The following is a 72,089-nucleotide window of genomic DNA, read 5'->3' as shown; positions in this document are numbered from 1 at the left end:
ATTACAGGCTCCTGACTTGGGACAAGCACATACATACATACAGAATGTGGCGGGGTTAAACATGTTAGCGGGATCCCAATTCTCCCCCTAATCTGGGACAGCGGTGTAACAGTACAACAACATGTTTGTGAGCAACCCATCCCAAAGCTGGGACAGTGGTGCAACAGTACAATAAAATAACAACCTGCACAAATCAGCAAATTAACTCAAAAGATCGGTACGAGACACACAAAAAAAACTAACACTAAGACAATAGACACAAAGCACCGACATAAGAGTATTTGCAATTACTGGAAGTTTGCTCAAACCTAATTACAACTGGTACTGAAATAAATCTTGTTCTCCCAGACTGAGTTATCAATCAGTACACAACGCGCAGCAAAGGATTTATTAAAAAAAGAAAACAGTCTGAGAAACGTCTGGTTTACGTTGTATATAGATATAAAAAGATGTGGTAGGAGTGCCGATGAGACAACTCTCCTTCCAAGTCATAATTTGTAAATGTAAACCATTAAAGGTCAACGTACGGTCTTCAACACGGAGTCTTGGCTCAAACCGAACAGCAAGCTATAAAGGGCCCCCAAAAAATTAGTAGTGTAAAACCATTCAAACGGGAAAACCAACGGTGTCTTATCTATTTGAAAAAAAACGATATACTTGCATATAAATCCATATACAATGAAACGGTTTTTGAAAAGTGGACCGAACGTTTTGACCATCGAAATTTTGCAATAGAAATACTAGTTATGACCACAAGATTTTAACAGCCAGTGCAGGACTCGCACGAACGTTAGATTTAGTTAGAGGGGCGATATTCTGACGCGTTTTTTAATTCTTGGTCACCCATGTTTAGAAAGAAAGGGGAGAAATCCAAACAATTTCCGACCAATCACAAACGTTGTTGCAAATTTAACCTTATGACGTCAATGAATTTCCCATAATGCAATTATTGCATACAATTAAAAAACTACTATACCAATTGAATAAAAAATGTTGCATTCAAATGACATTTTATACCAATTGAATAAAAAATATTGCATTTGAATGAAAATTATACCATTTGAATGAAAAATTATACCATTTGAATGAAAAATTATACCATTAGAATAAAAAATATTGCATTTAAATGAAAAAATATACCATTCAAATAAAAAAAATATTGCATTTAAATGAAGAAATATACCAATTAAATAAGAAATATTGCATTTAAATGAAAAATATCAAATTTTTGCAACCAATACCATGCCATAATTTGCATTACTTATTTTTATGGGATTTTTTATTTTGTAAAGATATGTATATATATATAGATACAGATGAATATATTTTTTATTTTTAAACAAATTTCGTAAAAAATTCAAGTTCTACTAAAAATTTTAATTTAGATTTTAAAGTTTCAAAAGTCACAAAGTATATTTATCATAAAAGAGCAATGATAGTACATTTGTACTTAGCTTTTAAATTTACAGATTTGTCTCTTGGCAAGTCAAAATTGGACTGAAATTCTTTTTACTGCTATATTTCAAGTTTTGTATAAAGTGTTTTATTAGAATAGTATCCATCTGAACAAACTTTCAACATATAAATATGATGATTTAAAACAAAAATTGCTTCTGGCATTTTAATTATGGGGCATTTTGGTACTTCAAAATTAATCGGCGGAGGACATTTTAGCGCATTGCTAGGACATTTTAGCGTAAAAAATCGGACGTTTTAGCGCCAAAGTATAACCCATTTTAGCGCAATATTTTTAACCCATTGTAGCGAAAATTAAAATTATCAATGCCCATTTTTGCGCAATATTTTTAACCCATTTTATAATAAATAATAAATAATAAATGAATAATTTTAATAGAATCAAGCTTAAGACAGCACAATATAAAAAATGTCATGTCCATTAAAATACAGCACTAAAAGTCTAAAAGGTTAAATCAAATGTTAAAAGTCCGTTCTAGCCTGGAATTTATATCCCAGAGAACGTACTAATGGGCTCTGGATATACCCCATGTACAATACTATTCACAGAATTGCAGCAGGAACACTTCTTTCTCTTTATCTAGTCTAGATTGTGGTGCACATTCGTCTATACTTCGTATTTTTATATATGTTGTTTGCAATTTGATGATAGTATCAAGAAAAACGTAAACAGCTGGGTGACATCTAAAAAAGTCTTTCATAACTTTCATCACTTTTGCCTCAAAATCCACATGTGCTGTTTTCGGTTGGAACCTGTAGCCTCTGTCAGAGCACAATATAATAACAGCCGATATGCAGCCAATATACACCTCCTATGATTTTAAGCTAGAAATTAAAATTATCAATGCCCATTTTAGCGCAATATTTTTAACCCATTTTATAATAAATGATAAATAATATTCTGTCTATCCGATATCGGTATCCATCACATATTACACTTTTCTTTCCTCTGTTCGTTTCATCAATATTTATTTCTATGATGAACCAAACTAAATATATAAACAACTTAAACATTAAGCCAGCATAAATTTCTGTCCATGGTTTTAGTAAGATGAGTATTATTCAACCAGGTAAGTTTTCGCTAAAATGGATCATCGAAAATACATGTGAACGGAATAATCCTGCGCTAAAATGGGCTTTAATGTCTGCGCTAAAATTTCCCCTAGTAGTGGAAAATGTTTCGCTAAAATGTCCTGCGCCCAAATTAATTAAGTGAAAGGAAGTATCCTGAGGCTAAGATAATTGTTAATTGTTAGAACAACACATTTATAAATTATTTCAATGGTGTCTTCCTCCTATTCCCACTTTTTAAAAGTAACTATTCCTTCTATGCTGTCATCCTAGTTTGCCCACTTTTAATCACTTGCATATATAAACATAGGGGAATTGTTGTTTTAACAGTTAAAGTCTGTTTCTTTTAATTAAGGCATATTATTTACCTGTAATTCACCTGTAAAATCTTATAAAGAATACATATTTTTGATTGAAAATTGATTCAATAGTGAGATTTAAAAAGGGAAAATATTAAAACAAAAACTATGAATATAATTAGAAAAGAGATAAATTTTATAAGATTATTAATATTGAGATTTAAAAAGGACAAAATATTATAATAAAAACTATAAGTATATTAAAAAAGAGATACATGTCATACCAATTTTAAATGAGATTATAAAATAAAATAAAAAAAAACAAATATTTATAAACTAATAAAGGAAAATAATTGTGTTCAGATTTCTATCTATTCATTTTTATCTTAATTTATGAAAACAATTTTTTTTAGGTTAGAGTGAAATAAATATTTAAAATTTGAGAAAAAGGATATCTATAACTTTTTGATGCTAAATAAAATAAATGGGGAATGTGTTCATGAGACACAGATGATGCCTTTTTCTCAAGCTACAGGTTGTGACAAAATGACACATTGTGTATGGATTATACAGGAAAAAGCATCATTATGTGAGTAGAAGATAAACTAAATGATAGAATTGTAAAATAAAATACGAGAAGATAGCTTTTAGAAAATGCTTTCAGAATATCAAAAGAAAAGATAGTGTCACCATTCGTTTGTTCTTGCTTAAACATAAAATAGCAAAATTTCATGTAGATTCTTTTAGAAAATGTACTATTTCCAGAGTTACCACCCTTAATATGCCAATTTAAAAACTTTGAAAATCAAGCAAAAATAATCTACGTTTGTAAAAATATTAGTATTTACACAATGTATAAGTTAAAATCTTATAAATTTGTTCATTAAAATGAAAAATCGCATTAGTTAATTGCATCCCTGCATTACATTTTGCTGACTTGATTAAAACTATGGACCTATCATGATGCCTATTGTGCTCTGCTATTTTACTATCCAAGATGGCGATAGAATCCATACTACCTTAAATGCATTATGAATGATAAATTTCAGTGCTAATGATATTTATGTAATATTGCCAATGTTAATTGTTTCAGTGCTATTAAAAAAAAATATTAAAATCAATTTATTATTTATTTTCATCAGTTATCTCCTTCAAAGAATCAATTCAATGAAAATTTCACAACCAAATATAGGAAGAAAAAAATACACATATTAATATGCATCAATTGCAAACGAACTTATCCAATAGATTTTTACAGAGATATATGTATCTATATTCTTATATCTATATATTAAATAGCAACACAACTTGAACAGACTATACAATTTTCCAATCAATAAACCTTTTGTCTTTTTTGTTTATATAACCATTTGATAATTGGGGTAATCAAAAGTGGGCAAACCAGGATGTAACCCCTTCTTTTCCCACATGCAAATAACAATAGATGTTTTGATAAATAATTTGTTTTTATAACAATCAAGGTTAATTAAAAATTCACCTAAGATTTACTTGTATATTTCTTACACTGTTTAAGTATATTATTTAAAAAAAAATAAAAATTGATACACTGTTTATTTGTAAAATGTTTTTTTCTTCTTCAAAGAATTACCTTAAAATAAAGAATAAGTCAGATAAACAGAAGTAATATAAGTCAGATTAAAAAAATCATTGAATTTGTAAACCTAAATAGTTGTCATCCGAACCAGTTTTACCAAAAAAACGTTGATAAAAAATCATCATACAGGGTATTTGGGCACGTACTACCAAAGGTGACCAATTCTTGCTAACACTAAACAGACGACAACACAGTTGCAATTGGGTGTGTATTAAATCTTCAGAACTCGAAGGAATCTAACACATTAGCAGCAGCAGATATAATATACTATTATGGTAAAAGTACATTTTACTCCTGTCCAAGCCTATTTTTCAAACTTTACACATTTCACGCAATGGTTGACGGCGCAATGTATCCACTGGTACACAGTTTACTTCCAGCCAAGAGCGAACTAGCATACACAAGGTTCCCGACTTTACTCAAAGATGTATGTCACCAACACTAACTACAACTTCAGCCTACCATTATCTTCCTGGACTATGATTCATGAAGTCGTCATCCAAAATGCAGCATATTATGTATTTTCTTACATCAACGCAAACCACTGTTTTTTTCCACTACACACAATGCATCTGGAGAAAAGCACAAGGAACAGGGATTCAGGTTCCATACAAGAAAGACAACAACATTCATCAACTAGTACGCCGTGCCGCTATCCTTCCACATGTACTTACTGCTGAGGTTGAAGATGTGTGGTTTAATGCCCTAGTCGACATAGATCAGATTGATTATAACATCAACTACACGCCCTTTACAGACTATGTAACAAAACACTGATTGGAAAATTACACAACACAGGGACTGCGGACTACATATCATCTAAAGGGATGGCAAAGCAAGCGGAAGAAACATTCCAGAACCCACATCCAAACGTCTTTAAAGTCATAAAACTACTGAAACATGAGGAAGCTACGCCCTGACCATGATCCAGTATGCAGCCGGTAGGAAGAGAGTGGCCCAAAAACGAAAGTATGTCAAAATCAACAACAGATTAGAAGAGCTTATGGATAGATACCTCAACCAGGAAGTCACAACATTACAGTTTGGTGATACAGCCTCCCACCTTATTCACGTTGAATAGTTAAATAAACTTTGACAGACTAATATACAGTGAATTTCTAATGTGTGTGCTACAATGTATGATTTGTTTTAGTGCTTTTAACTTGTATTGTTTGTTTCATATTATAATGCTTGATTGACTCTACTGCAGAATTTGTGTTATAAAAGAAATAGAATAATTTACTACATTTGTTTCCATTTCTTTCATATTTATTTAAATTAAAAACACAGAATTCATACACATACAAAAATAACCTATTACCTATCAAAAAAAAAACGCTGGTTAATTAAAAGTTGATTACACAATGTTTATACAGTATAATCCTTTGTTTGCACAAGTTTTCCTCCTATTCCCACATGAAATTTTAACTTTTCTTACCAGATTTTAAAAAAGTGGGAATAGGAGGAATGAACAATTTCAATCATAAATTGGTATTGTTATTTAATTTTAAGATTTTTTTTATGAATTTCTGCTAAAAAAATTATTAACGAATTATATACAAATAACGATATTATAATATGCTATAATGATTAATGAAGTATTTAGGAATGTTATATATTTTTTTCAATATAAAAAATGTTTATAAAGTATTAAAAAAAATCAAAGTACAATGTGCTTACTAAATGTAGGAAAATTAGATTTACAGGTGCATGATGTTTATTTCATCAGAAAAGCCAAAAATGTTTAATATTTCCTAGCAATTATTCAAATGTAATTGGAAGTAATTGAAAAGTAATTCATAATTACATGACAAAAAGCAATGTAATTAATTACTTTCATTACATGTAATTGAAAATGTGTTCAATTACACATTACATTGCATTACTTTCAAGTTTGTAATTAATTACAGCTAATTACAATTACATTTTAATTACCCCAGATCTGACTAGTGGTATACCTCAAGGATCAGTATTGGGTCCAGTATTGTTCGTAATTTTTATAAACGATTTACCTGAATGGGTTCTATTAGAAGTATTTTTATTTGCCGATGATACATTACTATTTAGAGAAATAAAAGATGAGAATGATATACTAACCATACAACCAGATTTAAATGAACTATTTAAGAGGAGAGATACTTGGCTTTTAATGTTTCCCACGGAAAAAAGTATTAAAGTATTTCTCATTATGAACAAACACAAATCATAATCAGAGAACGCGTAAACAATGAGAAAATATGAAGGGGGAATAACTGTATTGGAAAATATGGATTGTGAAAAAGACATTGGAGTGACAATCGACATAATTTATCTTTCGAAAAACATATTCAGACACACGTAAACAAAGCAAACCAGATTGTTAGCAAATTCTTCAATCTAATTAAATATAGTTCTCTGATTTCGTTCTACTCATAAGAGCTTATATGTACGAGCACGAGAGCTAATATAGGTCTGAATTTTAATCAGACTGGGAAAATGACAGAAACGATAAAAGTTGAAAACATAGATAGAAGTTTTGGAATGAAAGAATTTGAGTCATAGTTCTGTGTTTAGCAAGTTTTATTTATGAAACTACAAAATCTACAAATATAACAATCAAATATAAGTTAGGCTTAAAGATTGAACTATTCTGTTACATCAACACAAAGGAAGCAGTCCAATTATTTCCCCTGGTAGTACCTTCCTCGTAATCCGTTTCCACCTCCTCCTCTACTTCTGCCATATTGGTATCGTCCCATTCCTGCAAAAAAATCGTTGCCGAGTGTTTATTTATTTATTTAAGCTAAATGTGTCGATACAACACGAATTCACCCGTCTGAACTCTAATTGTTAACTGCCATTTCTCGGAATCTAATGAAGCCGAGGTGTATCAGGGACATACACTGAAAAGATTTAGTGTTGCTTATATGGCGATTTTATTATGTAATTTTTTAATAGGAAGCTGGTCAACCAGAACTGCAAAAATATTGATAATCGGATATAAAATAATGAACATGAATTCCTGAATAAGTGAGAAAAGAAAAAAAGGAAAAGGAAAAGAAACAGCAACTAGACCTGTAAGTCATAGTATAAACTAATATACATAAATACGCTCCAGATATGCAATTATAGTATATAAACTCGATCTGTAGGTCATCATTGTACATCAATATCTACAAGTATTATAATATAGTGTCAGGGCAAGTAAAACTTTCAGGATTATTTTACGTTTTAAGGTGGTAAATAACACTACAGGGAGATGACTCTGTAAAAATCACCTGAACGTTTTGATCACATTCTATTGTTAAGGAAATATTAAGCTTCTCAATGATCAAAATTAGTGTTTGTCAAACTGCTATATATCCAATGAAAATTTTTCTGATAAAGTGTGAGATTCAAGTTTTTTGAAATTTTCATATTTTTGTCAAAGGGTCAAAGTAAATATTTTGTCAAAATTTTATGAAAATTAAACGAGCCAAATTAATTTTAGTCAAGGTGTTTGGTACCACCTTAAGGCTCGTTATACAGCCTAACAATGTTTAAACTGCATTTTTGCACTAATACATCTATATTTATTACTTCAACGGAATCGGAATTAAAAGTGTGAGACATTACAAACCAATAGTAATGTGCCCATTGCCTTGGACCACTCGTACACATATGCCATTCAAAAATATATTGAAACAAGGGTTTGTTTATTGTCACGTGACCATGTTCAGTGAACCTTGAAGTAAGAGTCGAAGTATAATTTTCACATAAAAGTTAAATATTCACTTCATAATGAACATGTGTATTAAATAAGTTCAAGTTTCTGTGACCCCAGCGACCTAAGCCAATAACCAGATAATGTTATTTCCCACAATTACATTTTGATGTTCAATAAACCATGAAATCGAGATCAGAAACGTTATTTGGTATATAATTTAAAAAGCTTACATAATAATATACATGTTTACTAAGTTTCAAAACTTCATAAACTTCCTTAAACAAAAACTTTAATCTGATTTTGAACGTAATAACGGACGGACAGAAAGACACACATAATGCTCCATACTACCAAGATGACACTTAAAAAGATAATCATACCTTGACCGGAATAATACTGGGCTACAGCAGCTGTTAAAGCCAGAAACAATAGGTGTACAACAATTAGTATCTTCATTGCCTGAAATAGAATTGCCTTAAGTTTAAAATATATTTTCTTTTATGTCAAGAAAAAAATTACTATGTAAAGAGTGCATTTCAAATATAGAGAGAGATTTCTCATTTCCGAAAAGGTTTGTCCGATTCTGAGATGGTCATCATCGAATGTTTTGGAGATCATCCTAGTCTCATTATTTTGAAAAAAAAAACTCTTTTCTCACATCTGTTCAGCTTTTTCAACTGAACTCAACAACTGCCAATACAAAAAAAAAAGACACCAACTCAGAATAAAACACGTATACTTTTCATGACGTTGGGTATGAAAGCTACACCGAAGTACAAACGCTGATATTATAACATGCACCGACATGATTCCATAAAAGCAGGTATTTTTTTTCAATACAATATTTGTTTTATTATTGTTATTGTTGTCCTAGTACTATTGTTTTTGATATGGTTTACAACGGTATTATGAAGTTGAGTGCTCTTTTTATACTGATACCTTTTATGTATCTTTTGTTCCTAATAATACACTGATAAAGAATTAAAGGTGTATGTTTGAGATATCAAAAACCAATTTGAAGATATTTTCAACAAAATTTTGACTATTTATACCTTCTAGATATTCGAAGTCTACGTAAAATAGTATCGGAATTCACATATCTCAACATATTATCAAAACAAATATCACCAGTAATCGTTTGTTTCTTTCTGATTATGAATCTTGATATTGAATTTATTGCAATAAATCATAATTTTATAACTAATGGAATGTTTTTTTTCTCTTTCCTTATAGTAATTTTTCCTTGCCTTAATTAAAGAAAGAACGTATATAGCCCTTTAAAACTGTTTTTATTTACGACCATTTAACTACCGGTAAACGCACATTGGAACATTTATTCTTACCTTGTTAAGTGTCGCTCCAGAAACGAAAAGAAATGGATATTGATTGATTTTTTTTCTGTTTATATATCGTAAATATCTTACATAAGACGATAGTTTAAACTTTGAACTTCCCCCAAAAGACAAAAATGTACACGGTATTTGTAAACATCTTTAATTGATGTTTAATCACTTGTTTATTCATATTTTTGATAGTAGAATTGATCAGTATGTGGCTTTCATGGTTAAGGTACATTTTGTAATTCATTTTAACACATTATGATAAACAATGATAATGTCAGGCAATTCGGGTTAAAAGTTGGTTTAGGTGCATATTTTGAAAAATATATACACCTCAAACTGTTTTATATAACTTCTCTCGAATTTAATATGAAAAGTATATACAAGTTACGACAAACATGGTTACACCGCGAATTCGTAAATTAATGCATTATCCCGTTTTAGAATCCCACAAATACTTGTTCATATATTTGTTTTGTTACCGTATACGTGTTTTATGAGCACTTTTGTGTTGACATAATATGTTCATTTTCTGTAAATTTGCTGTTTATAAAATGTTGAAATATTCGAAACACTTTAAGGTTGGTCTACCTTGCGACAGAGTTTTCTCTATCTGTATTTGGTACACTTTTCCCGTGTGTAATGCTCTTCAACTTTGTATTGATTTGGCATTCCAAATGTTTTGATTCGAGCGCCACTGGTTAGGCTTGTGAAGACGAAATCGGATCTAGCGTACACAATTATAATTTTGTGATGCGGGTATCTTTATGTACCTTTTTTTATTTTGGTGATCAAGATAAAAATAAACGGGGAGGATTCAATAATAAGAAAATAACACTACTTGAATCTCGGATTAGTAGCAACAGGTTATCAAATCTCATAAATCAAACAAGAAGATCAAAATCAAGGTTAAAAACAAAGACTGAGGGATTCCCTGAACTTCGAAAAGAGAGAATACCGGGTGCGTCGACAGGATAATGGGCCCTTTCCAAGCCAGATTTTGTATTTTCGTTGTATGAAAAATGGTTTGAATATCAAAATATGGTGTCACACTGAATAATGATAAATGATTTTTTGAAAAGGAGCAGATCGTGGATAATATATATCAAACTCGAACTTGGGACTCTTGGAAATATAGTGTATACATATTTGTGGAAAGAAGTTAAATTTGAGGCAACAGTAGATTACCGATGTTCAAATCTAACTTATTAAGAAAATTCAAATCAATGTGGCAAACAAAAACTGAGGGAATCGCTCGAACTCCAAAAGGAGCGAGACCGTGTGCGTCGACAAACCGAGTATTTCTTGTTATACTTGCATTATCGTCATGCTCATACACAATCATTCAGAATGGCACAATCTGAACATAATCAGAAAATTACTGATCAGACGACTTTTCGGGTATCTAAGACAACCAAAATATGTCGCTAGTGAATTGAGACATAGACACATCGTATCGGTCAACCGACTTTTGATGGGGCCCGTAGAAATGCATTAACAAAAATACTTAACTCCACGGTTAATTCAAAATTGGGAAGCCCATAAAAAATGTCATTTCAAAATGCTCGACTATATCAACCAACGGGAAGACTGGAAAACAACTGTCATATTCCTGACTTGGTACAGACAGTTTCCCGTAGAAAATGGTGGGGTTAATATGGTTATATAGCTACCCAAACCTTTCACTTGTATGAAAGTTGTTTAAAGTTACGTTATAATGACAAAATGGTGTGAGCAACCTTATCAGACATAATTGGTTAACGTAACAATAATTGGGATGTAGCAGTCAAAATTTGTGTAAACATACATAAACAAAATATTCAAGTGAAAACATACATTATAAATATACAACACAAATGTTTTAATGTAGTGTCGATTTCACTCGTCTTCTTACTGTGTTGTATGAAGCAAAATACTGTTGATAAAGTCTATATATTGTGAACATGCACGAGCTTAACGTATTATTTGAGATATGACAACGCCATAAGATTGGGCAAAGGGTATGTTACTGCTGAGAAATGTGAAGTTCACAATTGGAAAGTAGAAATCAACACGTTTTACATAGGTTCTAGTTTAAAGTCATGCATCTCTGATAATATTCAAGGAAAGATCAAGATATGAAGAAAACTTTCTAGATGTGGTAGTATCCTGAATCTAAATTAAACTAGGATATATGAGATGCAAGCACTCACTGAAATGTGGTTATTGAGTGACAGCTAATCATCTATTTATCTGAAAGTCAAATTACAGAACTTGGCAAAATGCTCTTTTCCTTTTGTCTGTGAGAAGGTTTGAGTTTGGTGAATATGTATGTTTTATTCACACAAAGTAAGGACCACATTTTTAAAATCAATGCCAACTGTAATTGACCAAATTCGTTGATAGTTTACGATAACATTTGCTCTTGCTTTCATTTTAAGTGTTGTTCTCTGTGCTTTATAATTTTTCAATGTTTGTGTTGTTTATACAAGTTACAGTATTGTCAATGTTGTTATGTTCTTTGTTATGAAAACGGTTTCTATTTCAAAATTTTTACAGTCGGTCAAGTTCCAGGATTAGAACATTTACTTTGCTGATGGTTTATTAATTTTTGTAATGCCCTAATCAATTGATTTAACTTATAAATGTATTTTATAGGAGTAACACGACGGGTGTCACATGTGGAACAGGATCTGCTTACCCTTCCGGAGTACGCGAGATCACCCCCGGCTATTGGTGAGGTTCATGTTGCTCAATCTTTAGGTTTCTACGTTGTGTTTGTATACTGTTATATGTCTTTCGGTCGTTTTCTTTTGTTACTTACCATGGCACTGTCAGTTTGTTTTAACTTGTGAGTTTGAATATCCCTTTGTTATAATCTTTCACCTCTCTTTTGCATTTGCATGCAGATTTATGTTCAGAATGAGAGAATTTAACAGATAACAGCTTTTCAATTTATTTCGTTCTTCTTTTTTTTTCGTCTTTTGTAATTTTCGTGTCCTTTACTTTAGGGTAACATAATTGCTAGATCTGACACAAAATTGAAAACAAAACCAAATAATACTAATACCTCACCCAGCAGATTTACTGTTTTGAAATAAAATTACCGTGTCCTCTCAGCGTCCGCTACTTTCGAACTTGCTTATGTCAACTATCGATTAATTCGTTTCGGAACATTATCTAATAACCTGACCATACCCGCCATTACAAATATGAATGGTAGCTTTGATCGTAAAAAGGTATTCATTTTTTTTATTGTCTAAGACATTTCCCTAGATATAGGTTTTTAAACATTGAATCATTTTGGAATCCTTTAACCCACATCAGCACGGCAGTTGTTTTTTTTTAATGTAAATTCAATACATTTTCAGATTTGGCGCAAATTATTATCTATATTGTTTTTGTTTGTTGTCTTGATTTGTTACTTCTTGGTAGAATTATAAGATTTCAAGAACAACGGTTAACTACTGTCGCCTTAGTCTATTTAAAAAAAAAAGTAAAATAAAAAAAAATGTTGTTGCTTTTGAAATTATCACTGACTAAAGAACTGTTTATGCACGTTCAAAATAAGTGATTGAAGTATGCAAATCTCTTGATGGCAATGTTCACTTAATAATTGTACGAAAAGTTAGTAAAGATTGAGTTGGACAAATGTTGCTTTTCTCTTATTATTCTTTTTGGTCTTTATGGTTTTGAAAAAGAACAGAAAATGCCAAGGGCAATCAAAACTACAAGTGAAAAAACATATAATACTATTCCCCCCCCCCCCCCCAAAAAAAAAGGCAAACAGTCCATAAAACAATACTAAAGAATGTGCGACACAAACAAAAACTGGTTGTGAATTCCGGAGAAGAATAATAAGCAGTTCTTATTCCTCTTATTACGTCCGTCGCGTTGTCAATAAGAAAAACTGATAAGTGATAGCGGTATTTATGGCTCACACAACAGCGGAATAATTTCTGAATTTTGTCCTACCCTCAGATATTATCAAAATTTATTAATTAATAAGTTTCGGTACATGCAAAAATGAAAATATGAAAGACTGGAACAAAAATTTGAATAAAAAAAGACAAATCATTAACAGATGCATCAACACAGACAATGAAAAATAAAATATCACAAAATACAACATAGCAACTTAAACAAACCCGACACAAATCCCAATACAACAGAACTTAGATGGTCCAGTAGGATACAAAAATTCCCTGCTCTTATACTGGCATCTGACATATTTACTATGACTAGTTGAATCCACCGAATATTACGCTACAGTAGTTTACCGAGGTTCAAATCTGGTAAATCGATTGATAATGAAGAGACAAAGCAAGGCAACACACAGAAAGTAAGGGAATCGTATGAACCTCAAAGGGAGCGAGACCAGGTGCGCCGACAGGGTAAGCGTCTCCTGCTATGCTTTCACCGCCCACTTTGGTAAGAGAATTTTAACATTATTTAGCTCCGTATACTCCGTTTAGATTTGAGGTTATCTGTTAAATGATTTGCAGGAAATGCGTGTCTTGCGAACAGAAATATACTTTTGCTACAAACTACCGATTCAACACTATGCTTTAACAACTTTAAATGACCTATGCTGTTTTCCTAAAAAGAAAAGATAGAGATGTTTGTTTTAAACATTTATAAATCAAAACCCTATTTTAATGAATTATAATTACTCAAAGACGATAAATAAAGTGCTATTTTAGCATTCAGTCAAAGTGTAATATTGTATGTTTGTGGTAATATATACATTGTATCCATAATTATTGTTAATTTTTCTTAAGTATGAACCAGTTAAGTGTTTCGTCATAGAATATGTAAATATTTCCACAACAAGGTCATATAACACTTTCATTATATCGATATGTGACCATGAATATTATGGTCGTTTTATTGTCAACCACCTTATAATAAACTTATTATAAAAGGTAACTAATTCAACACTGTAATTAGATCTTTGAGTATCGTTTATTTGGTATAAATATTAATTTCGTTATCAGTAAATTAAAACCATACTTAATATTATTGTTATACACATATGGCTTTGAACTAGCTGCCAGTAACTGCGAGTACTCTCAGATCTGTACTAACAATTTGTTGTTAGGATGTACAAATACCTTGCCACGTCCGATCTGTGTTTTTATTATACGTTTTTCTGTTTTGTGTCGATCTGATGAGTTAAGCCCTTTCAACTGATTTTGATAGTTTGTTCTTTTGTTGTGCTGTAACACCATTGACCCAGGTTAGGGGGAAGGTTTTGGCGCCCACAAACATGTTTAACCCCTACCACATTCTTTATGTGCCTGTCCCAAGTCAGGAGCCTGTGGTTGAGTGATTGTCGTTGGTTCATTTGTTTTGTTATAAATTAGACAGTTAGTTTTCTCAATCGAATTGTTTCATATTTTTCATGTCGGGGCCTTTTCTCATTGTTGAAGGGCGTATGGTTGCCTATGATAGCTTATATCCACTTCATTTGAACTTGGATTGATAGTTGTCTCATTTGCAATCATACCACATCTCCTTATTAATTCTTAAAAATGAATGCATGAGTCTTCCTTAAACGACTTAAATTAAATAAGGTTGACAGGGAAAATGGCTGAAATGATTCCTATACATGTTATACGGACATTACTGTAAACCAACTAATTTTCGCTAGCAGTTTATTTTCGCGACTTTCGCGAGTAGTAAAATAATGCGAATATAAATCGTCGCGAATATGTAAAACTTGGAAGTTTCCTTATTTAACTGCATCATTCAAATTTGAAAATCGCGAAATTAAATCACCGCGAAATGGGCTAATATGGGCTAAACGCGAAATAAAGTATCCGCGAAAATAAGTTGGTTTACAGTATATAAAAAACACACATCTGATAGGTGATTGAGCAGATTGTTACTCCTCGGAATACATTGTGTATGTGGGTTTTTTTAAATCTATTTTTAAACTACATGTTCTGCTATATTGTCTTTTAAATTATAAATTGAAAGTTATAAGCTATGACGTCATATTCGTAACAACAATCCGTATTTAATAAAAAGAGTAAATGATCAAGTGTCTTCGTTAAGGGTAATAGAATATAAGCTATGTGATAAATTAGAATGTCTCTCTATTATTATTAACCAATTAGAATATGGCATTTTAACAGAGGCAGCAACCCATGTTGTGATCAATCAGTTCATAATAATATGAATTGATTGGTTGTTACATTAAAACTTTACTTCCCTTGATACAAGTATTCTTCATTCCAAACTAAAAGACACATTGGAAGAATTAGCCTTGTTTTGTTTTATAAAAAGAATGGCCAACGTATATACAAGTACCTTGTCCTACAAAGGGATTAATCAAACTGTAAATAAAATTCTCTGAAACTGACATTATGAAGATACTTGATTTCTTTATTGACAACATATTTGTTACGCCTGGAGGACATATTTTCCAACAAACAAACGGCATTCCAATGGGAGCTAAGTGTGCTCCTTTTCTTCCCGACATGTTCTTTTATTCATATGAGGCAGGCTTCTTCTTATGAAGAATGGAAAGAAGCTATCATTATTCTTTAACTGTACGTATAGCCCTCTCACTAAATCATTCAAAGTTTGGTGACTATATGTATATGTTTCATACATCGATCCCTTCGATCTTGAAAGAACAGATACAAGAAAAACTGTGCAGTCATATCTTGACTCATATCTAGAAATTGACAATGAGGTTGAGAACAAAACAGTTGATAGGATATTTAAGAACTTACATTTCTTATCACGATTTCCTTGATATTAGTTGCTGCTTACAAAGAAACTATTAAATAAGAGTTCCAAGTGGTAATGTTAAATTTATCACTACATCACTTAGTAATTGTTATCGGTTTGTCGGGTTTTTTTTTTTGTCATATTTGTTCTTTGTGTATAGTTTTATAATAGATCATGCCGTATGTAGGAGTATTTTAAAGCTGCATATAGAGTATGGGTTTTGCTCCTTGTTGAAAACCGTATAGTTAAACCCACGTCAGTTGTAACCTTGTTGATAGTTGTCTAATCGGCAATCATACCACTTCTCCCCATTTTTATATACATTTATTAATCATGTATTCAGAGAAACTTTAAGGTCCCATATCGATTTATATCAATGCAAATCATTTAGACATTTAAACAACAACAAAAATCCTCAATAGGATATTTTTGTTTATAATCACCACTAAGGGACTTTTTTAATTGATGTTCAAAATTTACATTCCGGACAATCGCTTAGAACGTAAAGCATGTTTGTTTTCGATATATTTTTAGTCTAATGAAATGAAAATTTTGAAAAAGGAGACTGCAGAATATATTACGTCTGAATGTTTCACATGTATAAATATCCTATATTTCTTGTCATATATAAATTAGTAATAAACGTATGATATTTATACATTTTGTCATATTTCTATAGGTTTGTTAGTAATTAAACATTTGTCAAGACACATTACAAGGAAGTCTATAGTTATTTGTTTGGATTTTTTCAATAGAGAAATAATTATGATAATAACAACATTTACAATCGTAACAAGAAGGTATACAACCCTGTGATTTCCGTATCTGAAGATATCAGACCACGAAAACATATATTCGTGAGTTGAACACACAGAAACATCCTATCGTACAATCGATACGTATTGGTGACTGTAAAAGTTAGTGTTGAATCAGAAAGATCACCACGGATATGTTCCAACTGTGTTGTCGCAATACCACAGTCTTTTCTTTTATGACAGTTGTTTTCCATTCGTTAGATATGCTAGAGCTTTTGATTTTGCCAATTGTTAAGGGACTTTCCGATTTTAATTTTCCTCGGAGTTCGATATTTTTGTTGTTTTACTTTTTCCTCGATTCTTACATCACCGAACGAGACTTATCACCGAACGAGACTTATCACCAAACGAGACTTATCACCGAACGAGACTTATCACCGAACTTGTACTTGCCATGAGCAACATGTCGGATATGCTACAAGTCGAACAGGTTTTGCTCACCCGTGCGAACCAACTGAGACCCCCTCTAGTTTATGGTGGGGTTTATGTTGCTCAGTATTTCGTTTTCTATGCAGTGTTTTGTAGACTTTTGTTTGTTTTTTTGTTTGTTTTTCAGGTTTTTAATGGTATTAGTTGTCGGGTATTTTTCGACTCATGATTGTTTATTGTTCATTTTGAGTCTTCGAGATGTTGCTTACACATTGTCACATTCATTTGTATGTTTTAAAATAATAAACGCTTTGAAGTAGATTTCTGCTTAAATGTGGGAAAATCATATATTTTACTGGAAGGACAGTTATTTTGGGTATAAACCACCATAAAAAAGTTACTTTGATTGTGTTTGTTGGAACTACTTTAGCAAAATTAAAAATTTGTTACACCCTACGATTTAAGCCGATTTTATCTTATGTCATTTATTTATATCAATTCTGTATATAACGTGCCACATCACGTTTTTGCACAATTTTAAATAAATATCTCAATATAACATAATCATTCACAAACTTTAATTTTATATAGAAACAAGGTAAACTAATCAAGCATGAACTTTTTTTAACAGTACTTCTTTATTCAGTAGAGGTATTCGTGTTTCATGTTAACCTATTTACCTACAAATTCCAACATTTTTTTGGTTTGTTTGACATTTTATTCGAAAATTGATCGTTTTTTAACGCCCCATCATGCAGTGAACGGATGATGACTAAAGAAACCCTTTCATATTTTGGAATGTATGAACATGAATTCTTGACCGATATAAATTGTTTTTCTTTTCTTACAAATTTTCGAAATATTAACAAAGCATTGCCCCTTTTATCTTAATCCAAATCAAATAAAACTTTCACGGGACAGATTCTTTAATGATACAGTTTGACCTATAAGAATTAAACTATAGGGTAAATATAAAAGGGATATAAAAGCAAACTTATTGATATTAAATCCTTGAATGTCGCGCATTTTATCAGAACAGGAGCAATACAATGATTTAATTTTAATTAAATTGATAAATTTATGATTATTGGTCATCGATAATCTTTCTATGTTGAAACTTGCTATATTTAAATACATTAACAAATAGATCTCTTTAACCATACCATATTTAAAATTGACGGAGGGACGCTGAAATAGTACCACGAAACTTGAAAAGTTTTGACCGCTGTACCTAAACTGTCGTTCACCCTGAGATTAATTAGCCTGGTAACCTGATCAACCACTCCCCACCCAACCCCCTTTTGCGTCAGTATGTCTACTGGTGAGCAGTGAGGCAGAATCCCAGGCTACTGATAAATCATGTTCACAACTAGAAATCTAAAAAATATGAACTTTTTAATGTCACCAGGTTTACCAAAAAAAGTCAATTCATTACTGCTCAGACAGTTCGCTTGCAGTCAATTCAGTACGGTTTAAACAGATCGCTTGTAGTTAATTCAGTACTGTTTAGACAGATCGCTTGTAGTCAATTCAGTTCTGTTTAGACACATCGCTTGTAGTAAATTCAGTACTGTTTAGACAGATCGCTTGTAGTCAATTCAGTACTGTTTAGACAAATTGCTTGTAGTCAATTCAGTACTGTTCAGACAGTTCGCTTGCAGTCAATTTAGTACTGTTTAGACAGTTCGCTTGCAGTCAACTCAGTACTGTTCAGACAGTTCGCTTGTAGTCAATTCATTTTTGTTCACTAGCATTTCAGACAGAATCCCAGGCTACTGATAAATCAGGTTCACAACTAGAAATCTAAAAAATATGAACTTTTTAATGTCCCCAGGTTTACCAAAAAAGTCTAATTAGATCTGAAGTAACAAGTAAGTTGTGTCCAAGTTCCGTTTAACTTGCAATTAACCAACCCATGACCTCTTCATCATTATGTAACAGGATGACGTAAAAAAATCGTGTGTGGCATCCATCATAAGTTTTATTGATAAAATTCCTTTCATTTTGGTTTTTGTTTTTCTTCATTTTTTCCCGTTTTTTTTTTTTGCGAACTTTAAATGTAGTGCAATGAACGCCATATGAATTTACTAGAATGAATATAAATGAAACCAGGATTATAATTTTTACGTATCATAATTTATGCAAAAATAATCAAGGTTATGTAATTCACCTATTTTTAGTATTTATGTGTATGACCAAATTAGCAGTAAACAACTCCATAAAAATGTTTATATTAGCATAACCTTTAACATTCGTAACATAAAAACGGAAAATTGATCATCAAAATAACTATTATTAAACATTATCATGTTGACATAATTACAGAATGATATACAATTCAAATAAATTTAAACATTTAACATCAAGGTCTAGAAGCTTAATTTATCTGATTTCAGATACCTTGTGGTAAGTGTTTGCATATTTAATATGTTTGTGATTAAAGAGATATATAACGATTGGTTTTAAATATTTCTAATAATTTTCAGCTTAACAGTAAGATTAAGAATGTTAATTTTCAATTAATGTTTGTTAATACCAGTAATGAAAAATCTCGTTCATTATAATCTACGTTTTGTGCAGAATGCATTTTTAAATTTTCTTTCATTTCGTGCATTAAGGAAAAAGTCAAAAGACTCATCAGAATTAATTCTCAATAGGTTTTTTGAATTAAAGCAACAATATCAAATAAGATTCAAAATGTGGGGAAAATTTGTATGATAGGTGAAACTGTTAGTCAACAATAAGAAAACCCAAAAAAACTGAAATTTTGATTGATTTTGGAATGACGGAAAAATCAAAAAATTGTCTTGCATGTTGTTTAGTCATTTATATTTGGCCGTATAATGGATAAAACAAACAAAAAAAATAATTTAAGAAATGTATTAAGGTTTAGCACCAAAAAAATCATTTTTATCAATGCACCATTAACAAATGAATTTTAGTAGGAAATGGTCATTTTGATTTTATCAAGATCTGAAAAGTCTGAACAATTAATTCTTCTGCCATGTTCAGATTTTCAATCAATTTTCATACTGTCAACTGTGGAAAATGCAGTACTGTTTAGACAGATCACTTGTAGTCAATTCAGTACTGTTCAGACAATTCGCTTGCAGTCAATTCATTACTGTTCAGACAGTTCGCTTGCAGTCAATTCAGTACGGTTTAGACAGATCGCTTGTAGTTAATTCAGTACTGTTTAGACAGATCGCTTGTAGTTAATTCAGTACTGTTTAGACACATCGCTTGTAGTCAATTCAGTACTGTTTAGACAGATCGCTTGTAGTCAATTCAGTACTGTTTAGACAGATCGCTTGTAGTCAATTCAGTACTGTTCAGACAGTTCGCTTGCAGTCAATTGAGTACTGTTTAGACAGTTCGCTTGCAGTCAACTCAGTATTATTCAGACAGTTCGCTTGTAGTCAATTCATTATTGTTCACTAGCATTTCAGACAATTTAGTATAAAATGGATTTGTACAGGTAAATAGCAGATAATAAACAGATATAAAAATAGACCGAGCATATCTTAATGGGCTGCAAGCGAAATGTCTTAACAGTACTGAATTTACTACAATGGGTTAGTCTGAAAATTGATTGAAAAACTGAAAATGATGTATAATTTATTGTTCATATAAAAATAAGAAGATGTGGTATAATTGCCCATGAGACGACTCTCCACCAGAGACCAAATGACATAGAAGTTTGGTCTTTAAAGAGTTGTTCCGATCAAAATGACCGTTTTAGATCAAAATCAGTTTACTTGTGCACGCGATTGATGCCTCCCTTGAATTTGAAAACAAAGTTATGAAGTGATCAAGGACATCATGAACAAACAAAAACATATATAACTAAAACAAAATCTAAATGTCTTTTTCAGAAATCTAGTTCCATTTCAAAGTTTAACTATTTTATGCGTTTAGGGGACCACAAAAAGCCTTATGTGAGCTAAAATTTATTATTTAAAAAGCAATATTCCATGAATATAAATTACAACTCTCTGTATCATTTAAATAAAAAAAAACATCACTATATAGATTTCAAGCATCCGAAGCGCTTTTCTGGTTTAACCTTCGTCAGGAATGCAAAAAGCCGAATACCTGGAAGCCGAGAATGTATAAGAACCGAAATAGCTGAAAATCAATATGACCACAGGACGTGCAAATAATAGCCAAATCCATCTAAGGTCAACTTTGCCTGAGAAAGTACGGTACAAATTTCACTGTAACAATGCATATTTTAGAGCAGCTAGAGGCTAAAGTAAAACAATTTGTTTACTATACTACTTTAATATCTTCAATTCTTTTAAAATACATTTTTTTTTAAATGAAATCATTTCCCATATCAAGCAATGAATATCTTTTTTTTCAAAAAATCTAATTTTGTTTGTTCGATGTTATAATAACATGATAGACATTCTAACTATGAGCTACGAGTTCTTTCACTATATGTTCATGATTATAATTAGATATATACATTTGTAGTAATATTGTGGTCCCTTTGGTTGGTTGTCTCTCTTTTTTCTTTTGGATGATGTTGTTTTTATTCTTCACATAGTATTACATGTTCCTTTCAACTATTCACTCCATCTTTACGTTCTCGTAACCTTAACATTATATTGACTAGACATTTCTTCAAGTGTTTCCATTCTTTGTTTATTTTATCCAAGTTTCTTACGAGTTATGTCCTTTCAATATGTCTTAATTTGATAATTTATATATTAGGGAATTTATAAGAAGTAGTGAGTTCGTAAACGATAATCAATGAGCAACGTTATTTTAACCCATTTCTAGTAAAACGACTGTTTTTTTTTTTTAAATTTGACAATAAATCAACGGAAATTTCATAAAGATAATTTCATATTTTGTCTTTTTTATTCTATAATAGTTGGAAATGATTATATCACATAGTTCACATCTATATTTAGACATTCGACAAATTAACATTAGTTAAATATAACTTAAATGGGGTGTTAGCTCCCATTTTTGTATCTACAAATTTCATATTGGTTAATGAATATTTCATTTAATGTTTAATAATTATTAATTATTTGAATTGAATAAATTTTGTTATTTACTTTTTTTTTATAAAGACATATATTAATATACAATATTTATGTTGTTTTGAAAAGTTTAAAATTCTAATGGCCAAAATTTAGATCCTTTGAAATTTATATATATAGTATTAAGTTGTCTTGGAATCGACCGTGCAAGACCCTCAAGTCAGGGCAGTCAAGGTCGTTAAAAAAACCTTCGTCGAGGGCTGGCTACCAATTCTCTTGAAAAATAGCCGTGCTAATCTCAATCTATAAGGTTAGCGGAATTACAACAAATCTACCGTTTCATTTTATATTGCTTTTCGATATAAATGGAAATTATGTGCTAAAGGTTGTATTTGAAAAATAGAATATAGATTTTGTTTAAACTGTTTCATATCCTAGTAATGTTGTTTTTCTATTATAATTATATTTAATTATACTTTAAAACTACTTCATTGTTGTTTTGTAGTAAGCCATGAAGATCCTGGTAGTTATAGCATTGCTCATTGTGATATTTCAAAGTTGTGTCAAGTGTTTCCAAAGTGCTAATTACTTTTACCGCCAAAGTAAGTCAGTTTTCAGTTACATTGAAATATTGGAATGTGGATTGTGTTAATGTTTTCATGTCGTGTCATTTATTATTCCCTAGTAATTTTGAAATACTCATTAATGCGTGTTGAAAATGGCTCTAATGTATTTCGGTTATATAAATAAATTACAAGAAAATATATCGAACTCCAAGGTAAATTCAAAAAGGTGGAAGGTCATAAAACCTGAAAAAATCAAACGCTCGACTATATCAGCCAACGGAATGATTGGAAAACAACTGTCATATTCCTGACTTTATGTAGGCATGTTCCATGTATATACATCCTATCATTTCAATTGTCTCGACTTCATTCTACTTTTTATGATGATTACAAAATCCGTTTTGAAGAGACTGAAATAGAAATGACGGTTGACGAATTTGTAAAAACTAATCAAAGATACCAGGCTAATAGATTGGTACACCAGACGTATATTTCGTTTAGATAAGACTCATCAGTGACGCTCGAATCGAAGCAGTTAAAAAGCAAAATCAATTAAGAAATTTGGAAATCATTGAAAGCCGAACATAATTTTGCCAAATAGGAATAAGGCAATATAGTTATAACTTAAGTTACATTTGTATCGCTGGTTAAATAGAAATGAAGACATCGTTTTTTTTTTCTTGTTTCAGGAAATATGATAGGCGGATTGTCAAACTTTGGCTTTGGAAGTCGGGGTGGAGGACAAAACAGCATGATGAGGCATTATTACCGGGGATGATAACTAAGCAGCAAAAAACATTTACTTCGTTTATCGGGAATAAAAGTGAAAATGTTCGTCCTATGATTGTTTTTTTTTTATTTACCTAAGCATAACTTGTATGAAGTACCATTTAATCATGCATTGTTATAAACAGGAAGAGTCTGAAAAGGATATTTCCGAAAAGCACCTTATTTTCTAGAAAAATATTAAGTATATTAAAAGATTTTTTGTGCAATGAGTCCCATATCTTATTCCAGCAATTTTTAGTTCCCTAGAGTAACTACTATCCATTACCCCGGTATATGCCTGATTTAAACGATACCTTCTGTCTGAATATTTCTAATTTCATAACTTGGGTATTCGCACATAATTAAGGTGGAAAAAATTGGCATTAAACGATCTTTTTAGGCATATTTGTATTTATGCTTTTAAACGTCTTCATTTTTTTCTATTTTCATTCGTTTGGTCTTGTGGATGTTTGTTTCAAGTCTTTATGCAATTGTAGCAGTCAGGAATTTCGTCAGTGTCATTATTCTACGATAAAGATCGTATATTGACATTAAGATTTCATTTCTACTCTTTTCTGTCTTTTATTAGGGGGAATGGTGTTCGTATTGATTGCTGTATCATTGAATAGTATCAACACATCTGATTATTCATGTAGAAAAAGCATCGTAATTATGTTCATGTGAAAAAATCATCGTCCAAAATTTAAAGCTTTGGAGAACAAATTCCAGAAAATGACTACTACGTAGTGTATTAATTTCGTACAAAGTAAAATAACAAAAATACAGAACTCCAAAGTTTTTTTTAACAATTCTTTATGATATCGTTATGAAACATCACTACAGAATATGCGCTTATCAATTCGATTAGGAAATTTGCATTTCATAGGGATTACTCTTGTACCTCGTCAAAATAATTCCACAAATAAATGTATAGAATAAGTTTGTCCGAAAGGTGATGACATATAGGGCGACCTTCTTTATGAGAATTTGATGTATTTGTTGACAAAACGTAATACTAGCATTAATTACTTCTCATTCGTCATCGTGTTATTGATGATATGAAAACTTAACAAATAAGAGGTAAGATCATTATTTTACCTTATAGTACAACTCTACTTTTAAGGTGTCACAATTAAAGAATTAGTGATGCAATTTCTTTAAATATTTTTTTTACATTATTATTTATATTGCAGTATTAATTCCGTTCTAGTTCGAAACATTTCTGCATAGTATTATATCTTTTTCCTGTCAAAAATGAACCTTTGTATAAAGTAGTATATCATATTAATTGTTTTAACAAAAAAGTAAAACAGAAAGATTAACAGAAGACAGAGGGAAGTAAATAAATTTTAATTGTTTCTTTCGTATCAATTCAAACTCTAAAAACTGTAATTTAGTTTTAAAAAAGAGGCATGGGATATCAAATTAACTCACAAATCGAAGAAAATCCGACAACCCAATGGCAATACATAAAAAACGACGAAAACACATGTCACATAATACTATATTTATAAAACTAAACCCAGGAGGATGTATAGAAAAAAATCCTCGGCCAACAACAGAGCAAATTGAAACCCACCAAAAACCATGGGTGGTGTCAGGTACTCAGGTAAGCAGGTCCTGCTCTACATGTGACATACGTAAGGGTGTCATGCCAATACAATTTGGTGATAAATCTCATTTAGTTATGTCACAATCAAAGAAAAGAGGCAACGACAATTGGAACATATTCGTGGTCATCTGTGATATTCCATAACGATCAACCAAATCCTGATGGCTTATAAATGACTGGCTATTCTGTTTATGTCCTTTCTGGTTATAAAGTTTCTTTTTTTAACATGATTGGCTTTAACATATTTTTGGTTTGAGCGTTCCTGATGAAGGTAAACCAAGAAAAGCGCATCGGACACACGAAATTTACAAAGTGTTATTTTCATTGACAGTAAATGCAATTATTGTATGTCTAGACTTAAAACAATTCAGTGCTATACATATTTGTGTACAAATATTACTCACTTAACCACGGGTTAATGTATCAATGACGTATGTCAAACATTTTTTTTTATTTAAACGCGCTAACAAATCTGCTTTAAGTTGGAATTATTTGAAAATTGACCTTGTTTTGGAGTTTTAAATTTCAAAAGTCAAAAATATTTTAAAATCGACGAAAGGTTGTTAAACCTAACTTGATGCTGGTTCGTATATGTGAAAAAAGGGACAAACGGATTAAACAAAAATAATTAACATTGTAAAAACTGGAAAGAAACGACTATTCTTGGTATAAATTTCTTTTTTTCAAATTAAGAATGACAGTAATATAGGGTTTTTTCATTATTATTGGTGAATATTGTCCAAAGTAGATTTTTATTTAGTACATATTTGCGAGTGCAGTGAAGTATTTATTCTACGAGAGATAATATTCACCAGTATTAATGAAATAACCCTTTTATTGCATATCAATGATTGAATTACTTTCTTGGCGCATATCTGTCTGTCTGGTTGGTTTTTTTTTTTTATCATTATTTATAAACAAAGTCCATGTAATGACTTTTTAATCTTTATAGGACTATGAAAGTTATTTTGGTAATAACTTTATTACTTTTATGTGCTGTTTTCGTGGAAATGTACTCATTTGACCCGACTTACTATTTTAATGGTCAAATTAAGTATATTTGGTTAAGTATATTTCATGTATTAAATATATAAAACCCTTTTTTATCATTGTAATCTATATGCATAAAAGTGAAGATTAAAAAGCAACAAAAATGAATCAAATGTGAAAACTAAAGTAAACAAAAAGATGTTTCTAAAACATATGTTAAAATTATTCATGGAGTTATTGCTAATTATGAAATAATTTTTCCTTATATAATGAGGAAAATGGTTAAGAAATTAAAATGTATTCTTTTTTTTTAGGGAACTTGCATTTCAGAAACCAGCCTCATTACCAAACAGTACATTCACCTGTTGGTGTAGGCACAATGACAGGAAAGTCTATGATGAAAAAATATTATCAAGGATAATCGGCATCATATTGTTTACATTCAACATTTTCTTTTTTCGAAAATTGATTTTATTGTCAAATAATTTATATTTTGTCAGCTGATTTATGTCTTCCTCTGTTTGAAGATAATGAAAGACGTATAATACCATGAAGATGTTTTTTTCTGTTTTTGTTGTTATGTTGCTGGCTCATTGATTTAGCAAACAAGTAATTTAACACCTATATATATGTAGGACTCGGGGTGCGATGGGGACGCTGAAGTGCAATGGTCACGCTGAAGTGCGATGGACTGCGCTGAAGTGCGATGGTTCGTTCGCTGATGTGTGATGGTTTATATTACACTCAATGTCCAAACTGAGAATTTCAAATTACTATGATGTAACACATCAAAGCATGTTGATTTAAAGCTATGGATAAGAAATGTTAATTGAAACCAAAATATAAAATAATTAATTGAACACAATGAATTTAAGTCTAAAATGTCAGAATTGTAAATTCTAAGTAAAAGTCCAAAAAGATATGAGAATCGACTTTTAGCTTGGTCACACATATATGAAAATTCTGAGAACTGTCGCGGTTTCAGTTCCTTTGCGAGAAAGAATGATAATAATAATCATCCTAAAAATGGAGCAAAAACGACAAGTTTCAAACTTTCTTTAATAACAATAGAGGCCAACACAATACGTCTACGACGTGTGGTTTAGATTAACCTATTAAAGACAAATTTTATTATAACATTACAGAAATTTTGCGCCGTAGAAACTCATGTTGAACTATTTTGTCAAATTGCAATAACTCTCAATATTGAGAGATACTAACAATTTGGGATCCAACAGTATTCATATTTGACTTTTGGATCCGTTGTGAAACACCATGGTACACTGTAACCATCCCCGGGATTGCGACAGTAATTACTAGTCTGGTCCTTTGGGTCATCCAGTACAGTTGTATGTACATGAGGTGTTTGACTGTCCCAGTTCTGACATGTCCTCCCTGTTACAGTGCATGTCATTTTCCCTCTGTAAGCAAAACCTGGATCGTAACAATCAGCATCTGAAAGATATTTAAATTACCATGACTTAACTAAATATTTCTTTTGTTTTATAACATGTTTGGGGTTTTTTTTTCAAATAAAGCAAATAAATCTCTTTGTTCTGAATATTATATCACCAATACATCGCTAATTAACTTATATACCGTATGGCTCATATTTGCATAAGTCATTTGAAAATGAAATACAAATTTTATCAAAGCAATTATTCAACAATGTTATATTTAAAAAATATGACATTCCATGTTTACATAACTATATAAGTTTCCTATGTCAGGTGATATCAGAAATTATTAAGGATGCTTTAAAGCTGTTGCGTCGCTTTTAAGAAATTTCAAGCAAAAACAAACAGTGTTCTTATAATTAATTTTTCAAATATGATTTTTCAGTTACATTTTTCCTTGCAGAGGAATTAATAACAAACAAATGATTTTTTTTAATATCTAATTATATGTTTATTAAACCTACACAGTATTGACTATACTAATGCTTTGTAGATCTTTAAACAACCAAAGAGTCAGCAATGTTTGAACATGATAACACGCTCTTCGCACGTTAAAGAGGAATTGTAACATCACTTAGAAGGATCTGAAGGTGGCCTGTTGCAAGCAAAAATGTTCTTCCAATTTCCAGTGCACCCTCTTTGTATCGTTAGCTGTCGAAATTTCGATTGACACACTTTCTAGAACCTACTTTTATTTTTTGTTTTTAAAGGAAAAAGTATGACAAGACCATCATTTGGTTCCGAAAACATAAAACAATAAAATCATACATCAATCCTTTGAAAGTTAATTGGATGATATACTCTCGTTACTTTAGTACAGATTTTTATCGGGTGTTTATCAATTTTATATATATTGAAGACTGCTGAAGCCTGTCTCCGGGTGTGGGATTTTCTCGCTGCGTCGAAAACCCATCGGTGGCCTATGGCTGATTTTTGCTCTTTGATCGGGTGGTTGTCTCCTTGACATATTCCTCATTTCCTTTCTCTATTCTATTAGTCCATAAGCGTTTTCAACGTACGTATCAGCGCTCGTATTTTGCATTATAATGAATTAAAGTTATATCAGATTTAAGTAATGCATTTTTTTTTATAAGTTGATTTGATTATAATTTAATCACGCCTTTTTTCTTCTCTCTTTTTGTTCCTTGTATTTTGAAACGTCTGTCATGAAATGATAACTACATTCCTGACCAACAGTGACGTCACTATGCTGTACGAACAAACAAACTCTACAAGATTATATGAAAATCGAAACAGTTGGGTTAACGAGTGTACGACAATGCACGGTCCTAATCAGTAAAACAAGACGATGTTATTCCTACCTGAACATGATACGTTTACCGATGACCATTTTCTTTTTTCATACCGAGACACAGGACAATGTTCCAGAATGGCCGTACTATTTTTTTCATAACACTTAAATCGGGTGATTGGTACGTCTGCAAAATGATTAGTGTGTGAATAAGTCGTGTCGGGTAGTTGTTGGTAATGATTATTTGGATCTGAAAAAAAATAAAATAGACTCTTAAGGTATATCAGGATTTTCACATGTATTCTTATTTTGTATGACTATCTGTATGTGTTGGCTATTTATATTGGTGTTGTTTTTCAAATTGTAAGAATGACTTAAAACAAAGTCTGGATGGAAAAATCTTAATAACGAGATACCAAAACAATACAAAGACAGTACAAAACGAACACAAATTAAAAAAAAACATCCTTTCTACGTCTGCGTTGGGTCGGACACAGTTAACTGCGATAGATTAAATGATTCACAAGTTCAACCACAATCTTCACCACTTATCTTATTCCGATGTCGTTCAGTGACACAAGGAAAAAGAAGCGATGCAATCTAAACTTTTTGTATATTGTTCGATTTTTGTCATCGTTGAGGATTTGATATTGACTCTTGGGATATATATTTTCACTGTAAAACTTGTGTGTATGCTTAGAGCATGAATGGTCATTATCGTTTTATTGATTACAAAAAATGTCTATAATTATTAAGCAAATTTCAAAGGAAATATAGAAGATAGTACTCGAGTTTGAGTTTTATTATTAAGTCAAACCTTCAGTGTAACACATTGGAACGGAACAAACATCGAAGCTCATTTTCGGATCTCCTGTCATACACCAAAAATACGGCCGTTCGAGTTCATTTCCAGTTACTGGAGAGCGGCAGTAATTATCTGCGGCTGAGATAGTATGGTCTGGAAACATTGCAGTTACAAGTTCGGAAGATAGATCATGTGGAGAAGTTTCATCCCATCTTTGGCAATTTTGGCCGGTCAATGTTTTTGAAGTGTTAACTTTTGTACCACTAAGGTTTTCGAAGCAATCTACAAAATCAGTATAATATAAGTGTATCTTTGTGGAATTATGAAACATAATATTTAATATAGTTTTTATAGTAACTGAATTTTTACATATATTAAATCAAACATGTTTCTCGTTTTTTATATAGATTAGACCGTTGGTTTTTCCGTTTGTATGGTTTTACACTAGTAATTTTTGGGGCCCTTTATAGCTTGCTGTTCGGTGTGAGCCAAGGCTACGTGTTGAAGACCGTACTTTGACCTATAATGGTTTACTTTTATAAATTTTGACTTGGATGGAGGGTTGTCTCATTGGCACTCATATCACATCTTCTTATATCTATCGAATTATTAGCATAATTATCAGTATTTTATGGTTTTTAAATTTTACGTGTTTTTTTTGGAAACTTTGAATGCTGTCAACAAGTCTCATCAGCTGACTTTGTTAAGGATCATCATTATTTGAAGTTCGTCGTCTGTCGTCCTTTCAAATTAAAAGTCCAATTCAACAATCATCCTTAGAATAATTTCTGTACTGAATGAAAGATCTGACCAACGTATTCATAGTAATCCTTGTAAAATTTATTGCCTTTAAACGACAGTTTTTACCTATTTTTGGCTTTCGGGTGACAATAAAAAAAATGAAAGCTATAATAGATAGAGCGCAATTGTAAACAGCAAAATGACCAGAAAATACAGGTTTACATAGTTGTTATTTAATAGTTCGTTTCTATGAATGTTGCATTGTTGTTTGTTTTTTGTTGCACTTCTGTGTTCTGTTATTTCGTTGTTTTCCTCTTATAGTTGATGTGTTTCCCTCGGTTTTAGTTTGTAACCCGGATTTGTTTTCTCTCAATCGATTTATGACTTTTGAACAGCGGTATACTACTGTTGCCTTTATTTACAAATAAGTCGAGATGGCCAAAATCATCAGTCAACTTCTTATAGGAGTTATTGCTCTTTCATGACTTTTTTTCAATTCAATAGTTTATATATGTGAGAACAAAAAAAGATAGAGCGAAATTTGAAACAACAAAAATAATTAGCAAATATCTCAAATGTAAGAACCTTCAGTGGACTCGTTATAGAAGTTATTGTCCTTAAATGATGATTTTTTTACCATTTTGCCAGTTTTCTGCGAAAATATTAAACAATCATTACAGGCTCTTTTGGTGTCTCTAGTTTTGATATCTTGTCATTTTTATTTGAGTATTAGCCAAGGCCTTACTCCAAGCGATATTCAATCCCACACTTGCAAAAGTTGACTGGAGTATAGAAAATGGTCATTCGTGGACTTATCCCGCCCGGCAGTTGACGAATTGGGGCGTCTGTTCGACTGTGGGGGGTGTATACACAGTCACATCCTGTTAAGGATGTAAATCCGATGCTCTGTGCAGGATGATTGCCACATACGCTGCATGTTACCCTTGCAACAACTCTCTGTCGGGTCCATATATTGCCTGTTACAAGCTAAAATTTCTGTTCCTATCAAACATAGCCTTCTTTTCCAGTGGCAGTCCAAATTTTAGACATGGTTCACCTTAGGCCAAATATGGCCTTGAATTTCAACTTATCCATAATTTGGTTTTTAAATAGGTTTATTTTAAAAGCCTTACTACTAGGTTAAACAATTCTCTTCACTATAGTACATTCAAGGCTTCAAAGTCAGTGCATTTTGGAAATATTGCTAAAATACGATGATTTTATGCATTTTTCAGACCTAAAAGCTTGAGGAATCCCTTAGCCAAACCCAACGATCCAAAATGTTTTGTAACCAAAAGATTACAATGATGATATTGAATTCCTAGGCACAAAAAGTTTCTGGGATCAGAGGTAACGGCCAAAGACAATTATACTCAAAACTGTTAAGAATTATTGACAAAAACAGGCGTTTCAACACAAATAATACATAATTAAGGGGTCATTACTTAATATTTACAATGTGATGTGTCGTCCGTCATCACTTTGTTGTAATGCTAACTAGTTCAATTTTCAACAGGATGACTTGTAAAAATGTAACTGTGACTTGACTGTAAGGGTTGCTCTCCACCTATTGCAGTTTATCTAAAATTCTGACCAAATTGCAATTCATTTTATCAAACCAAACTGTTCAACAGGTCAGAAATTTCAACAAACTGCTGTAGAAAAACAGTCAAGTGGTGATAGCGCAAGGTGATAAAATAAAGCATACTTACAATCCTTTAAAACTTTAATTTCACTTCATTGATATATTGAAAAATCAGTCTAACAATTCCTATACAAATTGTATTGCAATTGTCATGCTAAAGGTGATAGGTAGTAATTTTTGAATTGCAATAAAAATGTCCAAATTAAGCTTTCATACAATTTTCTTTCGAAAAGTCTTCTATATTCATAACTACAATACCCTCCTTTTTCACGAATGTGACTTACCGAATTAGACTATTTACCGGATTTGTAATAACATAAGCAACACGACGGGTGCCACATGTGGAGCAGGATCTGCTTACCCTTCCGGAGCACCTGAGATCACCCCCAGTTTTTGGTGGGGTTCGTGTTGCTTAGTCTTTGGTTTTCTATGTTGTGTCATCTGTACTATTATTTGTCTGTTTGTCTTTTTATTTTTGACCATGGCGTTGTCAGTTTGTTTTCAATCTATGAGTTTGACTGTCCTTCTGGTATCTTTCGTCCCTCTTTCATAAGAATCAGATATCATTTGAATTAAAACATCTTATATTCAGTAAAATACTGTGGGTTCATTATTATTCGTTGGATACCAATTTTCGTGGGTTTCGTGGGCACAGGTGAACCACGAATTCAAATGTACAACTAATCACAAATTTTCTATAGGCTCTGTATGCAGAGATTGACAAAACCACGAAATAAAATATCCTCAAAAATGTTTTCCTCAATCCACGAAAATTGATACCCACGAAAATAAATGAATCCACAGAATATGTGAAATTACAACACGTTGTTAACAAGTTTCCATGGGAGATAATCTAAAATCATTGATATTTTGAAATATTGATCTTATCTCCCTTTAAAACTTCAAGAGAATACATTTAAGCTTCAAGTATATTTCAGCAAGTATTTTAGAGATTAATTCAAAGAAAGCGTTGTAGTATGCATAGAATAACACTATTTTATTAGAAATAATTCAAAAACTTAAATTTAGACATTTTTTTAACAATTCAACATTTACAACCTATCACCTTTTGTATGACAATTACAATCAAATTTATATAGAAACTGTTAGACTGATTTTTCATCATATCATTGAAATGGAATGAAAGTCTTATAGGATTGTAAGTATGCTCTATTTTGTCACTTTGCACTTTCACCAATTGACTATGTTTTTCGACAACAGTTTGTTGAAATTTCTGACCAGTTGAACAGTTTGGATTAATAAAACAAATTGCAATTTGGTCAGAATTTTGGAAAAACTGCAATAGGTGAAAAGCATCACTTATAGTCAAGTCACAGTTACATAAATTCTTGTCGCAAGGACATTTCCTTCTTTATCAGTTCCTCTCCAAATTTTGATGAAGCTTTCCTGTTATCAAAACAAATGATGAGGTGGGTAGTCTAAAAATCTTCATTATTTCGAGAGGGGGCATTTTTAAAACGCCCATGTATATCATATTTGTGGCCAGAGGTATGTTATCTTGCTCACAATAGGTTCTTGTTGTGGTATGTATAAATTCCCTGTCACGTCCATTCTATTATTTTTTAGTTGTTATTCTGCTGATCAATCTGATGAGATAAGCCCTTTTCAACAGATTTTTATAGTCTGTTCTTATGTTGTACTGTTACACCACTGTCCAAGGTTAGGGGAGAGTTTGGCGCCTGTCACATTATATATGTGCGTGACCCTAGCCAGAAGCCTATAAATGAGTGGTTGTCGTTTATTGCTGTATATCATATGGGTTTTTTTTCGTTTTATAAAAAAAAGAAGATGTGGTATGATTGCCAATGAGACAACTCTCCACAAGAGACCAAATGACACAGAAATTAACAACTATAGGTCACCGTACGGCCTTCAACAATGAGCAAAGTGCCGTTGCATCATTGCACCAAGTTAGAGGAGTTTTGGCGCCTTCAAACATGTTAAACCCCGCCACATTCTTTATGTGCCTGTCCCAAGTCAGGAGCCTGTAATTAAGTGGTTATCGTTTATTGTCGTATATTATATTTGTTTTTCGTTCATTGTTTTATACATAAATCAGGCCGTTAGTTTTCTCGTTTGAATTCTTTTACATTTGTCATTTTGGGACCTTTAATAGCTTACTATGCGGTATGGGTTATAAACAATAGATGAAAATGATATAAATATTGTTCTCGTTATAAAAAAGAAGATGTGGTATGATTACCAATGAGACAACTCTCCACCAGAGACCAAATGACATAGAAGTTAAAAACTATAGGTCACCGTACGGCCTTCAATAATGAGCAAATCCCATTCCGCATAATGACAAATGTAAATCAATTCAAACGAGAAAACTAACGGCCAAATTTATGTACAAAATAATGAACAAAAAACAAATATGTAACACGGCAACAAATGAAAACCACTGAATTACAGGCTCCTGACTTCGGACAGGCACATACAGACTGTGGCGGGGTTAAACTAGTTTGAAGGCGTAAAATCCTCTCCCTAATCTTGGACATTGATGTAACAGTACAACATAAGAAGAAACTATAAAAATCAGTTGAAAAATCGTTGCCCTTTTTCAACTCTCTATAATAATATTCAGTAAGATGTAATATGATGAATTTAAGATAATAATATAATAACTTTTACCAATGCAAGAAAATGCAGTTTCGTCCCATCTTCCATTTGGTTGACATGCAACGTCAGTTATAACTTTCCAGGGAGCAGTTGAATTTACACAAATATTTCTGTTGCATTTTTCTGGTAAATGAACTGTTTTATTTTCACATGTGTAATACGTTTCGTTTCCCATCAACGAACCTTCGTTCTTCCAGGATGCATTTGGAATTTCTTCTATTCCGCTTCCACATTCTATGTCTGAAAAGATTGGTTCTGTCAGATACTCAAAGGGATGTACGCTTTGACATAAGAATTTTACAAGGAACGTTTCATATCAAACTTTAAAGCTACTTTTTTTCTTTATGTATACATGTCTTTTATATTCAGTATTTCAACATACTTTAAAAACTTTTAGATCTTGTCCGTCTGAATGAAATAAGTACAAGGCAATATGTGTTGACCTCCTGAATGAAATAAGTACAGGGCAATCTGTTTCGATCTCCTGAATGAAATAAGTACAGGGTAATCTGTTTCGACCTCCTGAATGAAATAAGTATAGGGTAATCTGTTTCTACATCCTGAATGATACGAATACAAGACAATCTATTTCTACCTCCTGAATTAAGTAAGTACAATGTAATCTGTTTCTACCTCCTGAACGAAATAAGTACAGGGCAATATGTGTTGACCTCCTGAATGAAATAAGTACAGGGCAATATGTGTTGACCTCCTGAATGAAATAAGTACAGGGCAATATGTGTTGACCTCCTGAATGAAATAAGTACAGGGTAATCTGTTTCTACCTCCTGAATGAAATAAGTACAGGGTAATCTGTTTCTACCTCCTGAATGAAATAAGTACAAGGCAATCTGTAACTACCTCCTGAATGAAATAAGTACAGGGCAATCTGTTTCGACATCCTGAATGATACGAATACAGGATTATCTGTTTCGACCTCCTGAATGAAATAAGTATAAGGTAAACTGTTTCTACCTCCTGAATGAAATAAGTACAAGGCAATCTGTAAAAAAAACCCTAATGTTAGGTTTAAAGATATAGAAAAGATTTTGTCAATTAATAAAATGAAAATTTTCGATGAGATGGTTTGACTATCATCAACTCAATAGTCAGCACGATATGATTTATTATTCATGCGATATTTTTTTTGTATATTTTCGTTTTATATAATGTTGAAATCAATTGAAATACAATTCAGGCATAGGTTTGATTAAAAATCATTGCTCTTCAACTTCGAGAATGAATAGCTACGAGTTCCAACTGTTGTGATTCGATTGCTGCTGACGTGCATCTGGAGTGCCGAATCAAAATCCTGGTATCTTTGATAAAAAATACTTCACGTTCAAGAATAATAAATTTACAGCACTGTTCTTTTTGCTATATAGAGGTATGGCTTTACGCGGTATATTTGCACAATAAGGATAAAGAAGTAGGGCATGTATTTGTTTCATTCGGGAGGTCGAAACAGATTGCCTTGTTTTTGTTTTGTTTTCAGGTCAAAACAGATAAACCTGTATTGGTATCATTCAGGAGGTCGAAACAGATAATCCTGTATTTGTATCATTCAGGAGGTCGAAACAGATAATCCTGTATTCGTATCATTCAGGATGTCGAAACAGATTGCCCTGTACTTATTTCATTCAGGAGGTAGTTACATCTATTATTCAACATTTTTAAATTTCACAAAAACAAATAACAAACTTTAACAAACACACAAAAAAATTATCTGAACTGATACAATTCAGATATCGTTATAGTTAAAAGATGTTTAAGATAAAGCTGAATGGAAATCTAGAGATACGACCCCAATGAGAAAAATATTAATTCAAAGTTATGAAAAGAAGTGGATGAAGAAATAAATCGCTGGTACAAGCATCTTGACGTATGGAACGTTTGATATTTGTTCAAAATATAGTTCTACATAGTGTGTTTTTTTATATTTTTACAAGATAGCGTATGTCATTAAGATGCTTAATATACGCATTTGAAAAATTTATTTCCTACAAGTGGCGCCTCTACGTTACTCACTGAGTTGTTCAAATTAAACGATAACGAATTTAATTTGCCGCACCATAATTATGTGCATTTCGAAAATTAAAATATGTCTTCGGTAGTGCTGAAAAGCAAATATTCAAAATAAAAAAAGTATCAAAAGATGAATAGAACTTATAAATACATAATAGAACTAATAAATACATAATAGAACACGTAAAAAAAGAACACATGAGTAGCAAGAGGATGAATAGAAATTATAACTAAGTATACATTTTTGTGTCAACATAAAAAAAGTATGTATGCAGTTTCTGGCAAGATTTTTTGAATAAATATGTTTTCATTTATGTTAAAATAGGAAATTTTGAAACAAAAAAGGTATCAATTATTGAGAGGAAAAACACATTTGGTAATTTAACATGATAAAGAAAACTTCTGTGTAATATTGATACTACCAAAATAGTTATTACTTAAATGAACAAATTTATGTATTAAAATATCTACGTACTTAACGGTAAGCATAGAACATTGAGACTTTTATCTGTAAAACATCTCTCTTCACGTGTACAGTTATGGTTTTTGCAATGTCCTGCATATTCCTACAATATATCCAAAGAAACGATCATTATCTACATGTATATAGAAACTTTTGTTGAGAAACTTTAAAGCGTTTCTTTTGTTTGCTCTTTAATCTAAAACTTCACACTTTAAAATTTCGAAATCATTTTAGATTAAGGAATTTATCTCCTTAATGCATAGCTCTGATTCCTTTCTGGTTAGGTTTTACTTTTTGTTCTTTTTGGTTTTATCAGCTCATCAACGTTTGCAATAAGTTTTGGGTTTAAAAATATTATGGCCTCTAGCATCACTGAAGATACAGCAATTGTATAAATACGCATCTGATGCAGAAAAATTGGTACTGTTAAATGCTATTATAGTCGATCAGTTGCATGTCGGTCCTTTAAAGCCATATTTGTACTGAAGACTCTAACATTCACCAGAATATGTGCTATTATTTGCAAGCTTGGAAGAAAAAAAAACTAGTCTCAATATCTATACCGAATGCAATTTAAATTAGTTCGACAGATATCCAAATGGTGACTCGCTATTAATATATATAGATAGGGATAACTAACAGTGTAAACCAAGGAAACAATTCTAACGGACCAAATTATTTACAAGAATTTGCAGATATGCAAATTATATAAAAATTATTTGCCTTTTTATATCAAAATTCGAGTAAGGTTTAAAGACAATCAAAAATAAATGTAATTCAAATGTTTACCGTTTTTTTTATATTTAAATAATCAACTTACCATAGGTATGTCAATTGCATCGACGAAAGTTACAGAAGTTTTCTCTTTGGTAGATCGACCAAAATTCAGTTCACATTTCCATTCGTCTTTATAATAATTCAAAGACTTGCATATTTTCATCTGCAGACAAATTGCAGCACATGTGTAGAAAGATGTTGGTTTGATGCTCCGTATTATAGATTCTAATGCATATAAATTATCTTGTCTCTTTATACGAGGTGTTGGAATTATTTCACCCAAAGCTGTATCAACCAAAAATATACAACAGAATCCACACAATGCAAACCTTATCAGTTTCCCCATCTTAGCAGCATAGCATTACTGATACTGTATATAAAACTATATCTATTAAATATCCAGAATCTTTAATCCAGTATATTAATACAGTTTTGCTATCTTTGGACTTTGGATTTTATTGATATCCATAACAATTCCATATTAACTCATTTCCTGCACTTTGCCTTGGTTACGGTCTGTTTAATCATTCATTTACCGCATTGATTGAGTTACCTAAGAATTTTATCAAAAAATATGTGTTGTGTATAAAATCTTATGTAGAAAGCTTCCAAAACTGAAAAAAAATGTAGTTTTATATTAGTTCGATGCACAAGTCATGCATGTACCACATGCACTTTAATTTATTGATAAAAGGCCTTCATTGATTATATCTTATTTTTGCTTAGAATATTTGCTTGATGCATATTCCTTCAACAAAAATTTTATATCCCAATAAAAGAGAGTCCACATTGTACATTTATTCGCAATTTGTTGCTTTCAATTGATGTTAATAGATACTTTTTGTTGTAATGTCCTTTTGGTTTTAAGATAGTCAATCGTTTAAAATTGTGATTAAAAAGAAAAAAAAACTAATTTATTGGAAAAGTATGATTGTGAGTTTTAATGTTTATTCTGTACTTAAAATTATCCATTAACTGATAATTTTTACATGAAAATGTATTTTGTAAGGAAAAGGTCATATATTTCAGATATTTTCCCCCATTTTCTCATACTTTGTAATATCATGTAGTTAAAAGCAGATATCGGGTATAGGCCAATGAGACAGCAACAAAACAAAAAAGAAATATATTCAGTTAAGTCAACAGTCTTCATGTGTAATTACACTACATATGAAGCTCGTACAGACCCTAGAACACGTGCGAATAAGATGTATCAGAAAGTTTCACTGATTTGCCATCAACACCGAAGTGAAATGAAAATAAGAAAAGATATAGGAATATAACGGACAACCATTAGTTCCCAAGTCTAAAAGCAAAGAGGCTTTAACGTCATATAAAACGCTGTTATAATATCTAGAAATTGATTGAAAATTTATGTTTAATCTAATTATTGTTTTTCAACTTGTTTTAATGTCCAAATTTTTATCTATCTTGTATTGTTACTTCTTCTTTATTAAAAAAAAATGCGAACCTCTCCTTGTATTAATAGGTGTCAGTCGATTCCGGCCTATCTCTACACCGGCAGCAATTGCCACAGGCTTATACCCTCCCGGGCATTACTACAAGCTAGTCTCCCAGAAAGGAAAAGGTTCAGAATCTACTCTCACAGAAGTCATTCTTCTGCTGAGAGTCAGAGATAAATTCAAGGGCAGACCATCTTACAATATAACAAACATCTTTTATTTAATGCAATAATAATACACAATCGTTATGAATTATAATTAAGCAACGTATTGCGTTGTATCATACAAAATAAAGAATACAGAAAGCAAATGAACATGTTTCCCTGATGTCAAATTTTCTTATTCCTTTTATCGAAATATGCAATATATTGTCTAAGAAAATTTTAGAAGTTGTTTTAAAAGCGTCAATAACTTATGTTGACCTGTAGATCTTTTATTTTTAAACGTCGTTGAATTACTATTGACGAATAAGACTCCGTCATTTCCTTAAAACATTCAAATATAATTTGTCTATCTGCAATCGGTTTGATCTACACAGCTTTGTCTAGGAGCTTTTATACCAGCAGGTATTTATTTGATATGATATAAAATCCATATCGATTTCAACATTTTATGGAACTTTATGTTTCCTTTTATCTATATTTATCATTAACAGAGTCAGATTTCAGTTCGCTCATAAATATTTTTTTTCTAAATAAAGTGAAGACAATTATAACAAATATCAGTAAACTTCCTTCAAATATTATTTTTAAATTACAAATAAGAAATTATTTTTTTTTACTAATTTACTATTGGTGTTGTTAATCATCCATACATCCGAGAAATTTACAGATTTCAATAAAGCATAACATCAAAAATGGGTACATTAAATCAAAATATCAGTCGGTAAATTAACTGAGTAACCCATCGATTGTTTACGCTGTGACAACATTTTTGACGAACAAATCAAAATTAATATAACAATAAGAAGATGTGGTGTGATTGCAAATGAGACAACTCTCCACCAGAGACAACATGACATAGAAGTTAACAACTATAGGTCACCATACGGCCTTCAGCAATGAGAAAAACCAATACTCCATAGTCATCTACAAAAGGCACCGAAATGACAAATGTAAAACAATCCAAACAAGAACACTAACAGCCTGATTTAAGTACAAAACAATATGATATACAGCAACAAACGGCAACCACTGAAAGGCACACACAGAATGTGGCGGGGTTGAACATATTTGCGGGCGCCCAACCCTCCCCTAATCTGGGACAGTGGTGTAATAGCACAACATATGAACAAACTATAAAAATCAGTTGAAAACACTTCCACACAATCTTATCAAACAAAACTTTTCCTATTTAATTTAATGGTCGTTTGGTAAATCTGATTGCAAATATATTTGCTGCAACTCATTTAAATATAAATAAAAAGGTGGTATGAGTGCCAATGAGACAACTATCCATCCAAGTCACAATGTGTTAAAAGTAGACAATTATAGGTCAAAGTATGGCCTTCAACACGGATCCTTGGCTCACACCGAACAGCAAGCTATAACGGGCCCCAAAAAGACTAGTGTAAAAAAATTCAAACAGGAAAACCAACGGTCTAATCTATATAAAAAACGAGAAACGAGAAAAACTTATGAACCACACCAACAAACGACAATCACTGAACAACAGGCTTCTGACTTAGGACAGGTGCATAAAAATGCAGCGGGTTTAAACGTTTTAACAGGCGCCAACCTTTAACCTAACCTAAAACAGTGGTATAACATTACAGCATAGAAAGACACACAATAAAATATCAATTGAAAAGACAATACACAAAAGCAAGTAAATATACAATGAACGAATAAGTTTGATCTATGACACAATATAAATAAAAAAAGATGTTTCAATGTCAAAAAGACAACTTTAACCTAGGACAAAATGGCGTTAGATAAAGTAACGTACACAGGTAAATTTAAATATAATAATTTTGTTGTTAGGAGTACAGAAACATTTTTTACAAAATAAATTTGTTATTCATAGTACGAGTACAGAAGTGAAATTTTTTTTCGTCATGCTAAATACTTATCATAGGTGATACATATTAAAAATAGTAAGACGAGATATAACACAATATAAGTAAACATTGAATAACAGAAATGCATTACAAATTGTGTCAACAGGTCAAATTAGCACAAAAGTACGATTTGAGAGTACTCGCAGTTACTGAAAGCTAGTTAAAAGCCAAAAAAAATTAATAATAAAAAATCATGCATCAGAGACTAAAATCAATTAAAACACGTCCCAGGCAGGGATTTAGTGTTTTAACGCCATGGACAGTCAAAGAAGACATGACTTGTGCAATGCCAAAGTAACGACAGGCAGTAGGATAGTTAGGATTTAACCTTATAATAAATATGTATGGTGCTATGTATAGATATAACAAATTCTAAATAGAAAATAAACGTGGATGTGTATTTATGCATCCCAAAAAACCATTCGAAAAGAATACAATTTTAGTTATGTTTTAATTTGTTGATGACAAAATGCTTTCTTTAATGACAAAGGTAAATATACTAGATATACTTACTAGAGGTATGATAAGATGATTGGATTGAAACTGTTAATTTTCTCCTTGATGATATTTATGTACGTTTCGACAATAAAATGTATCCGAACAGGTTGTAGGTATTCATATGGGCACCAATCGCTTCCCTTTAATAGCAGACTTGTTCCTGTACAGTTTATGACCAAACTCAGTAAAGACCCGTCTAATAGCATTTAATTGATAAATTCAACAACATTACCGTTATCTTGATGATATTTTGTCGTCAAATAATCAAGAATTTTCTAAATATACTGCCGAAATTTACCCAAAGGAACCTACTTTTAATAAATCAAAAAACGGTAATAACTGTCCCTTCCTAAATTTAGATATTTCAGTTTTACACGGGAAACTCTACACAAACATCTACGACAAAAGGAACGATTTTTCATTCCCTATTGTAAATTTTTCTTTTTTGGACGGTGATGTTCCTTCCTGTCGTTTATAATAAGTATCATTCATTTTTGCTTAACGTTTGTGATAAAAATTAAAAAAATAAAACTTGAAGGAAAGTAATATTTTATATATCATGATAAGATAAGATAACTTATTTAACACATTAACAATAAATGGTTATGGCAACAAAATACAGACAAACTACGATAACATATGTAAGGAGTGACAGTGGATAAGTATGAGAACAATATATATACAGACAAACTACAATAACATATGTACAATGAAGGAGTGACGGTGGATAAGTATGAGAAAAATATATATACAGACAAACTACAATAACATATGTACAACGAAGGAGTGACAGTGGATAAGTATGAGAAAAATATATATACAGACAAACTACAATAACATATGTACAATGAAGGAGCGACAGTGGATAAGTATGAGAAAAATATATATACAGACAAACTACAATAACATATGTACAATGAAGGAGTGACAGTGGATAAGTGTGAGAAAAATATATATACAGACAAACTACAATAACATATGTAAGGAGTGACAGTGGATAAGTATGAGAAAAATATATATACAGACAAACTACAATAACATATGTACAATGAAGGAGCGACAGTGGATAAGTATGAGAGAAATATATATACAGACAAACTACAATAACATATGTACAATGAAGGAGTGACAGTGGATAAGTGTGAGAAAAATATATATACAGACAAACTACAATAACATATGTACAATGAAGGAGTGACAGTGGATAAGTATGAGAGAAATATATATACAGACAAACTACAATAACATATGAACAATGAAGGAGTGACAGTGGATAAGTGTGAGAAAAATATATATACAAACTACAATAACATATGTACAATGAAGAAGTGACAGTGGATAAGTATGAGAAAAATATATATACAGACAAACTACAATAACATATGTACAATGAAGGAGTGACAGTGGATAAGTATGAGAAAAATATATATACAGACAAACTACAATACATATGTACAATGAAGGAGTGACAGTGGATAAGTATGAGAAAAATATATATACAGACAAACTACAATAACATATGTACAATGAAGGAGCGACAGTGGATAAGTGTGAGAAAAATATATATACAGACAAACTACAATAACATATGTACAATGAAGGAGCGACAGTGGATAAGTGTGAGAAAAATATATATATCCAGACAAACTACAATAACATATGTACAATGAAGGAGCGACAGTGGATAAGTATGAGAAAAATATATATACAGACAAACTACAATAACATATGTACAATGATGGAGTGACAGTGGATAAGTATGAGAAAAATATATAAATACAGACAAACTACAATAACATAAGTACAATGAAGGCGTGACAGTGGATAAGTGTGAGAAAAATATATATACAGACAAACTACAATAACATATGTACAATGATGGAGTGACAGTGGATAAGTATGAGAAATATATATATATACAGACAAACTACGATAACATATGTACAATGAAGGAGTGACAGTACGTGGATAAGTATGAGAAAAATATAAAAAAAATCAAGTACCTTTTGACAATGAGTTTCTCACTAACAAGCATTTATTCAAATAATTCACAACAATTTTTAATACTGTTGGAGAATTACTATTTAGAATTGATATAAGCAAGTTATATGATAAAGAAGGTAATTTGTTGTTCAATAGAAGATTATTTAACTTTTTAATGTGGTTATCTCTCGAATATTTATAGGAAGAACATTTTAAAAGAAAATGTAGTTCATCTTCAATGTCTTCATTGTTGCAGCAAAGACATATCCTATAGGCTCTGCTTTGGTATATTTAAATATCGCCCTCTTTCAACAGATAAAGTATGAGCACTTATCCTCAACTTTCATAATGTTGATCTATCACATTTGGATTTGCATTGATCGACATATGAGAGTCTTATATTTGGTTTATATAGTATATTAAAGAAGTTTATTTTTTTTTTATTTGATGTCAGTCTCTTTCTATTGAAAGGCTGTATCTTTGATGATCTCTTGGATGTGTTTTAAACAAATTTTAAATCAAAAGGATTTAGATTTATAATTTAATATAATGAAATCCAAGTTTCGAATAAGATTTTTCATATTTATTATCCATGAGTGGTTTTTTTCAGTTGCTTTGTAAATTTTTAGAGCAAGTGAATTATTTGACTCTTTGTGTGATTTACACGTGTATATGTGATTTACACGTGTATAATGCTGTCATGCAAATCATTTTGCTCCAAATCAGCGGATCTGAAACGTATGCATATAGTAAACTTGTTAAAGGATTGCCTATAAGCTATTGCAAACATTAAGAACTGCATGAATACAACGATATGTTAAATTTTTACGATTTTTTTAAATGAAAAAATTATTAGGCCATTACTGCACAAAAATGAAAATTTCCATTGAACTATACATACCAAGGCTCCGTGTTGAAGACCGTACTGTGACCTATAATGGTTTACTTTTATAAATTTTGACTTGGATGGAGAGTTGTCTTATTGGCACTCATACCACATCTTCTTATATCTATATATCTGTTTTTTATATACTTTTAATAGTTCAATGGAAAGAAAAAGGATGAAATATGAATTCTGTTTTCTTCTTTAAAATTGCGATCGAATTTCATTTACATGTATAGCACACGAGTGCAAATCTATCTTCATCGCTATCAAACTGTTGAGATTTCAGTTTTCTGCATTAAGTATTTGTTAAATGTTAAACATTTGAAGAGCAAATAGTTTTAATGAAATCACACTACTGATTGAATTTATGGCTTAAGTCCAAGTAGTTGTATTTAAATACTGTCATTTGCCCAATTAATGGCTATTTACACCCACTTGATGATCCTTTGAAACGTTAAAACAACTACTTCACCTTAAATACATGTATATATATATGGTATAATGGAAGAGGTTTTCATTTAGCATTGGATATGTATGCTGTGTGCGTTTTCATTTTCCTATCTGTATCTTGTAATGTGATTGCTGGGTCTCCAGACTGTTTTGCAAAGATTGACACCATAATTCAAGAAACCTTCCGATGCAAATCAAAACAGATTGTTGGTGTCTCAGTTGCTGTAGTGTCATCTGGAAATGTTATTTTAGAAAAAGGATATGGCGTGAAGGATATAGAAACGAACGATACAGTGACTGCGGATACGTTGTTTGGAGTCGCATCATTGTCAAAAGCTTTTGCAAGTACATTACTTGTGAAACTTATTGAAGAGAACACAAAGTAAGTATGGAGAATGAATTACCTTATATCTTTTCTTTCTATTTGCACTGTGAGGCACCCATTGAATAAAATGTGTTGTTATCATTTGAAAATCATTCAAACTCATTGTTCAAGAAAGTAAATTTTATATTTAAAGTCATTTGTTATGTTATTATAGGATCTTTGAATAAGGATGATACGAGACTATTTATATTCATAAAATAAAATTTACATTTTTATCAAATAAAAATTCAAATATTCATGAAGAATTGAAATGGTTTTGGGTGTAGCCGTGATTTTAAGTTTGCAGGGCGTTGTGTTATACATGCTCAGCTCATTGAACAAAATACGGATACTCTTGTGAAAACGGAGCTTTCTTTGAAAACCGGAAAACATTTTTTTGTTTCTTCTTTAAATTATGAAATAGTTATGGTTTAAACTGTTTAAAAAAACATGGTTTCTCAATTCATTAGCAACCCCAAAAAGAAGTTAGAAGTGACCTTTTTGGGTTCTAAAATACAGCCAGTAAATGCACAGGTTAATCAAACAATATATGGTTCACTTTAAGCAAGAAAACAGATAATTCCTTATGAAAAATATCATTCCACTTTCTTGCCTGAAAAACTTCTGCAGCAAATTTATCAAAATAACTCTTTCTATCTATTTTTTGCATAAAAACTACAATTTTATAAACCCATGTAATTTTACAGCATTAACAATATAACTTCGGTTCTTATCATTTAGAAATAATTAGCTGGTTCATTAAACAATATAAATTGAATCTCGCCATTCACGTCACTACATGAAGCTTTCCTAAGAGTCTTTATATTCGGCTCAATATAGAAATCATTGTGTTCTAAATTGTAATATCAATGGCTGTACTTCAGAGTAGATTTCATATTTATAGGCGTAACTAATAGTGTAGCAAGACATGAACTTATGCAATATCATATATAAATCTGTACACAAAATTGATTGCTACACTTGTTAATTTGCTTTTAAAATAATTAAATCATAAAAAGCTTTACATGATAGGTCATATTTTTCTTTATCTTGTATGTAAAGCAATTATACACTTAATCCCTACATTTGTGATTTATGTATATATATATATATAAGTATAATTTCAGATACTCTTTAAACACAAAAGTCAGTACCATCTTCAAAAACGAAGGGATTTTTCTCGATTCGTTGAGGTCAAAGTATGCTACCATACGAGATCTTTTATCTCATAAACTGGGGATACCAGGAAACAACCGTATACGATTGGATAACAATTTGACACGTGCTAATGTAATACAGTAAGTAAACCATTTAATATATCATGCTAAACATTAATATCAAGACAAATCATAATTCTATATGAAGTTAAACAAATCGCTCTTTGTAATATTGTTCTGAACATGCATGAAATAATTTCCACTGGACGTTAAGCAACCAACAACCAGTCATCTTTATAATAGTTCAGTTCTACTGGGTTAATATCAACGTAACATCGTCGGTTGATGTTGTTTTTATTTTATTTAATTTGTGGTGGGGATTCAGTCATACTTATTATACAGTTTCTTACTTTTTCAAATTTCAAAAGAAATGTTTTATTACTTCTGTGCTCAAAACCTGTGTTTCTGGACAATTTTCTTTCATAGCCAAAACTCTGTCGTAGATCTCATTTCGAATCGTGTTCCTGACTTTGACACAAGATATGACATGGCAATCGTATGTAATAAAATTGAGAATGGAAACGGGGAATGTGTCAAAGAGACAACAACCTGACCGAAGAGCAGAAAACAGCTCAAGGCCCCCCATGGATCTTCAACACAGCGAGAAAATCCCACACCCGGAGACGGGCTTCAGCTGGCCCCTATACAATCAAACTCTGGAAATGCACTTTGTTTGTTTGTATATTAATACCCTGACTTATGATAATTCAAGTTATTTCGGACTTCACATTTTTCGAAACACCGTGGTGATGAAATTTATTTCGCGGACTTTTTAAAGCAGTTGAGTCATCAAAGTTGGGCAATGACGTTATTGATATACCTAACTAAGTGTTTGTAAGTTCAATTGGTTTTCATTTTCTCAATAAACTATGTATACTTGTTCTATTTGTAATGTGGTTATCAATCAAGTCAGTATTAGAAAAAATACAGTTCTAGAATAATGCAATATGTTCAAACTTATGCGTAAGGTTCTCATTCATACGTTAAATAAGGATGCTAATAACTTAAGGTTCTTTTTTAATTTAAATCGTTCACTAATTTTTACTGTGCATTCTGCTTCTACTTTTTAGCAGTTTTTGCACACCCATTTCAAATTTAAAATCCTGCAAATCAGTAGGACATTAGTTTATAAACCTGACGATAATTATGATGTTGACATTTTTTGACTCACCAAATGAAAATCATTTTTCTTATTATTTAGCCGATTGAAGTATTTACAATCAAAAGGATCGTTCCGAGACAGTTTCTTCTACAACAATTTGATATATGGTGTACTGACGCATATCGCTGAATTGATTGGTAGAGAAAGTTGGGAGAAATTAGTAAAGACACATCTGTTTGATCCAATCGGTATGAACTCTTCTTCCTTTTTGACAACAGCTGACTTTGAGAAGATTGACTTAGCTAAGGGGTACATTGATTATTATGGTAATTTGAAACCTGTTCCATTTGAGTTTTCCAGGTGAGATTTAACAAGGCACGTTGTATTTATTTAATCCTAATCTTATATCTTATAGTTTATTTGAAAGAGACTTATAATATTGTAAAATTAGACTATTATTTCGAGAAAAAAAAATTGCATTATTTTTATTATTTTTTTTAATACATGTATATTGAAGTATTCTTATTTAACCGTCTACGATAAGTTTCCGGTGTCGTTTTCTTATGAGTCACTCATCAGTGGGAAATGTTTTTGATCATAGTTATGTATTTGATTTTGTAAATTTAATATAATTATGTTGTACATGGACAAACGAGAGGAGGCACTTTTTGATGGTTTATTGCCTCCAAAAAATAATTCCAGTCTTTTTTTTCAAATAATATAAATTGCTTCAGGCATCATTTCAGTCAAAGAAGTTCTTATCAAGCCGTCTTTGAAAACGCATCTCTGAACAAATTTGCTAGACTTCCACTTTTTAAACATTGAATCCTGTGTTATTAAAGCGTATCAGGATAGAAACAATAAGTGTATTATTAAACATATTGCGAAAAGCTAATGGAATGCCCGGTCTGCTTGTTTTGTTAAAAAACATTTTCGTCAGAATTCCAAATTGCTTTGTATTTGCCATATTATGCTTGCTATGTGAAAACATTGTCGACATTTATTGGTAAAATGTGTGTCAATTTTCGTCGAAGTTATGCCTGAAACTAGGAGGCATAGATTACATGTAAAATCATAATTCTTTTATTCAAATTTTCATTTATTTTGTTCTCTTGTATAAGTTGGACATTTGTCAAATCTCGATTTTACACCACAAACCAACCACTTTAGATCATAAACTAAAACAATCCGAACATTAACATGTATTTTCACGTTTCTGTACACACATAAAAGACGCCTATGATCGTTTACTTATTATCATACTTTTTGGTCTTAAGCTCTTAAACTGTTCTTATACATCCTTTGCTTACAAATATTCTGCTTTGAGTGGTCCTGATAAACTTAATCCAGGAAAAAGCTTCCGATGCATGAAATTTATAAAGCATTGTTTTCTTTTTTAAATATTTTACAGACGATGGGCAGACTTGTGTGGTTCTGGTTGTGTATTGTCTTCGGCACGTGATATGGCAAAATGGATGAAATTCTATCTTGATGAAGGGAAACTAGCTGATGGCACAAGACTTATTTCAAAAGAGGCCTTTAAAGATTTAACGAGACCAGGAAATGTCATTGCGACTACCTATACGTCAACATATTTTACAAAACCAAAAGTTCCTGTTACAACAAGTAATACAGGATATGCCTTGGGGTGGAGAACTGGACACTATAGAGGTATAAATATATATATATTTATTCCTGTCATAATTGTTCTGCATATTTTCAATCCCTTATTTGTAATCATATATCCTTTTATCCACGTGAAAGACACGGGTATATTAAAAATCATTAAATATCTTCATTCTATAAACTAGCACGCGCAGATGCCGACGATATCATTGAACAAATCCTCTCAGAAATATCAGTCGTACACAAACTTAAATATACGCATATACATAAGTATAAACATCAACTGTTAAATTTTTTCTCATTTTTTATTCTTAAAATTAAAATATTTTCTTCTTATTTTAGGATACAAAATGCTAGAACATTCGGGAACTACGTTTGGTTACAGAGCATTGCTTTCCGTTTTCCCAGATGCTGACGTAGCCATTTATACTGCCATGACCGGAAATGATCCCAGTTATTTATACAGACAATCATTACATAATGTAATATTTGACATATATATGGGTTATACACCTTGGTTAAACTCATCGACAATTTGCTCCTATCCAAGACCATGGCTAGATGCAAAAGTTAAATCTTCTAAGCCAAGGTACAGTAAAGGTAGGAATCCTACGCGTCAGATTACTGACTACTATGGAATATACAAGAATCATGCTTATGGAAACCTTGAAGTGAAAAAACACAAAGATGGTAACAAATTAACAGTGGTTTATGGTTTTGGTAACTTCGTTTTGTATCCTAAAAACAAAACAGATGAATTTTATGGTGAGTCTATCGGGACTACGGCACACATATTCAACTTTTACTCATTTAAATTCCGTTTTGAAAATAAAACTGTAAAATTAGAGATACCAAATTTTGAATCAAAAGATCCACCAGAGTTTATCAGATCAGCGGAGACAAATCTTACAAACAAAAGCTGTTTTCTAAATGTGTCAAACCATGTCTGCTTCGTTTTGCTTTATTTTGCATTTTCAGCGTTGCTGGTTTAATGTGTGTAAATGAAAGGATGGATATTTTTTTAATAAAAGCTTCAGTATTAATATTATGTTAAGTATAGATTCACCGCTCTTGTTGCGAAGTTTGAATGGTCTACGAAATGCATTGTCAAGCTGACTTTAATATCCAGTAGATTCCTAGTTCGCAGAAGAACCATAAAAATCAGGATTTACTAACGTTGGGAAAATTAATGAAGAATCCTTATTTTCAAACAAAGACACGATGTTTAGTCACCGTTTTACGTTTACTAATCCTCACACCAGTGGGCTTATCACTACACATAAAATTACTTTATCAACAAACTAAAAGAGTATAAAAATAATGCATAAATCGTGTCTTAATTTTACTTTAAGAATTTCAATCAAATAATTTACATAAATTTCAGCCGACAATATTCCCGGTGTTGACTTGACTGCTTGTTTTGGTGAATACAGGAGGCGCTCTTGTCTCAAAGCTTGTTACTTTTACGCTATTGATGGTACTTCTACCATGCAAATTAGAAGAATGAAATTGTATTGAAGAAAGATCAATAATTTTGTGAACAATATTAGTCCCTTCGCCAACAAATTTGTCAGATGTTCCTTTTGGATATAGAAGCCATGATCCTATCCCATAATTCATCTGCAACGTGTTTGCTGACATATTCATGAAAACGTGTAGGTCGCCGTACATACTGTTGTGGTAAACGCCTACATAAAAACTTAGCGACCTTGTTGGGTGGATACTCTTGTTAATCGGATGATAACCACTAGAAGATTGGTTATACCACGGTTCGGGAAAGGAACATACTGTTGTTTTATTTAACCATGGCCCCTCTCCTAGCAGCAGATCTCCGATATAGTTGTGGAGTAAATAGCGGAATCTATATCCGGAATCGTCACCAGTCATTGTTGTGAAAAAACCTATGTTCATGTCCGGAATCAGTGTCACCAAGGAACTATAACCCCATGTTGTACCAGTGTGTCGTAAAACTCTGTATCCTAGAAAAATAGTAACATACTCGATTTCTTAAAATTAACACCCATGCCAAAACTACATGTATTATTTAAGGGCAGGGGTTAAAATACAAAGTACAGAATACGATCGTATGCCGATTCATATCGATATTACTACTGCAGCGAGCATGATACGATATTTCTCCTCTTGAGATATATTTATCTGTCGAGTGTGGAAAAATATCGTATCATACTAGATACCGTGGTGATACATGTGATATCCGTTCCTCTAATAATTCTAGACGTTACATAGACAACATTATTTTCTTTTTCTTTAAAGATCCTTTTCTTTATATAAATGGTTATCAGACTTGCTCGCCCTTTTCATGATTGAAAAAAGGTTACCGAACTCCAAATGAAATTCAAAAAGGAGAAGTCCATAAAAACTGACAAAATCAAACGCTATCAGTGAATTTTGACACATGAATAACTGAAATCAAGCGATACAAAAATTCGGGTCAGGAAATTGTTAAACGACTTAAAATATGTTAACTATTCTTTGTGTTATTTTTCATCTTCTAAATTAAAGTCACAAGAATTTTCGAAATCACGATTGTTCTTCAGTGCTCTTCAGTCTCTAAGTGTTACTATTCATCGCGTTTTAAGTGATTTTAAATATGCAATTTCCCTATGATCTCATCATAAGTCAAGTTTTTCTGTGAATTAAAGGGGTTGTTGGGTATACATCAATGAATGAGACAGATGAATGCAGATTTAAGATCCTTAGAATTTTCTTTTTCATTTGGGTTTGACCGTTTCTGATGAAGCTAGTCTCTGAAGGTATCATCAGCTCAGTAGTCAAAGCTTTGATACTGACCTCACCTTTCTTAAATTCTACGTTCAGAAAATAAGAAATCATTAAGAAACTAAGGTTCCAACTCCATCAGTCCATGGAAGTATTATATTGACAATGTAATACTTCCATGATCAGACAAAATTGACCTTAGATATATTTGGTTATTCTTTTTATGTCCTTTTTGATCATATAGCTCCTTTAATATTTGTACAAGTACATCATTGGCTTCCAAATGTCTTGTTTGTAGCTTTTCTGATCATGGAAAATTCATATAGAAAAACAACCCATTAAATCATACAATCATTTCTGTAATATCATGTTTATCTTCAAAATACAGTGGGGATGTGCTGCCATTTTTTTGTTTATATATTTTAGCCTCCGATAGGTTTTGATATATATGAGGCATCCTCGATAGAACAATGAGCACCTGTCAATACAAGATAACAATCTCCAAACTTCAGGAAATCAATTTTAGGCAAACATATTCAATCAATAAACCACAATGTTAACGATATTCTATTTGCTGGGGTTTTTTTTTTCTGTCAATGAGCTGACTGCATTAAAAATTGATGAATGCCAATATCAGCCTGACACCATTAGAAATGGAAAAAGAATGCGGAGACATGTGTTACAAATCTGAACAGTAAATAAGACTTGCCTCTGTATACTCCATTTTTCCATCCCAAGGCGTAGTTTTCTTCTAAAGAGGACACTGGAACTTGTGGTCTAGAGAAATATTTTTCTGACGTTGGAGCTGTGATAGTATTCCGCCTTTTGTGGAGTGTCTCCATATCATTCTCACTTAAAATTTGTTGTCCTGCTTGGTTACGTCCCTTATTCAAATGGAAAAGCATCCACTTTGAGATGTCCACCGCATTACTCATGATATTGGTAGATCCACCCATTTGTCCCCACCGTCTGTCAATCAAAATATAATGATCAAAACTGTTCGTTCGCGTGACAATCGTGCTTACCTTATAATTATATCTAAGCGATAACCTTAAATTGTTTTTCGATATGAACATAACAATTAACTGCAATATGACATCGACTCTTCTGATAAGACAGCTGAACCTCACCATGTTTAAAGGGTTCATAGCAAACATAGTCTTCACGCTTTGCCTAGTAGTAATTGGGTTCAAAGTGACACTTTTTGAATTGATTTTTACAATATAAATTTTAGCTCTGTTTTTTTATGTGGTGAATATCTCTGCTGAAATAAATATTTTCGTTCGCAGTAAATTTGTTTGTACTGTCGGGTTGCTGCCACTTTACGTGGAATGTTCGACATCTAGATACCAGAATTTTACAAGTCAGGGTTTTCAGAAATTTGGGTTCTCATTGCTCTTCAACTTCGTACTTTATTTGGCCTTTTTAACTTTTTTTATTCAAGCGACACTAAGGAGTCTTTTAGAGACGAAAAACGCGTCTGGCGTACAAAAATGTGAATCCTGCTATCTATGATGGGTTTATTTTCACTAATGGTAAATCTGAACTGAAAACACATAATTGGTTCTAGTCAAAGTGCTTTTGTAGATTGATTATCATCAAGTGAGTTCTGATCTAAAAGTTGGAAAATCAAAAACATAGTTCAGGATAACATTTTCACGGTTCCAATTAGATAAGTAAAAGATCAAATAAGTACAATCCACAGTTTGCATTATATATATAACCAGTATATTATAAAACTGCAGATAAACACGTGCAAAATTATTGTGTTAATCAAATCCATAAAAATAGTAAGAAAACTCATCAAAGATATCAGGATTATTAGAGACTAAAGTCCTGGCACTACCATCTTAGGTGAACAATTAACGAAAGGATTTCATACCATTTCAAAATAGTTGGACACTGAAAATTTATCAAAGTCCACGTATGTAAGTATTCAATCATGCCATTATCTGGGTAAATCCTTGTTAATTTAGTCACTTTTCACCAGCAAATGGTTTCGAAATAATTTAACCATGTCACGTATTGAATGTGTTGTGTAAGCCCAAACTATTTTTTTATTTTCCATAATTGTTTCCTTTTAAACTTCCTCCTGATGAGAAAATATGCAAAAACTCTATATAAATCACAAGGTCAACTTTGCTTAAAGGAATTGGAACTTTAGGTTCTTGATAGTTTTTTAATTTATCAAAGGAGAATTTAACAGATGTATGTTATAAATCATGTTAGTACCGAAGCACTAAAAACTATATTGATGTTTCCCTCGAGGACTAGCAGTCCACCAGCAAAGATATCGACCCAGTGGTAGAACATTAAAATAACACTACGAATTTGGTGCTTCTAAAGCGCGTACTGGATTAACCTTCATCAGAAACGCTCAACCCCAAAACGTTATAACCAAAGGATGTGTAAATAATTGAACATATGGAGAGCTATGTGACCGAATGGGACAGAATGAGAATATAAAAGTACTTGACTACTTTAAGAGCTAAGAATGCACGAAATTATTGAGGAGCTACATGACCATCAGTGACCTAAAAAGAATAGCCAAGTCCACTTAAGATCATATTTGCATGAAGTAATTGAATCCTTAGTGTCTTTTTAATTTCTAATTTACAAAAATGCTATAAAGCATATCACCATGGTGTTACCTCCGGCACAACCATTCACCCAGTAATAGAACGCTCAAACCCAAACATTTAAGAGCCAAGAATACCGGTATGTAAATACTTGAAAAATTAGAGAGCTATATGACCAAAAGGGCAATAACGAGAATAAACAAATCCACATGAATTAACTTTTATCTGTAATATTAAAGTAATTTCTTCACTAATCATTTAAGGAAGCCATGTTTTAAATCATGAATATGAATAACAGTTTGATATGCAATACTATTGGCATTTGACATTTTAGTAGCTAAGAGATCTGTTTACCGCCTTTCTACAACTTACACAAAAGGTAATTTTACTATTCCCGTATTAAGGGAATAAACTGAAAGGAGTAAATCCCCCAGATTTCAGATAAAGGCTTAACATAAAGAAGATGAAAGGTGTACAAAGGCCAATCTCATTGACTTCATCTCTCTACCTATGTACTAAATCAGAGCGAGAGACGAGGCAAGTCTTAAATTCGGTCAATTCAAGGATATGAATCCCTCAGAAGCACACATCTTTCCAGGAATGATAACCGTAGCTGTATTTGGCGAAACCTTTCGGAATTCCTCTGCTCTTTAACCTTATTTGATTTACTTTATTTGGCCTTATTATTTTTTTTTATTCAAGCGTCACTGACATGTGATGAGTCTTTTGAAGACGAAACGCGCGTCTGACGTAAATTTTGTTATCCCTGGTATCTATGATGAGTTTATCTACATGTTTAGCCTTTAAAACCCCATACAAAAAATCAAAATAAGTACCGGTTCATAGCAAAATTCACTGGCACAGGACTTCCCGTTGCATCATCAGTTGCATATCCCTTCGCAACGTTACCAGTCAAATCAACTCTTGTCATGAAAGAAGAACTTGACATTCCTAGTGGTGTATACAATTCTTCTTCAATTAGATCCTCCCATCGTTTCCCGCCAATTCTTTCAGCAACAACACTTGCCAGTCCATACATCATATTGTTATACAAGTAAGTCTCCCGAAACGGATGTACACTGTGAACTTTCTGTGAGCGACTGGAAATGTGAATTGAAATGATGTGTATATTATTTGATCAAATAAAGAATGAAATATTTGGTATTGGTTTAGTATAAATTTAATTTACATATATTTCTAAAGGAAATTAATATCGTTTTTTCCAGTTTAAAAATATAAGCTAGATTTTTTGGTTACCTTGAACATTCTGTCTATTTTTGTGTTGTGCAATTGTAATTGTCTTGTCTTGCGTTTTTGATTTTGTTAGTTTAGTGCTAATGACTTTTTTTCTAGAATTTTTTTCAGCGAGCATTTTTTTTTATACCACTTGCAGTAATAGCAAGCATGATGCATTGTATTTAATAACTATCTGTCAAAACGATGGTAAGGGGCAAATTTAGTTCCAGCTCCAATCGTCAAGACGTAACATTGTTTATAAACAACTTTTACAAAACACACGAATACATACAAATGCATTTTTTTTTACTTTTACTGTAATCTGATTTGGTAAACATTGAATATTTCGTAGAAAAGGATGCATGTTCAGATATGTTTTTTTTTCATGGATATTATTTAAAAGAAAGAGATTAAAGAAAAAACAGTTACAAAGAAGAGTACAATCATAATTTACCTTGCAATATCATCTCTTGTAAAATTCGGATCCAATCTCATTGAATTATGAGGTGGAAATCCCATAGTATGAGATAGAAGGTCTCGTATATTTCCATTGTCAGTACGAATATGTGTTGTAAACTTGAAATTTGGTAAAATATCCGCAATATGACTATATATGCTCATACTGAAAAAGAAGACAACTGAAAACTCGTAATCAGTATTTTTAAAAGTCACAGATTAAAATGAGTTGGAAATTCCACGTCTTTATAATCGAGACATGAATGACATATCTTCCATTTATAAAATATTGAAATTACAAAGATTTCCTTACAAAGAAAGGGATATTGTATGGTCTGCTTAGTGTTCCGAAAGTCTCTCTAATCTGGAGCGTCCAGTAATCAATACTCCTTTAAAAATAATTGACAACAAAATTAATACATCTTTGACACTGAGTAAGGAAACTATTTGCCAGGGAACATGGTACTTCTCCAAATAATATGCAGGCAAGATTTTTGTGCTTTTTATTCAATTACATATTTGCAGAATGCAGTGTGCTAATCTTTCGGCAAACAACTAACATTTCACTTATTTACGTCAGTTAATATAGAAAGTAAATTCATTCAAATCAAATTGTAGAATAAAGTTAGATATCTGCTTCAATTTCAGCCACCAATACAATGATACTGCAATGTTTGGTAATACATTTTTGTCAGTTTATAGATAGCCACATCTCATTATTTTTACTTCACACCACAGATCTGCTGCCTGAGGATGTTTGTTTCCAAGTATGAGGAATTCCATTTCCCAATGTGTAACACACCTGCTTCCTTTTGGTTTTTTTTCATGTGTTTATATTTGAGGCTAAAATCTATTTCAAAATCAATCAAATTGATAAAACTGCTATACGAAAGACATTTTTGTGAGAGTGGTGTCCATGGTGTAACTGCATATGGTGTAACTGTTTGTGGTCAACATCACGACTTTATTGCCCATTATATTGTGTTTCCCAAATAATTATGGAAATATTGATTCAGTAAACATTTCTTGATTTTTTATTGAAGGCTGTATCAAATAACTTACTATGACCATTGGACAGTATGACAAGATTCAAATGTATAGCAAAAATATTTCAATCGTTTCTTGTGTCCTTTATTGTGATGGTTCGTATCATACAAGTTTGTTTTTTTTTAAATCCTTAGTGAAATTAATGTCAAATGTACAGATTTTCATCCTCTTGTACTTTATGTTTATTTAATGTAATTGCTGCTACATTCTTTTTGGCATACATCATCAAAGTAGAGGGTAGTTTATTTACATAAATATTTGACTTGTTACTCGCTATAGTTGTTTCCTGTTATATAACATACTATATTGTGTGTCGTTATTTTGTTGAACGTATTTCTTATTGCATCTGATCCTACAGGCATTTTGGATTATTCAAAATACAAACAAGTTTTATCTATCATATATCACATTATTTCAAGAATACATATAGGAACTTACTTCGAATGTTTGGCCAACAATTTCACCAGAAGAGTCGAACAAAATGCTTTGGACATGGACGCAATACCAAATAATGTATGATCAGTAACTGGTGAATTTGTAGATAAATCTCGAACGCCATAGCCCTTTGTCAATATAACCTTCCCGTCTTTTACAATTGCTAGAGCCAGTCCTGGATTTTTGGTATGACATTTCAGTCCCTAAATGGAGGCAATGCTGACAAATGTACCATTTCAGTTATCATTATATGAAATATAATAGCATAAAGTGAATTGTCATTTTCTTCAGTTAAAGTTTGGTATTTCAAAATATAGACCGACAACAACAACATAGACGGGGGAGGGGTGTATTTCACATTATATGTTTCACTTGTGTTAACTTGTTCTTTTATTAACTGAGCTATTTGATTTATTTATTCTTTAGGTAATTTGAACTATTATTTTCCCCTCGGAATGTCCTAGATAACGACCTGTGTTCATCTTTCTTACTATCAATGGTACTAACTGTACTGCATTGTTGGTAATGTAAAAGCATATTCCGATGTAATTGTGCACGAAGAGTGTCTATGGGTGTACTGGATTGTTAGTTATGTAAAAGCATATTCCGATGTAATTGTACACGAAGAGTGTCTATGGGTGTACTGGATTGTTAGTTATGTAAAAGCATATTCCGATGTAATTGTACACGAAGAGTGTCTATGGGTGTACTGGATTGTTAGTTATGTAAAAGCATATTCCGATGTAATTGTGCACGAAGAGTGTCTATGGGTGTACTGGATTGTTAGTTATGTAAAAGCATATTCCGATGTAATTGTGCACGAAGAGTGTCTATGGGTGTACTGCATTGTTGGTAATGTAAAAGCATATTCCGATGTAATTGTGCACGAAGAGTGTCTATGGGTGTACTGGATTGTTAGTTATGTAAAAGCATATTCCGATGTAATTGTACACGAAGAGTGTCTATGGGTGTACTGGATTGTTAGTTATGTAAAAGCATATTCCGATGTAATTGTGCACGAAGAGTGTCTATGGGTGTACTGGATTGTTAGTTATGTAAAAGCATATTCCGATGTAATTGTGCACGAAGAGTGTCTATGGGTGTACTGCATTGTTGGTAATGTAAAAGCATATTCCGATGTAATTGTACACGAAGAGTGTCTATGGGTGTACTGGATTGTTAGTTATGTAAAAGCATATTCCGATGTAATTGTGCACGAAGAGTGTCTATGGGTGTACTGGATTGTTAGTTATGTAAAAGCATATTCCGATGTAATTGTGCACGAAGAGTGTCTATGGGTGTACTGGATTGTTGGTAATGTAAAAGCATACTCCGATGTAATTGTGCATGAAGAGTGTCTATGGGTGTACTGGATTGTTAGTTATGAAAAGCATATTCCGATGTTATTGTACACGAAGAGTGTCTATGGGTGTACTGGATTGTTAGCTATGTAAAAGCATATTCCGATGTAATTGTGCACGAAGAGTGTCTATGGGTGTACTGGATTGTTGGTAATGTAAAAGCATACTCCGATGTAATTGTGCATGAAGAGTGTCTATGGGTGTACTGGATTGTTGGTAATGTAAAAGCATATTCCGATGTAATTGTGCACGAAGAGTGTCTATGGGTGTACTGGATTGTTGGTAATGTAAAAGCATATTCCGATGTCATTGTGCACGAAGAGTGTCTATGGGTGTACTGGATTGTTGGTAATGTAAAAGCATATTCCGATGTAATTGTGCACGAAGAGTGTCTATGGGTGTACTGGATTGTTGGTAATGTAAAAGCATACTCCGATGTAATTGTGCACGAAGAGTGTCTATGGGTGTACTGGATTGTTGGTAATGTAAAAGCATATTCCGATGTAATTGTGCACGAAGAGTGTCTATGGGTGTACTGGATTGTTGGTAATGTAAAAGCATACTCCGATGTTATTGTGCACGAAGAGTGTCTACGGGTGTACTGGATTGTTGGTAATGTAAAAGCATATTCCGATGTAATTTTGCACGAAGAGTGTCTATGGGTGTACTGGATTGTTGGTAATGTAAAAGCATATTCCGATGTTATTGTGCACGAAGAGTGTCTATGGGTGTACTGGATTGTTGGTAATGTAAAAGCATATTCCGATGTCATTGTGCACGAAGAGTGTCTATGGGTGTACTGGATTGTTGGTAATGTAAAAGCATAATCCGATGTTATTGTGCACGAAGAGTGTCTATGGGTGTACTGGATTGTTGGTAATGTAAAAGCATATTCCGATGTCATTGTGCACGAAGAGTGTCTATGGGTGTACTGGATTGTTGGTAATGTAAAAGCATATTCCGATGTTATTGTGCACGAAGAGTGTCTATGGGTGTACTGGATTGTTGGTAATGTAAAAGCATAATCCGATGTTATTGTGCACGAAGAGTGTCTATGGGTGTACTGGATTGTTGGTAATGTAAAAGCATATTCCGATGTTATTGTGCACGAAGAGTGTCTATGGGTGTACTGGATTGTTGGTAATGTAAAAGCATATTCCGATATTATTGTGCACGAAGAGTGTTTATGGGTGTACTGGATTGTTGGTAATGTAAAAGCATATTCCGATGTTATTGTGCACGAAGAGTGTCTATGGGTGTACTGGATTGTTGGTAATGTAAAAGCATATTCCGATATTATTGTGCACGAAGAGTGTTTATGGGTGTACTGGATTGTTGGTAATGTAAAAGCATATTCCGATGTAATTGTGCACGAAGAGTGTCTATGAAATAACCGTTATCTTCAGGTCAAGTCAAGACCAAATTTCGAAATTAGATAAACCTTCTAAAACTAAATTTGCTGTGGAATATGCAACCTGGTTTCTGTACAATTAAACACTTATCAAATATACCACTTAAAATAGTCTGAAGAAATCTGACAAAATGTGCCTTAGATTATTGTTGTTATGTTGAGTTTTTTTCTTCTTTTCCAATTATTTTTTTCATTTTTTTAATTTTTTTTGTTTATTTATTTTTGTTTTGTTTAAACAATATGTCATAAAGATTCCCGTGTGTTCAATTAAAAAAAACCTTCAAGCGCATGTATTGTACCGTAAAATGTAGTGTTTGTTAACAAGAGAGAGAAAGCAGTATTTCCCGTTCGCTATTAAAATTTACCGTAGTAACATATTTATCGAGAAAAACTTACAGCATTTATATACTCATCGAGACTGGCCTCTAATTTGGCGCTACTGATACTGTCTACTGTGTAGACATTATACATTAATATGGTTACAACTATAAACTGTAAGTTTGTAACGGCCATACTGCCATCCACCTGTCCCAGATATGACTGGGAAAGACTAGAGATAAGGTGGTCTTCTCTAGAAGTTATGTTTATCTCTCAAAGATTTGAAACATTGTTTAATCCAGTCCAATCCATTATATTTCCATCAAAAGGGTTCACAGATAAAACAGATGATTTATCAAATTCAAGAGGATTCATTATAATTATAATATCAACGTTGTCAAGACAGGAACTTCTTTAGGATGCAATTTCAAAATTGAGGCCAACGAATCGAGGATAATTTTCGAAAATAAAACCAGAAATCAAGCAATAAAATATTGTTTTGACACATAAATGTACAAAATGTATATGAAATGATCATGTTATTCATGTTTGAACGCCATCTGATTAATTAGGGTGACACTAGTTTAATGATGTTCAAATCTCGTAAATCGAAGAAAAAGAATAGACAAATCAAATTACATGCTAAAACTGAAATATTCGCACGAACTCAAAAAGGAGCGAGACCGGTGAGTCGAAAGGGAAGGCGTCTCCTGTACCCGCCATACGCTCAATAAAAGGTAAGTGTCTCCTGTACCCGCCATACGCTCAATAAAAAGGGTAAGTGTCTCCTGTACCCGCCATACGCTCAATAAAAAAGTTAGGTGTCTCCTGTACCCGCCATACGCTCAATAAAAAAGGTAGGTGTCTCCTGCACCCGCCATACGCTCAATAAAAATATCACAATCGGAAATAGGACACAATCGACAAGATCAGTCCACACTATTGACAAAATTACAGATCAGTCCACTATTGACAAAATTACAGATCAGTCCACTATTGACAAAAAATACAGATCAGTCCACTATTGACAAAAATACAGATCAGTCCACTATTGACAAAAATACAGATCAGTTCACTATTGACAAAAATACAGATCAGTCCACTATTCTGTTATTTAAAGATCTAAGACCGCGAAAAAACAATTCTGAACCGTCAATCTCGTGAACAATTATTATGGAATTACCGAATGATTTGAAAGCGCTTTTAGCCACCATGAAGTTAGAAGGAAAAGAAACTGAGTGGAAATTTACTGCCAGTTCTAACCAGGTTACAGTCCAACTCACCTGGATCAAGGCCAAGGACCCAGACACTACATCCAGGAACCCTAAGCCGGTCCTGCAAAGGAAACAGAAGCCTCCATCTACCAGGAGACGAATTGCCGAGCGTTTCACCCACTGGATGGACTCCAAAAAAGCCGTTGCTTCCGCTGCTACCCCTGTACCTCCCACCAGTACTAGCGTAGATAACATCTGTCAGACGCAAGCCAGGGATACAGTCACTGGTATACCACTAACACCAACAAAGTATCGTGATAACCAGAGGGAATCAACATCAAGACGGACATAGTCACTAGTCCGTATAACTCCCAGAAGGCATGCCATCGCCGTTACTTCTACACTCCATCCAAACCTATAAGTAAGCGTTGTAGGATAGATTTCACTGAAGGATTTGACATCGATGGCCCCGACCTACTTCGCACACCATCTCATACTTCTCCGATATCCTTGCCAGATCCAGAGGCCATTCAAACTGCCTTTTCCTTACAAGAACGGCCAGACACTCCGTACCAACCTCAACCACCGGGTCGGAGCAAGATGATAGGGAAAAGAACAGCCGATCCATCACTGCAAGAATAGGTTATTGTAGTCCGCAATATCTACCAAGATAGCCGGACGATAAAACCCAACATCAATCAAAAAACATGCCACTAATGAGTATAGACACCAAAACATCGTATCGGTCTACCAATTCTTGGTGGTGGATTACACGAACGACAAACAAATCTAACGGAGCAAAGTGAAAGTTCTAATTTTAATCAAATTAAATGGTCGATTTTTTTTGAAATTGCTAAGACGGACCCTGTATAACGCATATTTAGCGCACAGAGTATAGTGTGTAGCAGTTCCTTTTTAAATTGCACATTATTAAAAGAATCCGTTCAGCAACTCAGGAAGCAGCTGAATTTACGTTACATTTGACTTAAAATTATATACATTCGCTTTTCAGTGTACATCCAGACTGGGCATTTTACATTCTTCGAGTTGATATCTTGTTACCTTTCTAAATGTGAATAAAATACTTTATTTTTTTTCTACCTTCTAAGGTCATCGTCTCTACGCACGTTTTCATTTTGGTGTAGCGATCTTCAACTTTTGATACTATAGAATTTTTTTTATAATTTGCATAAATAGATACAATTATTACTTATTTCCATTGCATATACTTATTTTGATAGAGGAACCTTTATATCACCTGTGATTATTTGCTTCATTTTTGTCTTGTATACCAATTAAAATTTATTTTTTCAATTGCTTATTGTACTAATATTCGACATAATATCCCCCGCAGCACTAGCAGAAGAATTATATTTAATTTAAACTGGTATTATGAGTAGTGATAAATTGATTGATTGTGGTTTGTTATACGTCCAGTGTCAAATATTTCATGCATGATCATGATGATAATATATATAACAAATCAACAATGAATACAACAGAAAGGTCTTTAATCGAAATGAATGGCGGGAAATTTGAAATGCCATGATGATGATGATGATGATGGATGGCTGCTTAACGTCCAGCGGCAAATAAATATGCATATTCTGGACGAGAACATGCTAATGAATATATACCCTACTTTATACTAGACCGACATGCTGAGCCGGATTATTAACGTGCTAGTTCACAAGGTAACAGTCCGCAGGAAGACATGTCACCTTACACGGACACATTATTCTGACTTCGAGCTGACCAGTTTTTATTCTTACTCCTTAATACCGCGTGCTTAGTGGAGAAGCAGCCAATACCAATTTTAAAGTCTTCGGTTTGACCCGACCGGGGTTTGAACCCACGACCTCCCGCACTCGAGTCGAACACGCTACCACGAGACCACAGAGGCGGTTTATTGGATAGAGAAACTGAAATTTAACCTTGCAACAGTCCACCTACTGACCCTTCAAAGAGTTCTTGCAAAGGTTCTCAACGTGCAGAGAGCCTGGCACTCTATCTCTACACGAGACATCGGATTAGTCGTCTCCTTTCTGACTGGACGTGGCTGCATATTTATTCATCCAACACGACCAAACGGACGCCCCACTTTCACAAGGACTTTACTGACAGTTGAAAGAAGACCAAAAGTTATCATATTTCTGTTCGTGAGTCATCTTTTGGTTTAATTAAAGCAAATATCATCTTTAAATTATTAAGAAGGGCTCTTATTCTATGTTAAAGTATGATTAAAGATGACATCATAAAAAATTCTCTGCATTAAACATGTTGAATATATTGTGTAATAATACTTTTCTTTTGGTAATTTTAGTTGTAAAAGGTGAACCATAGAAAGTGTCTATATCGACCCTTTCTTTACTTATAACATCACCTGCCGATATGACCCCTCCCTATAGGCACCAAAGAAAGTGTCTCTATCGGCCCTTTCTTTACTTATAACATCACCTGCTGATATGACCCCTCCCTATAAGCACCACAGCAAGTGTCTCTATCGGCCCTTTCTTTACTTATAACATCACCTGCTGATATGACCCCTCCCTATAAGCACCACAGAAAGCGTCTCTATCGGCCCTTTCTTTACTTATAACATCACCTGCTGATATGACCCCTCCCTATAAGCACCACAGAAAGTGTCTCTTTCGGACCTTTCTTTATTTATAACAGATCCTGCTGATATTGCTTCTCCCTATATTCACCATAGAAAGTGTCTCTATCGGCCCTACTTTTACTTAAAACACCACCTGCTGATATGGCTCCTCCTTTTAGGCACCGAGAAAGTGTCTCTTTCGACCTTTCCGTTTATTATAACATCACCTGCTGATATGACCCCTCCCTTAAGTCACCATTCAAAGTGTCTCTATCGGTTCTTTATTATAACATCACCTGTTGATATGACCCCTCCCTAAAGGCTCCATAGAAAGTGTCTCTATCGGCCCTTTTCTTACTTATAACATCACCTGCTGATATAATCCCTCCACCTAAGCACCATGGCAAGTGTCTCTATCGACCTTTTCTTCACTTATAACATCACCTGTTGATATGACCCCCCCCCCCCTAAGCACCATACAAGTGTTCCTATTGACCCTTTATTATAACATCATCTGCTGATATGACTCCTCCACCTAGGCACCATAGAAAGTGTTTCTGTCGACCTTTTCTTTACTAATTAGTTATTACATCACCTGCTGATATGACCCTTCACTATAGGCACCATAGAAAGTGTCTCTGTCGACCCTTTCTTCATTTATAACATATCCTGCTGATATAGCTCCTCCATATAGGCACCGTAAAAAAATTGTCTTTATCGGCCCTTTCTTTACTTATAACATCACCTGTTGATATGACCCCTCTCTATAGGCTATAAAAAATGTCTCTACCGACCCTTTCTTTAATTAAAGCATCACCTGCTGATATGACCCCTACCTTGAGGCACCACAGAAAGTGTCTCTTTCGGACCTTTCTTTATTTATAACAGATCCTGCTGATATTGCTTCTATTCACCATAGAAAGTGTCTCTATCGGTTCTTTACATATAACACTACCTGCTGATATAACCCCTCCCTATATGCACCATAAGAAGTGTCTCTATCGACCCTACTTTTACTTAAAACACCACCTGCTGATATGGCTCCTCCTTTTAGGCACCGAGAGAGTGTCTCTTTCGACCTTTCCGTTTATTATAACATCACCTGCTGATATGACCCCTCCCTAAAGTCACCATTCAAAGTGTCTCTATCGGTTCTTTATTATAACGTCACCTGTTGATATGACCCCTCCCTAAAGGCTCCATAGAAAGTGTCTCTATCGGCCCTTTTCTTACTTATAACATCACCTGCTGATATAATCTCTCCACCTAAGCACCATGGCAAGTGTCTCTATCGACCTTTTCTTCACTTATAACATCACCTGTTGATATGACACCCCCCCCCCCTTAGCACCATATAAGTGTTGCTATTGACCCTTTATTATAACATCATCTGCTGATATGACTCCTCCCCCTAGGCACCATAGAAAGTGTTTCTGTCGACCTTTTCTTTACTTATTAGTTATTACATCACTTGCTGATATGACCCTTCACTATAGGCACCATAGAAAGTGTCTCTGTCTGCCCTTTCTTCATTTATAACATATATAGCTTCTCCATATAGGCACCGTAAAAAAATTGTCTTTATCGGCCCTTTCTATACTTATAACATCACCTGTTGATATGACCCCTCTCTATAGGCTATAAAAAATGTCTCTACCGACCCTTTCTTTAATTAAAGCATCACCTGCTGATATGACCCCTACCTTGAGGCACCATAGAAAGTGTCTCTATCGGCCCATTCTGCACTTATAACATTACCTGCTGATATGACCCCTCCCTAAAGGTTCCATAGAAAGTGTCACTATCGGCCCTTTTCTTACGTATAACATCATCTGCTGATAATCCCTCCACTAGGGCACCATAAAAAGTGTCTCTATCGACCTTTCTGTTTATTATTACATCACCTGCTGATATAACCCCTCCCCCTAAGCACCATAGGAAGTGTCTCTATCAACCTTTTCTTCACTTATAACAACACCTGTTGATATGATCCCTCCCCCTAAGCACCATAAAAAGTGTCTCTATCGACTATTTCTTTACTTATAACATCACTTGCTGATATGACCCCTCCCCATAGGCACCATAAAAAGTGTCTATCTATCTTTTATAGTTTTCAAGTTAGTAGGGAAAAAAACGTATAATATTGGTAAGAATCGTCATTAAAGAGCAAGTACTCCTACAAGGAGTCTACTGATGATTTCGGCTATTTGAATGATTTGTAGATCAAGACTTTTTGATCATGTTTGCTTATTTAAGTTTCTATCTATCTATTATAATTTTCAGATATCAGTCAAAACGTAAAACAAATGGTAAATATCATTATCAAAGGGCAATAAATCAAATAAGGGGTCGTCAGACGATTTCAAGATTGAAACTAATTTTTAGATCTTGTCTTGCTGATCACTTCAGCTTATTTACGTTTCTATCTATCTATATTTGTTTTTCAGCTATAAGGAAAAAGCACAAAGATATGATAAAAATCGTCATTAAAGGGCAATAACTCTAAGAAGGAGTCGTCTGACGATTTCGACCGTGTGGACTTATTTGTAGATTTTGTCCACAGGCACTTGTCTCAGAATTTTTTTTCCCTATATACCTTAATGTTATATTAAGGTATCATGCAGAAACAATCCTTTCCTCCTTTTATTAGACTGAAATACCAATCGCCGTTGACGCACATTTTAACTTTCGAAAAGAATAATAATAAAAGAGATGCGAAAGATACCAAAGGGACATTCAAACTCATAAGTCGAAAACAAACTGACAACGCCATGGCTAAAAAAGAAAAAGACAAACAACAGTACACAAAACAAAACATAGAAAACTAAAGATTGAACAACACGAACCCCACCAAAAACTGGGAGGGATCTCAGGTACTCCGGAAGGGTAAGCAGATCCTGCACCATATGTGGCACCCGTCGTGTTACTCTTATAAAATAAGTTGATAAGTTATATCAAGTGAATAGGAATCACACAATAACGGATTGGTAATTGACTCTTATTTAACCCTACGACATCACCAAATTAGAGACCATCGGTCAGGTAAAATTTTCGGCCGAATGTGATATTTTTATATTGAAACATGTTTTCCATGACAAAGGATGGACGAGACTGTTACCGGTATTAACAACACAAACATTAAAAGATTATAATACGCAAAGAACAACACTTATAACTAAAGCAAGAGCAACACGAACCCCTTTAAAACCAAACTAGTGGTGATCTCAGGTGCTCCGGAAGGGTAAGCAGATCCTGCTCCACATGTGGCACCCTTCGTGTTGCTAATGTAAGTACAAACCAGGTAATAAGTCTAATTTGGTAGGTTACATTCGTGGAAAAGTGGTCGGGATTGTAGTTACGACATATGGAACATACCCGCTATCATCTGTGAAACGGATATTCCATAACGGTCAACCAACTCGTGATGGCGTCCGTAAAATTTACGAAGGGATGATTTCAACTTCACCACTTGGAACTCTTGGTTTAATAACTTCCTTGTGAGCAGCAACCCTCTATCAAGGACATCATGATAGGAAATACAAGCCCGGGAATATCGTATCAACTGTTTTGTTGATTTATCGCTAAGATAAAGGGGCAATGTGTGAGATGAATTTGATAATGTAAAACTTTGCACAACACTTTTATAACAAGCCATATTGAACACTTTCGTGTGTAGGATTTTGAAAATCATATTGATTCACACTGTATTGGAAATCATACTTTGACATATGGATATTCGTTTTTCGTGTACATGTAAATGAATCACGATTTCGTGCTCTCTTCTGAATAGTTCGTTAAAAACGGTTGAAAAATAATCTTTTCCGCGATAAAAATGTCACGAAAAAAAGAAAATATATAGCATCCCCTTTGATAAACACCTCGAGGTGTGTTGTACGACGAGAAAAACCATAAAATATACATTATCTATGACATGCATACTAAAATTTAAAGAAGCTTCATCAATTTAACTGTTTAAAATATAAAACGTTAATAGTTTATGAGTACAAACTTATTTAAAATTTCTTCATTGCCATATTTTTTTCTATTTAAGGAAGTGAAAATATTTTCACTAAAATTGAATCAGGAAATCCAAGTCACAAAGTATAAAAAGTAAACAATTATAGGTCAAAGTACGGCCTTCAACACGGAGCCTTGGCTCACACCGAACAGCAAGCTATATTGGGCCCCAAAATGACTAGTGTCAAACAGGAAAACCATCGGTATAATCTATATAAAAAACGAGAAACACTTATGAACCACACCAACAAACGACAACCACTGAACAACAGGTTCCTGACTTAGGACAGGTATATACAAATGCAGCGGGTTTTAACGTTTTAACAGGCGCCAGCCTTCACCATAACCTGAAGTATACAGATTTCCCCTTGAAACATGTCAGCTAAGCACTGAAGTTGTTCAAGTTGTGTCAGGAAATAAATATATGATTATTTCTATATAGATTCAAATCAGGTTGCCGTAATGAAATCTAGATATCAGGTGTACGTCCGTTTAGGACAATTTCGCCGGTTAGTTCGTCTTTAAGACTTCGGTTGGTATATATGTTGTTAAAAATACAAAATTAAACGTACTTCTTATCCAGATTTAAAATGCATGTTCGTCCTTTATTATAATTTGTCCATAGGCTACCTTGTTATGCTCGATTTGAGATCCAAAGTTTATTGTTCAACAAGGCTGTGGTCAAATAAATTTTGTGAGTAGTTTTAATGTCGAGGGTGTGTTTTGTTTTGTGGGTTCTCATTGGTTTGAAGTTTTGTGACCCTTAATTTTTGGCCAGTGGAAAACTTTCCGCCGAAGTGCTTTTAAAATAGCACTTTGTCTTCAGACGAACAAGTCGGACATAATTTACAGAAACAAAAGATTTGATGTGAACTTTGAAGCTGTTCGTGAAGTCACACATACACAAGGTAGATATTTACCCCTTGATCTTTTCCCAGATTATTTTCGCTAAATGAATCAAAACACGACTTTTAAATCTTTTCTAATAAATTATGAATATGACACAGAAGACCATCTGACGTTGAATTTGCGATGAAGTTATGACTTAAATATGATTGATATGCACTCACTCAATATGGAAAGAATTCATGGCGCGATATATTTCAGTATGTGATTTCGAATTATTGAGGTAAAGACGCAAAAGTTTCAGATTGCAATACTTTGGCAGAATTTAAAAAAAAACTAAATGAAAAGTATATATCCTGGGACTATTATACTAACATTAGTATAATAGTCCCAGATATATTATTGTATAATGACTTTCGTTGTCATATTAGCGACATATTAATCTTTAAATTCTATTTACTTATTTATTTGTATTTCAAATTTCAAAAGCAGCAACTGATGAATTTAGCGAAGCGGGCTCGTGTTCATTGTTTTTAGACAACGGAATAAATTTAAATAAATAAACGGTATAGAGCTTGCAACGATTATTAAAGAAGAGCCTGGGTCGATGCAGTTAAATCAACTTTGTAATAGCAAGTATCTTGATATTTGTAAAGTGGCACCAACTGAATTCTATATATATATATATATATATATATATATATATATATATATATATATTCATTGATACAGATAGCATATTTTTTGCTCAACTATCGATAGAGGGTGGGTAAGAACCAAGGTCCCATTGATTGCCGGAAAGTGCGATATGGTACATTTAAAAAAAAAATTACCCGCCCCACTGGGTTCACCCAGAGACGTAAAAATTCAAATCGAACGAACTTTTGTCAGTGGTCAAGGTCAGAGTTAGCGGAAGATGCTTTTATCCGAGATGTTAACCTCAATGCGCATGCACACTTACTTATAGTAACGGAATTCACGATTTGAGTTTGCAATTCCTTCACAAATGTTACGTTGAGCATCATTGATGGTTTAGGCACAAGTGTTTGGGGGAGTGCACCCCTTTTATACATAAATAATATTATTTTTTTGTTTTTAAATTTTTTATTTCCACTTATTTTATGTGTTCTAGCTCATATCCATTCATATTCCAGGAAAATAAGAATATAAGAGCACCACATGTAAACTAATGTTGTTGTAATAGCATATTATAAGAGCAAAAACACATTAAAGAAATGAAAAGTAAAAATTCTACTAAATAAAGAAAAACAAAAAAATACTTGGGTTGGAACCCCCCCCCCTCCTTTTTTTTGACGATCAATGTTTTTTGAATGGGGACACAGGGTTGGAACCCCCCGGCCCCCCTTTTTAAATTGGCTGGATCTGCCCCTGACAAAACATAAATCTTATACGTCCGTTTACAGGACGTATTATGATATACCGTTGTCTGTCTGTTCGTCCGTCGTCAACATGTTGAACAATAACTCAAAAACACTTTAACCAATTTGCATGAAACTATGGTGAAGTGTTTATATCTATTGATGTGAGCTTCAGTTCGTTTTTTATAAATTTTAGATTTTATGTTTCCGAGTTATGGGGTTTTATTCATTAAAAAAGGGGGATTTTCCAGTTTTCGGACAATAACTCGTAAACACTTTCACCAATTTGCAAGAAACTTTGGTGAATTGTTTATATCTATTGACGTGAGCTCACTTTCAATTTCTATAAATTTTTGATTCTACATTTCTGAGTAGTTGTGTTTTATTCATTAAAAAAGGGGGATTTTCCTGTTTTCGGACAATAACTCAAAAATGCTTTCAGCAGTTTTCATGAAATTGGTGAATTGTTTATATCTATTGACGCAAGCTCCCTTTTGATTTTTATAAATTTTAGGTTTTACATTTCTGAGTTATGGGATTTTATTCATAAAAAATGGGTGATTTTCCAGTTTTCAGGGAGAATATCTTCAAAGTGCTTTGAGCAGTCTTCATGAAACTTTGGTGACTGATTTATATCTATTAAGATAACCTCCCTTTAGTTTTTCATAAATTT

The 72,089-nt window shown here is 32.6% G+C and overlaps 2 protein-coding genes and 4 long non-coding RNA genes across 6 annotated transcripts; 2 read left to right on the top strand and 4 right to left on the bottom strand.

Annotated features, from left to right (window-relative positions):
• Positions 1-7,002: 7,002 nt before the first annotated feature.
• On the bottom strand, positions 7,003-9,522 carry LOC127736210 (uncharacterized). The gene is made up of 3 exons (XR_007998857.1): positions 9,490-9,522; positions 8,527-8,605; positions 7,003-7,201 (listed from the first exon to the last, which is right to left on the bottom strand). It is a non-coding gene; the product is annotated as an uncharacterized LOC127736210 (long non-coding RNA).
• A 10,199-nt stretch (positions 9,523-19,721) lies between these two features.
• Positions 19,722-23,794, top strand: LOC127736209 (uncharacterized). The gene is made up of 3 exons (XR_007998856.1): positions 19,722-19,796; positions 22,893-22,989; positions 23,643-23,794. It is a non-coding gene; the product is annotated as an uncharacterized LOC127736209 (long non-coding RNA).
• Positions 23,795-29,210: 5,416 nt separating this feature from the next.
• LOC127736214 (uncharacterized) lies at positions 29,211-34,912 on the bottom strand. Its single transcript, XR_007998861.1, has 3 exons — positions 34,879-34,912; positions 29,850-30,119; positions 29,211-29,282 (listed from the first exon to the last, which is right to left on the bottom strand). It is a non-coding gene; the product is annotated as an uncharacterized LOC127736214 (long non-coding RNA).
• LOC127736211 (uncharacterized) lies at positions 34,907-38,239 on the bottom strand. Its single transcript, XR_007998858.1, has 3 exons — positions 38,175-38,239; positions 37,367-37,457; positions 34,907-35,106 (listed from the first exon to the last, which is right to left on the bottom strand). It is a non-coding gene; the product is annotated as an uncharacterized LOC127736211 (long non-coding RNA).
• A 7,253-nt stretch (positions 38,240-45,492) lies between these two features.
• LOC127733766 (gigasin-6-like) lies at positions 45,493-49,964 on the top strand. Its single transcript, XM_052243079.1, has 4 exons — positions 45,493-45,852; positions 46,962-47,132; positions 48,253-48,513; positions 49,565-49,964. Exons 1-4 carry the CDS (start codon positions 45,551-45,553, stop codon positions 49,962-49,964), a joined length of 1,134 nt encoding a protein of 377 aa, XP_052099039.1. The 5' UTR covers positions 45,493-45,550.
• Positions 49,965-51,159: 1,195 nt separating this feature from the next.
• Positions 51,160-57,572, bottom strand: LOC127733765 (penicillin-binding protein 4-like). The gene is made up of 4 exons (XM_052243078.1): positions 57,523-57,572; positions 55,934-56,197; positions 53,228-53,487; positions 51,160-51,758 (listed from the first exon to the last, which is right to left on the bottom strand). The coding sequence occupies exons 1-4, from the start codon at positions 57,570-57,572 to the stop codon at positions 51,160-51,162; spliced, it is 1,173 nt and encodes a 390-aa protein (XP_052099038.1).
• Positions 57,573-72,089: the final 14,517 nt, after the last annotated feature.

This window comes from Mytilus californianus, unplaced genomic scaffold (genome assembly GCF_021869535.1).
Source record: "Mytilus californianus isolate M0D057914Y unplaced genomic scaffold, xbMytCali1.0.p SCAF_3, whole genome shotgun sequence".
NCBI lineage: Eukaryota > Metazoa > Mollusca > Bivalvia > Mytilida > Mytilidae > Mytilus > Mytilus californianus.
This window is presented reverse-complemented; position numbering and strand designations above follow the sequence as displayed.

Excerpts from the sequence above, each read along its gene's own strand:
- LOC127733766 (XM_052243079.1), top strand. The coding sequence starts at position 45,551 with ATGTATGCTGTGTGCGTTTTCATTTTCCTATCTGTATCTTGTAATGTG. Across the intron at positions 47,133-48,252 it reads ACACGTGCTAATGTAATACA|CCGATTGAAGTATTTACAAT; the intron begins GTAAGTAAACCA and ends CTTATTATTTAG. Across the intron at positions 48,514-49,564 it reads GTTCCATTTGAGTTTTCCAG|ACGATGGGCAGACTTGTGTG; the intron begins GTGAGATTTAAC and ends AATATTTTACAG.
- LOC127733765 (XM_052243078.1), bottom strand. The coding sequence starts at position 57,572 with ATGGAATTCCTCATACTTGGAAACAAACATCCTCAGGCAGCAGATCTG. Across the intron at positions 53,488-55,933 it reads GTGAATTTTGCTATGAACCG|ACGGTGGGGACAAATGGGTG; the intron begins GTACTTATTTTG and ends TTTGATTGACAG. Across the intron at positions 51,759-53,227 it reads GAAAAATGGAGTATACAGAG|GATACAGAGTTTTACGACAC; the intron begins GCAAGTCTTATT and ends CTATTTTTCTAG.